At 43.5% G+C, this 71,923-nt stretch overlaps 2 protein-coding genes across 2 annotated transcripts; both read right to left on the reverse strand.

Annotated features, from left to right (window-relative positions):
- Positions 1–17,710: 17,710 nt before the first annotated feature.
- LOC117092526 (galectin-16) lies at positions 17,711–38,906 on the reverse strand. The gene is made up of 3 exons (XM_033226204.1): positions 38,843–38,906; positions 20,037–20,247; positions 17,711–17,960 (listed from the first exon to the last, which is right to left on the reverse strand). Exons 2-3 carry the CDS (start codon positions 20,208–20,210, stop codon positions 17,835–17,837), a joined length of 300 nt encoding a protein of 99 aa, XP_033082095.1. The 5' UTR covers positions 20,211–20,247; positions 38,843–38,906; the 3' UTR covers positions 17,711–17,834.
- Positions 38,907–62,333: 23,427 nt separating this feature from the next.
- On the reverse strand, positions 62,334–67,472 carry LOC117092524 (galactoside-binding soluble lectin 13). The gene is made up of 4 exons (XM_033226200.1): positions 67,252–67,472; positions 65,169–65,245; positions 64,458–64,668; positions 62,334–62,617 (listed from the first exon to the last, which is right to left on the reverse strand). Exons 1-4 carry the CDS (start codon positions 67,333–67,335, stop codon positions 62,501–62,503), a joined length of 489 nt encoding a protein of 162 aa, XP_033082091.1. The 5' UTR covers positions 67,336–67,472; the 3' UTR covers positions 62,334–62,500.
- Between the last annotated feature and the right edge of the window lie 4,451 nt (positions 67,473–71,923).

The following is a 71,923-nucleotide window of genomic DNA, read 5'->3' on the forward strand; positions in this document are numbered from 1 at the left end:
CAGTGATGTGGATGAAAGGCAGGGACAGCAGAGATGCCTGTAATTTCAAGTGGTTGGGGAGGACTCCCAGAAGTAGGGCTGTCTCAGCTGCCCCTGACCAGTTTGTTATCTTGGAGATGCTGGGAAAGGCGTTCCAGTGGGAGGCGGAAGGACACCTAGTCTCGGAGGCTGGGCTCTTGCTAGTGTAGAAGGATTATGGTGGCCAAGGGCCTTCTTAAGTTTGATTTTTAAATATGCATAGGTGAAGATACAGACTAGCTGTTCACACATAGAACAAGGAGAAGCTTGATATAGTCTGACCCGAATTTTACATTTGAGAGCATTTTCAGCTTCTGGCAATTGGGACATTTCACCCAAAATTTCAGGTTCCCTGCTTCTTTGAAAATAAATCTGCTTTAACTCTGCACTATTCTTGTTTTTTTGAGATGTAGTTTTGCTCTTGTTGCCCAGGCTGGAATATGATGGCATGATCTCCGCTCACTGCAGCCTCCGCCACCTGGGTTCAAGCGATTGTCCTACCTCAGCCTCCTGAATAGCTGGGATTTACAGGCCTGCACCAGCACGCCTGGTTAATTTCCTTGTAATTTTTTTTTTAGTGGAGATGGAGTTTCACCATGTTGGTCAGGCTGGTGTTGATCTTCTGACCTCAGGTGATCCACCCGCCTCGGCCTCCCAAAGTGCTGGGATTACAGGTGTGAGCCACCTCACTTGGCCAGTCTGCACTGTTCCTTAGTGTCAGACAATTTGAGCCAAACAATGCCTTTCTCATTCGGATATGACCTTCTGGGTCTAATTTTTGTATTTTTGGTATAGCCAAGGTTTCAACATGTTGGCCAGGCTGGTCTCGAATTCCTAACCTCATGTGATCCATCTGCCTCAGCCTCCCGAAGTGCTGAGATTACAGGCACGAGCCAGCGCTTGTCCTTGCCTGGCTAATTCTTTGTATTTTTGAAGAGACAGGGTTTCACCATGTTGGCCAGGATGGTCTTGGATCTCCTGACCTAATGGTCTGCCCGCCTCAGCCTCCGAAAGAGCTGGGATTACAGGTGTGAGCCACTGTGCCCAGCCTCAGTGTAGCTCTTTATCAAAGTATTTATGTAGGAAAAATTAATCAAAGGGCACAAGCATTTCAATACTTAGGTTAAGATGAAATCTGTGGCTGGAAGAGTGCCAGACACATAAAAATGTTTCATGCATGAAGGAACCACAACTTAAATAAACAAATTTGAAGGAACTAAGTAACAAATGATTTTCTGTTGTTTTGTTATGTTATTTTGGAAATGTGATTAATCATGTATGTCAAGGGAGTTGGGAAGAATTTCCAGATACTCTGATATGCATGACATCTTAATCATACCAAATAAAGCAAGGCTATCTTAGGAAATTAGGTATCACTGCCAAGGACCTTTACATGAGAAGATAAATTAAAATTACTATTAAATTTGTAACAATCAGATGGACTGGCAGGCAAGTTGTGTCATTTTTTTCTCAGCATTTTTTCTTTTCCTTGATTCAATAAAACAAAGTTAAATGCCAGCTATCTGCAGAACACTCACTAGACTATGTTTAATGATATGTGAAACACAGCCTGCACACTCACAGATCCTTGCCACGTCCCGTTCCCGTCCTCTCAAAACTTGTGTTGCCTGGCGCAGTGGCTCACGCCTGTAATCCCAGCACTTTGGGAGGCTAAGGCCGGCAGATCATGAGGTCAGGAGATCCAGACCATCCTGGCTACCATGGTGAAACCCCGTCTCTACTAAAAATACAAAAAAATTAGCCGGGCCTGGTGGCGGGCGCCTGTAGTCCCAGCTACTCCGGAGGCTGAGGCGGGAGAATGGCGTGAACCCCTGAACCCGGGAGGCGGAGCTTGCAGTGAGCCTGCACTCCAGCCTGGGTGACAGAGCGAGACTCCGTCTCAAAAAAAAAAAAAAAAAAAAAAAAAAAATGGCGGCGACGAGGCGGCTTCGGGGACTGGGGCAGCCCTGACAGCCGTGGCGGCGCCCTACGAGGCGGCGGGTGAGAAAAGGACTATGAGAGGGGCCTAGGGGAGACCCAGCGTCGGAACCATAAGAGTTCTGTTCTCAGGACCTTCTCCATCGGTCTTCTGCTTCGGTTCCCGGTGGAGGAGGAGCTTCAGGGTGCCAGCTGGCCTCTCCAGACTTCTTTTCGGATCCGATTATGGATCCGATCCGGCCGGGTGATCAGGAATGGGGTTACAGTGTAGTGAGGTGGGAAGGGTCTCGCTGGGGCACAGAAAGATCCCAAGGGCCGCAGGGCATACTGTCCGCCGAAAATGCACTGATCCGTGAGCCCACTGCCTCCCTCCTTCCTGGATGGAGCAGTGGACTCCTGCCTTAATCTCCAAGGCCCGGGTACTCCGCATCTCAACACTCCTTTCTGCCCTATGTGCAAAGAGAGACAGAGGTGAGTCCGAGATGGAGGCAATGTGACCACACGTGGCACTGACGTCCCCCAAGAGCAGATAGAGTGAGCGTGTGTCTTTGAGGCCATATGGGGCGATGCCGAGACGGGCAGTGATGGAGGTACCCTGAGCCACCTCCCTTGCACCCAGCAAAACCCAGTCCTTTGGCCCCCTGACATCCGTGGCAGCGAAAATATTCAGTGCTTGCAGGCACTTTCCTCAGGAGCAGAGGAACTGGATGACCCTCAGGAATGAGAAAGTGCAGGTGGGATGCAACACCGCCTTTTCCAGAGGGCAAAGGTGAGTCACGCTGGTGTCGTCTCCTGCTCTTCCTGGACCGACCAGGCAGACAGCAGTTGGGACATGGAGACCAAGGGAGCTTCCCCGTCCCAGACAGGTATGGAAGCCCAGAGCTCCAGGATCATCACACCTGCCCAATCAACCAGAAATAGGTTTGCAGAGGGAAGCAGTCATGAAATGGACCCCCACGAAGTTTGTCCCTGATGGACTGGGAAGTGATCTTTGTTGAAGACACTGAGCCAGACGAAGAAGCCTCAAGGCTTGTCCAAAATTGGGCAGACAGAGCAGAGGCCAGAGCGCAGGCAGGATATGGCAAATGCAACCATCACGGGCATCCGGGGAGAAGTGCAAAACGGGTGACTTGGACAGACAGACCAGCGTTTGTGTGACAGAGATGCTTGCCCCATGTCATCGCCGGCTTCCTTCTCCGTCCCTGTGTCGAGCTGTGGCTAGATTCCTCAATGAGGGCAAAGGGCGAGAGAAGTGAGAACCGTCTTCTTGAAGTTCTGTGGGCACCCTCCTGCGGGTGGACAAGGAGCACCTGGGAGGCGTTTGTCCTTGGCTGGGGTGTGGTCCTCTGGATCCTAGCAAAGAGGCGGCTCAGAATGGAAAGGGGATGAAAACACTGTGGGGCAGGCCGGAGACTCGGAGCCCTGATACCCAAGCACTGCCACGGAGGGCTCCTTGAGCCCTCCTTTGCCAAGCCTCAGGGACGAGTTTCTGAGACAACCGTGGGAATCACTGTGACGGGACAGTCAGCTCGCGCTTCGCGCATGCGCATTGGCTGGTCCGACTCGCGCTCTGCTCCTGGAAGTCAAACTGTGGCCCCTTGAAACAATGGCGGCTGCGTGGCGGCAGAGGGCTACTGCTGCAGCCGCGGTGGCGGCTAGATCTGGGGTCCAGTAGGGGACAGCGTGGGAGAGGGGGCCGCGGGCGTCCCACGGCCAAAATCCTCAGGAGTCCTGTCTTCAGGACCTCCTGGAGCCGACTGCCACCGGTGGAGGAGGAGCCTCAAGGCGCCTGCTGGGGTCTCAGGACTCCTCTTCAGATGCGATTTTGGACCCCTCTGGGTGAGAAAGGATGGGCTCACCGCATCTGGTGAGGCAGGCAGGGCCTTGCTGCAGCGCAGAATGATCCTATAGGCCTCAAGGCGTGGTGTCAGCTGAAAATTCACTGACCCATGAGCCCTCTGCCTCCCTCCTCCTTTGAAAGAGCAGTGGCCTGCCCGGCTTCTAAAAGCCCTGGGGCTCCTGCAAGCCGACACCGCTTTCCAGCACACGTGCACACAGGGACAGGGGCAAATCCGAGGTGGAGCCAATGCAACCACTCGTCGCACTGGTGTATCCCAGAGCAGATGGTGTGAATGTGTGACACAGAGGGCATATGGGCAATGGCGAAACAAACGATGGTGTCCACGCATGTGCCTGGTGGAAGGGCGGCACAGGTGACCTTTCCATCAATGCCAAGGAAAATCGAAGAACACCTGGGAACCAGGAAGGGGTCTGTGCGTGAGCCCAAGCCACATTTTGAAATGCCTGCCAAAGGAGCAAAGAGGGTTCTGCAAAGTTCACCCCACTCCCCACACTTCACCGCCCAGGTAGCCCAGACGCAATCTCCCCTGCGAGCCCCAGGCCCAGCCCAGTCCCGTTGGTTCCCCGACATTCCTTACAGCCAAAAGATTCAGTTGTGGGATGCAGCCCACCCAGGAGCAAAGGAGAGGATGTCCCTCAAGAATAAGACAGGAAGTGCAGAGGAAATGCACTTTCCTAGAAGCCAAGGCCAGCCACTGTCGCCTATCGCTCATTCTAGGCAAACTACGCAGCCATCGGGAAACATGGAGACCGAGGGAGCCTCCCTGTCTGAGACAGGTATGGAAGTTCAGAGCTCCAGGGTTGTCAAAACTGCCCAAGCAACCAGAAGCAGGTTTGGAGAGAGAAACATTGATGACACGGATCTCCACGAAGTTTCTCCCTGATGGACTGGGAAGTGTTTTTTGTTGAAGGCATTGATCCAGACCAAGAAGCACCTAGACCCCTCAAAACAGGACAGACAGAGCAAGAGGGAGGACAGAGCAGAGGCCAGAGCCCAGGCAGGATACAGCACAGTTGCACCACCATGGGCATAAGGAAAGGTGTGCCAAACGGGTGAGTTGTCCAGAGAGTCCAGCGTCCCAGTACAGGGATCCTTGCCATGTCCCCTTTCCTGCTTCTTTTTAAGATTGTGTCCTGATGTGGTTTCATTTCTTGGAGAAGAGCCATGAGGAGATAGAACCATCTTCTTTGACTTCGGTTTGCTTCCCTCCTGCAGGACAGTGAACTCCTGTGAGGCTATTTGTCCTTGGCTGGAATGTGGTCATCTTGATCCTAGAAAAGAGGCCACTCAGGATAAGGATGAGATTTCAATTTCTCCGGGACTGATGCCTCTCCACATGTGGTCGAAGCCTTCACAAACCCAAAGTGGAACCGCAGCGAAAAGGACTGACAACCTGCCACGTTACCCAGCCAGAGACGCAGAAAAGAGGCTCAGTAAAGACAGGCAGACATGCCAGAAGTCGCTTTGTGGTGCATAGGGCACATTCACCCCAACACTTACTCGCACACGGGTGCACAGACAGAGAAAGTGAGAGAGAGAGACAGAGACTGAGAGACGCAGAGAGAAGAAAGAATGTGATACACACCCACAGATACAGAGCAGCTGCACAGAAACACACCCCCCAGGCAATCCCTGAGGCTGTGGGGTTCTGCTCTTTAGGAGAACGACTCTCGGGTGAGAGAGCAGTCCACGGGCACACAGGCAGACCTGTCCTCGAGATCACGGGGGGTACGACTTTTGGGGGGACTCACCGGATCACCGTCCAGGCAGGCCTGAGGCTGGGATGCCGCGCTGCTTTCCTTGGACTCCGTCTGTTTCTGCATCCTGGTAGGCCCTCTGTGTATCATGGTGTCCCAAAACGGTTTTGTCGATCCCTTGGATTGGTGAGGCTGGCGCCTCGACACCGACGCACTGCCACGGAGGGCTTCTGCTTTGTCGGGGCTCAGGGAGTCGTCCTCAGCCAACCGTTGGAGTCACTGTGACAGGAGAATGGGCTTGCGCCTCGCGCATGCGCATTGCCCAGGCCGACTTGTGCTTTGCTCTTGAAAGTCCGGCGGCGGCCCCTTTACACAGGTTTGCCAACGCGTGTGCGGGGGCTTCTGTGGCAGTCGCGGTGGCGGCTGGAGCGGGGATGTAGTAGTGAGCGTTGTGGGAGTGGGGGCTGCGGGCCTCCCAGAGTCGGCTCCCCGGGAGTCCTGTCCTCAGGACCTCCTTGAGCTGACTTCTACCGGTGGAAAGGGAGATTTAGGGCGCCAGCTGGAGTCTCCGGACTCACAGGCTGGAGTGTATTGGTGTGATCATAGCTCACTGCAGCCTCAATCTCCCAGGTTTCAGCGATTTTCTTGCCTCAGCCTCCCATGTACCTGGGACTACAGGCATGTGCCCCCACACTCAACTACTTTTCTTCAAAAACATTTGTGTATGAATAGGGACTTACTATGTTGCCTGGCTCATGTTAAGCTCCTGGGCTCAAGCCGTCCTCCTGCCTTGGCCTCCCCAAGTGCTGAGATTAAGGTGTGAACTTCGCATGCAGCTAAATTCTTATATCTTAAATCCCCACCTCCCACAATAAGCAGATGTTAGTCCTGCTTATTTTATAACTTTTTGCTGTTCATGTCTCTTTTTGTCCCTGGACACAGTGATTAGCAACCTACTCTCCACCAAATTTCAAGTCATTAAGGGCATTATGCTGTGTCCCAGGAGTGGCCCAGGCTTCAAGGACCGGCTGCTCTAACCTAGGCCTGCTGAGGAGTACAATTCATCTTGTGTTTCTGTGTTGTTTAACGACCTTCCTGAGCTCCTCTAAGTCAGTCCATCCTGCCACAACTGGGAAGAATCAAGAAACTCTCCAGGAAAATGTTTCTCAACCTTCCTGTTGGCAGGTAGAAGACAGGTCTGCTGACCATGGCAGGCCTGGCAGCACGGGACAGTGAGCACCCCCCACCGTGTTTGCTATTCACTGCATGTTCCACCTGAACTTTCCCGTCTGCTCAGTGAGTCTTGACAGTGGGGTAAAGGAGACTCACGCTCAAAGACCAAGGCTGACCCTCTCTGAATACAACTCCTTGACCTAGTTACTGTCACCGTGGTTTTGTCTTCAGGGACCAAAAGATACAATAAGAATTTGTTCCTTTAATCGTCCTGTTGATGCACAAAATACTTAAATGCTTCTACATAGGTCTGCTCTTTTGCACCACAGAGCAGTAAGGGAAAGTCCCCACAATAAGAGTGCCTTTCACCTGAGCTGCTACGTGTGACAGTTAGGGAGCTAAAGGTTAAAAAAAAATCAAAGCTCCCCAAATGTTGTGGGTATGACAGCTGGTCCAACTTCACGGTCTGTACTTTCCCTCTCTAACAGCATGGATAAATACAGAGATAACTAGCAACTGATACCCTAGTGTGCCAAGCCATTGATGTATCTGTGTGATTAAAAACCAGCATTTAACCATACCCTAGATACATTAAAAATCAACCCCACACTCATTGTAATCAAAGTAATCAAAGTAATTCCACTTTGCTTCCAGATGGCAGTTACAATTGGAAAGGAAATACCTAGTTTACAGGAGGCATTAATACTTACATTGTTGCAGAACCTGAACGCTTATAAGAAAGTATTCTGGACTTTCTGACCTGGATACTAACAAATAGTGAAAAATACGTATCTGAGAATACTCTTGGAACAGAAATGTGAAAAACTCAAAGTAAGAGATATTATGAAGGATCAAATATAAAATGACCCACTGCTAAAGAGGCAACAAAGAAAATTGTAGAAGAAAATGACAAAAGGTACTATGCCTTAGTGGGTTTGTGCTACTATGTAACAAAATACACTAGACTGGGTAATTTCTGAAGAACAGAAATGTATTTCTCACAGTTCCCTAGGCTGGAAGTCCAAGATCAAGGTGCCAGCAGGATTGGTGTCTGGTGAGGGCCTGGTTTCCGCATCCAAGATGGCGCCTTGTGCACTGTGTCTTCAGGAAGGAATGCACTGTGTCCTCACATGGCAGAAGGAGGAAGGGCAAAACAGGGGAAGCCCACTCCCTCCAGTCCTTGTGTAAGAACCCTAAACCCATTAGTGAAGACTCTCCTTTCATGACTGAATCACTTCCTAAAGGCCCTACTTCCTAATCCTGTGACATTGCTGATTAATTTTAGGGGGACACATTCAGAGTATAGCACCCTATATTCAATTTCTTAAAAATTATTTTGTTGTTTTGCTTTTCTGTTTTTCAAATGGCTTAAAGTGAGACTTATTTTTGGATTCATCATAATCCTTGGCTTATAACATACCTTGGCTCCTATTTCATGCTTGTCTGTGCCTGGGCCTCTGTGTAAATATATTTGAATGTATTTGAGTAATACGGTAATCACTTGTGAACCCACAACACAACCCAAGAACTAGGGTTCTGATCCTAACATCTGCTCCTCCTTTGTCCCTTTTCCTGATTTACACCCTTCAGCCCCAGAGATAACTACTACCCTGAATTTATGTTTAGGATTCCCTTCCTTTAAAAACAATTGTTTTATTGCATATATATGATTGCCCTAAATGACATATTATTTAGTTTTTTAAGGGTATAATTTATTTACCCATTCTCCTATTAATTTACCCATTCTCCTATTAATGAACATTTGGCTTATTTCCAGATTTTTGTGATTATGAATGACATTACAGGAGCATTTCTTTTCTTTTTTTACTGCTTATGGTACATATGGGCAAGAGTTTCTCCAGGGCCTATGGTAGAGGAATTACTGTGCCATAACATATGAGTATGCTCATTTTTATAAGATAATCCAAATTTTTTTCCAAAGTGGTTGTTCTAATTTAAACTCTCACCTCCTGTATTAATTCAAGATGATCTTGTTGATCCACAGTCTCTCCATATTTGGTGATATGGTTTGGCTGTGTCCCCACCCAAATCTCAGGTTGAATTCTATCTCTCAGAATTCCCACATGTTGTGGGAGGGACCCAGGGTGAGGTCACTGAATCATGGGGGCCAGTCTTTCCTGTGCTATTCTTGTGACAGTGAATAAGTCTCATGAGATCTGATGGGTTTATCAGGGGTGTCTGCTTTGACTTCCTCCTCGTTTTCTCTTGCTGCTGCCGTGTAAGAAGTGCCTTTTGCCTCCTGCCATGACTCTGAGGCCTCCCCGACCATGTGGAACTGTAAATCCAATTAAACCTCTTTTTCTTCTCAAACTCGAGTTTGTCTTTATCAGCAGTGTGAAAACGGACTAACACAGTAAATTGGTACCAGTGGAGTGGGGTGCTGCTGAAAAGATATCCAAAAATGTGGAAGCAACTTTGAAACTTGGTAACAGACAGAGGTTGGAACAGTTTGGAGGGCTCAGAAGAAGACTGGAAAATGTGGGAAAATTTGGAACCTCCTAGAGACTTGTTGAATGGCTTTGACAAAAATGCTGATAGTGTTATGAATAATAAGGTCCAGGCTGAGGTGGTCTCAGATGGAGATGAGGAACTTGTTTGGAACAGGAGCAAAGGTGACTCCTGTTATGCTTTAGCAGAAAGACTGGCAGCATTTTGCCCTTGCCCTAGAGATTTGTGGAACTCTGAACTTGAGAGAGATCATTCAGGGTATCTGGTGGAAGAAATTTCTAAGCAGTAAAGTATTGAAGAGGAGACTCAGGTGATGTTAAAGACATTCAGTTTTATAAAGGAAGCAGAGCACACAAGTTTGGAAAATTTGCAGCCTGACTTTGTCATAGAAAAGAAAATCCCATTTTCTGAGGATAAATTCAAACTGCCTGCAGAAATTTGCATAAGTAATGAGAAGATGAATGTTAATCCCCAAGACAATGGGGAAAATGTCTACAGGGCATGTCAGAGGTCATCACAGGCAGCCCCTCCCATCACAGGCCCAGAGACCTAGGATGAAAAAATGGTTTTGTGGCCCGGGCCCAGGATCACTGCGCTGTGTGTAGCCTAGGGCCTTGGTGCTCTGTGTTTCAGCCACTCCAGCCATGGCTGAAAGGGTACGAGACAGATCTCAGGCCATGGCTTTAAGAGTGCAAGCACCAAGCCTTGGCAGCTTCCACCTGGTGCTGAGCCTGCACGTACACAGAAGTCAAGAGTTGAGGTTTGGAAACCTCCACCTAGATTTCAGAGGATGTATGAAAATGCCTGGATGTCCAAGCAGAAGTTTGCTGCAGGGGTGGGGCTCTCATGGAGAAGCTCTGCTAGGGTCGTGTGGAAGGGAAATGTGGAGTTGAAGCCCCTACACGGAGTCTCTACTGGAGCACTTCCTAGTGGAGCTGTGAGAAGATGGCCACTGTCCTCCAGGCCCCAGAATGGTAGATTCACTGATAGCTTGCACCGTGAGCCTGGAAAAACTTCAGACACTCAACATCAGCCCATGAAAACAGCCAGGATGTGGGCTATACCCTGCAAAGCCACAGGGGCAGAACCAACAAGGCCATGGAAGCCCACCTCTTGCATCAGCATGACCTTGATGTGAAACATGAAGTCAAGGGAGATCATTTTGAAGCTTTAAAATTTGACTACCTGGCTGGATTTTGGACTTGCATGGGGCCTGTAACCCCTTTGTTTTAGCCAATTTCTCCCATTTGGAACAGCTGTATATACTCAATGACCTGTACCCCCTTTGTTTCTAGGAAGTAACTAGCTTGCTTTGGATTTTACAGGCTCATAGGCAGAAGAGACTTGCCTTGTCTCAGATGAGACTTTGGACAGCAGACATTTGGGTTAATGCTGAAATGAGTTAAGACTTTGGGGGACTGTTGGGAAGGCATGATAGGTTTTGAAATGTGAGGACATGAGATTTGGAGGGGCCAGGAGCAGATTAATATGGTTTGGCTATGTCCCTACCCACATCTCAATTTGAATTGTGTCTCTCAGAATTCCCATGTGTTGAGGGAGGGACCCAGGGCGAGGTAGTTGAATCCCTTGGGCTGAGCTTTCCCATGCTATTCTTGTTATAGTGAATGAGTCTCACAAGATCTGATGAGTTTATTAGGGGTTTCATCTTCTGCTTCTTTTACTTCCTTCTCATATTCTCTTGCCATTGGCATGTAAGAAGTGCCTTTCTGGCCGGGCGCGGTGGCTCAAGCCTGTAATCCCAGCACTTTGGGAGGCCGAGACGGGCGGATCACGAGGTCAGGAGATCGAGACCATCCTGGCTAATATGGTGAAACCCCGTCTCTACTAAAAATACAAAAACTAGCCGGGCGAGGTGGCGGGCACCTGTAGTCCCAGCTACTCGGGAGGCTGAGGCAGGAGAATGGCGGAAACCCGGGAGGCGGAGCTTGCAGTGAGCTGAGATCCGGCCACTGCACTCCAGTCCGGGCGACAGAGCGAGACTCCGCCTCAAAAAAAAAAAAAAAAAAAGAAGTGCCTTTCATCCACGGCTATTACTCTGAGGCCTCCTCAGCCATGTGGAACCATAAATCCGTTAAGCCTCTTTTTCTTCACAGTCTCAGTTATGTCTTTATCAGCAGTGTGAATGTGAACTAATACATTTGGTATTGTCAAACTTCTCAATATTTGTGGAGAAAATAGATATGTAGTATCTTGTGCATTTTCCTGATTACTAATGAGGGTGAGAAAATTTTTATGTTTTGGGCACATTCTCTTTTGTGAAATACCTATTAATGTCTTTTCTCAATTTACTGTTGGGTTGCTATTTTTAAAATTAATTCATAGGAGCTTCTTTTTTTTTTTTTTTTTTTTTTGAGGCGGAGTCTCGCTCTGTCGCCCGGACTGGAGTACAGTGGCCGGATCTCAGCTCACTGCAAGCTCCGCCTCCCGGGTTTACGCCATTCTCCTGCCTCAGCCTCCCGAGTAGCTGGGACTACAGGCGCCCGCCACCTCACCCGGCTAGTTTTTTTGTATTTTTAGTAGAGACGGGGTTTCACCGTGTTAGCCAGGATGGTCTCGATCTCCTGACCTCGTGATCCACCCGTCTCGGCCTCCCAAAGTGCTGGGATTACAGGCTTGAGCCACCGCGCCCGGCCTAGGAGCTTCTTATACTTTGTTGATATGATATTAATCTTTCACAGGTTTTAGGTATTGCAAATGTCTTCTAGTTTATAGTTTATCTTTTTACTTTTTTACTTTTAATTTTTATTTTTTAATTTTTTTTTGAGACAGAGTCTTGCTCTGTCATTCATGCTGGAGTGCAGTGGTTCACTGCAACCTCCACCTCCCAGGTCCAGACGATTCTTGTGCATTGGCTTCCCAAGTAGCTGGGATTACTGGTGTCTGCCACCGATGCCTGGCTAATTTCTTGTGTTTTTAGTGGAGATGGGGTTTCACCATGTTGGCCAGCCTGGTGTCCAACTCCTGACCTCAGGTGATCTACTGTTGGGATTACAGGCTTGAGACACCATGCCCAGCCTATCTTTTCACTTTTTGATGTAAAAAGTTCTTAATTTTGTGATAGTCAAAACGTCCAATCTTTTTAAATGGTTAAGTGGCTTTTTGTATCTCATTCACTTACATTTTCTGCTAAAAGTTTTAAAATTTTGTTTCTGATGGGTAAGTCTTTGGTACATCTGGAATTTAATGTTTGTATATAGAGCGAAGAATTAATATAATTTCATTTTGTTTCCTATATTAATAACCAGTATTTTTCTTTTCTATTTATTGAAAAGTCCTTTCTTCCCTTGCTGATCTGCCATGTCACTTGCATCACATATCAAAGATTAAATTTGTGGAGATCTGTTTGGGAGCTCTCTATTCTGTTTCATTGGTCAGTTTATCAGTGAAGACCACACTGTCTTAATTGCTGTAGCTTTATAAAACTTCTGATATTTGACAGGACATCTTTCCTCTTCTTCAATAATGTCTTTGATATTCTTGGCCCCTTCCCTTTTCCATATATATATATATATATATATATATATATATATGAGAGAGAGAGAGAGAGAGAGTGAGAGTGACAAGGTCTCGCTTTGTTTCCCAGACTGGAGTACAGTGGTACAATTGTAGCTCACTGCAGACTTGAACTCCTGGGCTCAAGAGCTCCTCCTATCTCAACCTCCCAAGTAACTAGGACTCTAGGACCTCTACCACCGCATCCAGCTAATTTTTAAAAAAGTTATTATTTTTTTGTAACAATGGGGATCTTGCTGTGCTGCCCAGGCTGGTCTCAAACTTTTGGCCTCAAGCAATCCTCCCACCTCAGGCTCCCAAAGTGCTGGAAATACAAATGTGAACCACCACATGTGGCTCCGTTTTCCATATTTTAAGATCATATTTTAAAAGCTGCTTAAGCCTGCTTTTTTCTCTTGGTGCTGCTTGCAATTCCCTTACTTGGCCTTGGAAATACTATTAGTGAAGAAAATTTGAAGAGTCGAAAAATAAAATCTTCTTTCTTTTCTTCCAATTGCAAAAGAGCAGACACCCTCCTGAATCATAAAACTAGTTTTGATAAATTGGTGAACTGAGAGCATATACAGTATTATTAATTCTGTTCTAATTTCTGCTTCACTGTGGAGTCTCTTTGCATAGTCTTAAAAGATTATTGCTATAAAATATTCTTATACATTTAACCCATAACCTCTACAATTCTGCAGTTGTAATTGGTTGTCTTACCTAATAATCTGTTGCTTTGCTTCATAATATTTAAATTGGCATCTCTATTTTCCAAAAGGCATAAATACTAGTATAAATTTTTTAGTTAAGCCAGAAGAAAGTTCACTTTATTTACTAACATAACATACATAAAGGTTTAATACATCTCCCTGCTTCTTTTCTTTTGCATCATGACAACCACTGAAAATAATATTTCTATAGCAGTTGAGGGTAAATAGACAGTGGCTTTTGTGGTCAGAGGTGAATGGCCCAGGGTCTCCAGCACTCCAGGTCCCACTGAGCCTGCCACACAGCTGAGGGCATCGGTATTTCCACACACCTATAGTGCACGGTGCCCCAGAATAGAGATCGGATGCTCTCCTTTATTCAAATGGGGAGTTGAGATTATTGTCATTGTAATTAAATTAATACATACATATTTATACACTGTTAAAATCTGGTTGGATTTGTGTTCCTTCACAAAACAAATTGCTTAAATGAAACCACAGAGTTAACATAATTAAATGCATCTGCTTCTGTGAGATGCTGCTTTTTAAAATTGAATTAGAATCTAATTTGAAATGTCAATAAAAAGTTCAAATATTCAACTCAATTATATTTAGATTTCTTTTTATTTTGAGATGGAGTTTAGCTCTTGTCACCCAGACTGGAGTGCAATGGCATGATCTCAGCTCACTGCAAGCACCTTCTCCTGGGTTCAAACGATTCTCCTGCTTCAGCCTCCCGAGTAGCTGGGATTACAGACACGTGCTACCACGCCCAGCTAATTTTTGTATTTTTAGTAGAGACGGGGTTTCACCATGTTGGCCAAGCTGGTCTCGAACTCCTGACCTCAAGTGATCCACCCACCTCAGCCTCCCAAAGTGCTGGGATTACAGGCGTGAGCCAGCACGCCTGGCCTTTTTAGATTATTTTACTTTATTTTAATTACTTATTTTTATGATTTTATTGTTATAAAAATGCTGGGTTTTTTTTTTTTTTTTTTTTTTGAGGCGGAGTCTCGCTCTGTCGCCCGGACTGGAGTGCAGTGGCCGGATCTCAGCTCACTGCAAGCTCCGCCTCCCGGGTTTACACCATTCTCCTGCCTCAGCCTCCCAAGTAGCTGGGACTACAGGCGCCCGCCACCTCACCCGGCTAGTTTTTTTGTATTTTTAGTAGAGACGGAGTTTCACCGTGTTAGCCAGGATGGTCTCGATCTCCTGACCTCGTGATCCACCCGTCTCGGCCTCCCAAAGTGCTGGGATTACAGGCTTGAGCCACCGCGCCCAGCCAAAAATGCTGGTTTTTAAAAAAATCAATCAATATAACAAAGAACAAAGAAGATGATCAACAAGCATTCCCGCCTCCACAATCTGGAAATAACTGTCATCAATCCAAAAGCTGACGCATGGTGGATCCCTTCACACCAGTTCACAGTACAAAGTAACCCCTTGCTTATAGAAAACATTATTATCATTATTATTTTTGAGACAGAATTTGATTCTTGTAGCTCAGGCTGGAGTGCAATGGTGCAGTCTTGGCTCACTGCAACCTCTGCCTCCCAGGTTCAAAGGATTCTCCTACCTCAGCCTCCCAAGCAGCTGATATTACAGGCACGCACCACCATGGCCATCTAATTTTTTGTATTTTTAGTAGAGATGGGGTTTCACCATGTTGGCTAGGCTGGTCTTGAACTCCTGACCTCAGGTGGTCCACTCGCCTCAAGCTCCCAAAGTGCTGGGATTACAGGCGTGAGCCACCGCACCCGGAATAGAAAATATTATTAAGTAGCAAACAGTAGCAGTATGCTTGGGGGTTTTAGGATTGGTTATTTTCAAATCTCTAGAAAAGCTATAATTCCAGGGCAGAGTCTCATCTGTTAATGGGGGACTGGTCTAAGGTTCCTTCCAGCTCTCAGATTAATGGTTTCCCAGGTTGATCTGCTCCCTGCCACCCACCCATTTTCGGTTTTGTTTGTTTGTTTGTTTTTACAGAGACAAGGAAGGTCTCACTATATTCCCCAGGCTGGTCTTGAACTCCTGGCCTCAAGTGATCCTCCTGCCTTGGCCTCCCAAAGTGCGGGAGTTACAGATGTGAGCCACTGTGCTCAGCTCATCCTTGGCTGTTCAAGTGTGGAGGTAAATAGATGCCAAGGTTACCTCCAGGTCAGAAGCGGCAGATGCCCCAGGGCAGAATCAAAAACCTAACCAGGCCTCCCGCTGCACGAAGACCTTATTTTCTGAAGCTTAAACCTGGACAAAAGTCTGACCAGTAGTACTGTGTTCATGAACAGGTCAAAATTTAAAACTGGGACTATCCAGAAGAACCTGGTAGCTGCAGGTGCAGTCTGCAGTCCAGTGGTCAGCTACGAAAACAGGCTACTTGTACTTTCTCTTTTTCATGGAGTCTTTGACGTAAAAATTGATAACACTTTCTTGCTTCTGGTGTGCTTCCCTTATCTTCTTCATTTTCCATAAGTAGCTTCTTCCATCCCACCTCCCAACAGGCCACAGTCAATTCAAGACATTTTAACTTTGAAAATGAGTCTCCATAACACAAATTTAGAGGACAGGCATGGTGACTGACGCCAGTAATCCCAGCACTTCAGGAGGCCAAGGCGGGCAGATCGCCTGAGGTCAGGAGTTCAAGACCAGCCTGACCAACATGGTGAAACCCCGTCTCTACTAAAAATACAAAATTAGCCAGGCATAGCAAAAGGGCTGTCATCTGCCATCTTGGTAGGAACTCCAAGAAGCTGAGAATGGAGGCTGAGGGTAAGTGCTACAGAGAAACATTCCCAGAGAAAATGAAAATAGGTGTCTGGTTGGTTTCACCAATGATATGGATTAGGGACTGCTGTCTATTTTATTTTGCCCTTCTAAAATAGGTGTGTTCATTGCCTTTTTCTTGTCTCTTTCAGTCTTCTTCGCTTGATTTATATAAAGCAGATAATGTGTTCCTTTGATGCACAGGTTGAGAGAGATTGCATGTGATAAGTTGTCATCACATCACAGACACCATATTCTGATTAGATAAGACACTGCACTTGACTCTAAGCCTGTTGCTATAATTGTATGCCTTCAGAGATTCCTTACAGGGTGTGTTTTTGGTATACGGGAAGTAGTTCTCAGTGGAACTAGTTGCCAAGGATGGCCCCTCATGACTACAGTCATGATAACTACAGCTTGTGGAGTGCTCTCCTTTTGATTAGGGCTGTCTGTGTGACTCACCTTGATCAATGTAAAGTCAGAAGTGACACTGTCTGCCATTCAAAGGTAGGTCCTGTGATGCTGTGCATCTTCTCTATGAGCCTTTTGGAAGACTTTCTTTGGTGAAAGCCAGTCACCATTCATTAAGTCTAAGAACTGTGAGAGTCTATTTGAGGAAATTAAAGGCATGAATGGGAAAGTGAGGTAGTGAAGGAAATAATTAGCCAGTTTCCAGGTGTTCACTCAGCCCTAGTGTTGAATTGGGCATGAGTAAAGCATCCCTTGAAATCCCAGCCTAAAAGATCCCTCGGAAAATGTGACTCCCATCACATAATCTACCACTCACATGAGTTCAGTAAACCTGTAAAGCTGGGAGAGATAAAAATAAATGATTGCTTTTAACCAATATGTGTTGGGCGGTTTTCTATGCTGCAGTTTATCACAGGAATAGCAGCAAAGCAGAGTCTGCTCACTGTGTCCATGTACATGAATTGTGTCTATTCCAATAATAATCTTCGTGTTCTCTGATCTAAAACCATGACCATTTATTTCCAAAGAGAAACCCCTGGATTCTCTCCACATAAAATGAAAAACTTTTCAAATATTTGCAAATAAGAATAATTGGGATTATTTAAGGGGAATCACTGGGCTCCCGTGATTCTCTATTACTTGGATTGAAAACTTTACATGCAAAACGTGTCATCTTTTTCTTCACTTCCTTCACACCAGCCTGCACAAAGCCAGGCATAGGGTTCATACACAGTAAGCATCCTGAGAACATTGGAAAAATTAAGAAATTCCACATAATTTTCCTCAAGTTATAGGTTTTCCCCAAAGCTACTAGGTACACCTGCATGGCTGTAAACAGCTGACTAACATTTAAGTGCTGTGAGTCATCTGAGATTGGGTAAGTATTTTGGTTCAGACTGTCTGACGTCAACTACGTACTATAGAAAGATGCTGTTCCCAATGTCTTATCAGACATTCCAGGGACCTCGTCACTCTCTCCCTTTGTCACAGGAAGGTTTATCCCCTATGATTTCCTGATGCCTCCCATAGAATGCCCTGGCCCCTCTTGGGGATGATCACATCCTCTTTCCCCCTCTTAAAGCAAGAACCAAGTCATATGTGGTTTCGTGCTGTTTTAATGACCAAGTGTAGGAGAAAGGGTTGAGGAGGGATAATTCTGTGAGCAGGCTCTAGGAATCCTATGGTCAGGTAGAAAGCGGGTTTCCTCAACAATGAGGAGTGTAATCATCTCCATCCGTTGCTGACAAGCACTGAGTCCAGGGAGACATCTCTGCACACTTGAATCATCTTCACATATGATGGTGGGATTCGATGGACAAAGGCATAAATGTATTCACCATTTACCTTTACCTTTAAGAGGAAAAATGCATCAGAAAGACAAGTTTTCAGCCTCCTCTCTACTCTGCCCTAGTACCAATAACATTCTCCAAGAAAACTCCAAGTTATACAAGTGAATGTTGTAGATACACTTCTGTTTACAGATGATGTTTTGTGTCTATTTGAGACAGTTGCTCACTTTATTTCTAATGTTTCCTCTCATTCCTCTAGTGATGTCCTACACTCTGTGTCACACAGTCCCTGTTACTCAGCCTCCCTTCTAAACTGGATGACCCCATTACCAGGGACTGTGTCTCAGGAACTTGAGACCCTGCATCTCACACAGGACCTGCCACAGGGTTAGTGCTAGACCATATTCATTGAAATGCATACTTTTCAGTTCCACGAACTGTGACCGCCTTTCATTACTGATGGCACAGTTCCTCTTTGGAGTAGCCTACATCTGAGGTGTTAGTGGCAAAGAATGAAGCTCAGTGTTCTTAGAGAGTTAAAGGAAAACAGGTCTTGTATAACCTAAGATATTATCTTCAACAACTTCTTTTTTTTTGAGACGGAGTCTTGCTCTGTCGCCCAGGCTGGAGTGCAGTGGCCGGATCTCAGCTCACTGCAAGCTCTGCCTCCCGGGTTCACGCCATTCTCCTGCCTCAGCCTCCTGAGTAGCTGGGACTACAGGCGCCCGCCACCTTGCCCGGCTAGTTTTTTTGTATTTTTTAGTAGAGACGGGGTTTCACCATGTTAGCCAGGATGGTCTCGATCTCCTGACCTCGTGATCCGCCCGTCTCGGCCTCCCAAAGTGCTGGGATTACAGGCTTGAGCCACTGTGCCTGGCAACAACTTCTAAGCATAGGAAAAGATCCCTCACTTGAATCTGAATGAGATGGGAATCTTTTGGCCTACTCATTAGAGAAAGCAAGAAAGTATGGATATATTCCTTATATTGAGGCTATAGAGAAAGTCACCTTATTAGTATTAGTTTTTCAAATTTAAAATGCACGTATTTTTCAACCAATTTTTTTCATTTTTTTGTAATTATGTCCCAATATAAGTATTGGGAGGTTGGTAATGACAAAAGGATTTATTTGCAAGCCTGATACAGCATCATTTGTGAGAGCAAAATACTGGAAACAACTTCAATGCCCAACTGAACAACTGAAGCAGCACCATGGATTGAGAATGTCTTCATGATACATTCTTTGGTGAAAAACCAACTTAGTTCCTAAAGTGTAATGTGTAGAGCAGCTTATACCAGGATTTGCTTAAACACAAATGAAATCATAGACATATCTGTATGCTTCCATAGGCAAAGATTTCCTCTGAAGGGGTTGGCACGGTGGCATATGCCTGTAATCCCACTATATTGGGAGGCTGAGTTGGGCTGATAACTTGAGACTGGGAGTTCAAAACCACCCTGGCCAACATGGTGAAACCCTGTCTCTGCCAAAAATAAAAAAAATTGGCCAGATGTCGGGGCATGCACCTGTAATCCCAGGTACTTGGGAGGCTAAGGCAAGAGACTCACTTGAATCCGGGAGGTGGAAGTTGCAGTGAGCTGAGATCACGTCACTGCCCTCCAACCTGGATGACAAAGTGAGTCTCTGTCTCAAAAAAAAAAAAAAAAAAAAAAAAAAAGGGATTCTCTCTGAAGGAGAGCAGAGCTCTGGTAATGTCATTCGTATGAGTAGAATTGGGGCCCAAAAGTGAGACGAAGACGTAATTTTTTTGATTGATAGAAAAAACTTGTTTCTTAAGTATGATTGATAGAAAAAACTTTTTTCTTAAGTATATTGTATTCATTCGGCTACATGAAAATTTAAATACTGGCATACGTAGAAATGAGCACTATGTGACAAGACAGAGGAGATTCTCCACTATTGGGGAAATGGAAGGTGAGCTGACCTTGACCTTGGTCAGATTTGGGAAAGAGCTGAGGACGGCAGTGCAAGCAGAGGGTGCTTTGTGATGAAAACTGGGGCAGGAGTAGTTATGGGAGATGGGCCCCGAGGGACAGGTGAGGCCAGGTCAATGAGAGCTGCCTCTTGCTCTGGGATCCCAAAGAGCCTGGGTGCTAGGAGCTCCAGGGGTGCTCACCTCATACTCATTGCGACACACATAGATGCGCAGGTCAAATGGTTTGCCATCCTCAAAGGGCACATAGTGTAAATTCTCCTCCAACATCCATATCCCAAACTCACGACTGTTCATGACCACACGACGGCCTAAGTGCACTCGCAAATGGAAGGCAATTTCTGACTCCTCATTCATCTCAGTGTAGAAGTCCACCTGCAGCTGTGGTTCATTGCTGAGGGCAAAGCACACAGTGTGTTGGACAGGTTCCTTCATTGTGCAGACACACACTTGACACACACACAAATCTCTTCCCCCCTTTACTCAACGAAAAAGTCTCCCTGATGATACTGCAGGCCTGATCCCTGTGGGGATGCTTCAGCTCCTTGTGCCCCCAGCAGGGAGATTCTGTGCTCCTCATCCCCAGATGGAAACTGAGTCACAGTCACTGACCTGGGCCTATGACTTGTTCATTCCCTGAAAATTCTATGCCCCTTGATAAAGAGCCACAGCCCCAACCCACTGAGTGTCCTCCTCCCCTAGACCCCATGACTGGCCCACATGTAGTTGCTGCAGGTTTCATGCCTGATGCTGGAGGGTCTCCAGGACCTGCATCTGCATGGGGCCTCCATCCTGCCAACTGGACATTTCCACATCATCCACACATAAGGTCGAACTGTTAGCAAATATACTCCTTTCTCCTCCACCCTCTCCATTGGACCATGGAGTACTCACACAGAAGAGTCGACTGGTGTCCCTTTGATTATCACGCAGGAACCAACAGACAAAGACACAGGCAGTTTGTATGGCACCTGCCAGAGTATTGAGAGTAAGTGAGAGGTGCAGGGGTCAGGCGCAGTCTCCCCTCCTGTAACATATTCCCATAGTGCAGGAGGTTAGAGATCACAGGGAAGACTCTGTGGACTCTCCCTTTTCACCCTACCACATCAGGACCCCATGTTCCTGAAGATATGGTGGACCCATAGGTAAGAGCAAGGGTTCAGGAGCCAAGATGCCTGGATTCCGGTCCTCATTCTGCCTTTTACTAGCCGTGCAATCTTAGATCGGTTACTTCCTCAGCTTCCCTAAAACAAAGAGGGTTGTCACAAATTCCTACTTTGTAAGAAGTTCTCCATAATAGAGCAGTTAATATATGTAAACCTTTTACCCTAATCCCTGGCATGGGTAGGGCCTGTTAGTGGTGACCTAACAGAACCGGGGAGTCCTCCTGAGACACTGACCTGCCTTCATTTTCAACTCTGAAAATGAAAACAAGACTTGAGGATGTAATAATTTAGAAATTCACTCCAGTGAGAAACAACACTTGTTGAAAGAGAGAGAAATGATGAAAGAACAGGAAATCCCTGTGTGTGGGAGGCACATGCATCACGATCATCAAGGGCAATGGACATCCTTCCCAGAAGGGGCACACATTACTGAGAGCATAGCCCCAGTACTTGCACAAAAGAAGCCTGTGGGTCAGAGACATAACTGGAGGGAACGATTGATTTCTACCACGACTACAAGTGGTTGATGATTTTTCTGTATTTTTGAGATAGGGTCTTGCTCTGTTGCCCAGGCTGACATGCAGTGGTGCGATAATAGCTCAATGAGACGTGGAACTCCTGGGCTGCAGTGATCCTCACACATCTGCCCCCTCTTGTGTAGCTGGGGCGGAAGGTGCCTGCCACTCTGACAGTCTGATATTTAAAGTTTTTAAAGAAAGGGTCTCACTATGATACCCAGACCAGTCTCAAACTTCTGGCCTCAAGTTATCCTCTCATCTCTCAAATTGGTGGGATGCTGGCCATGAGCCAGTGAACCCAGCTGCTTTGTTGATTAATATCCACTGTAAGCTCTGTCTGAACTGAGACTAAACTTGTTCCTTCATGGGTGGAGGAACAAGTTTAGACTCAGTCGAGACAGAGCTTACAGTGGCTATTTTACGTGATTCAGTCTCTGAAACCATGGCCTCTAATGTCCTTCTCTAGCAAACCTCCTGTCTCACAATGAAAAATACAGGGTAGGCTGGGGACAGGGAAGCTGAGCCTGGGAGGCAAGAGCCAGTGGTCACTCTGTGCAGACCCCACCTGAGGAATCATCACCCCCATAGTCTCCACTCCTCTTCCCCACTCTTACTGGGAAGAGACATCTACTGATCGTATGTTCCACTCTCACAAGTGATCTGAAAAAAGTCCTTGGTAACTCACTATCTCCAAGATCCCCACCAGTTAAGCCATCTGGGATTCACATTGCCACACATGAAAAGACACACAGTTCCTTCATCAGAGATGCTGCTGTGTGGGGAGAAGCCTTCACATGCACAGAAGGCCACATGTATGTTTTCCCTTCAATACCCAGTCACATCCCAGCACACACATCCACAGTCACACAGAGCCATGCCACTCACTGAGTCACACACACCTGTTCACTGTATGCATAAAGATGCTCATGCACTGGTCTGGCTGTGCACAAGCACACACTCATATCACAAAGAGGAAGACAAAGCACAATCACCCCTTACACTGATACGCACACCTGCTTGACCTGGTGGGCCATCCACCTCCCACCTAAAGTTATATCATCTCAGCAGAGTTCACTCTAATCAGATACCACCTCATGCTCACACAGGGTTACATTGGTCCAGGATCCACACCGCATATGGTACAAGCATCTCAGATACCTAGCCTCAGTGTTTCTCTTCCATACACCCAGAACTCTCAGTAAAGCATTCACAGTAGGAATGCTCATATTTTCATCTCATAAAATACCCCATTTCTTTCTTGGTTTGTGTGACTTGAGATCATTGAAGGCCGTGCCTTTTCAACTCACAGTTAGAAATGACATTGTTCTTTCCTTCTGGGCGACCTTCAGAATTGTGTCCAGTCTTCTGAGTGAATCTCTGAGTTGCAGCACTTAAATGACCCCTTTAAGCCTTGCCCTCTGGCTTCATTCCAGATTCCATGCTCCTCCCAGCAGGCTTTCCTTGCAGCATGAGAAAGGGTCAGGTGTCACGAAGAAACTCAGTCACAATCATAGCTATTTGCAAGTCTGTGTCTGTAATGCAGCAGAAATGACAGTGGGGAAGGTATCAGGCTGTGGATTGGGTTACCAGGGAAATGCATAGATGAGGATGATGGAGTGAGGGGTAGTGATTGTAAAGCCCAGCCTTTGTACCTGTCAATCCTTTCCTCCACTATGCAGAATCTACCCAGAAGCTGTACATTTTCCCAATTTTGTACAATGGCTAAACAAGAAAAAAAAGTTGGAGATTTTGGGAAAATATGTTAACCCTATAAGGTAATTCTTCTCTCTGCCTTTAAACGTTATGGGACAGCACTGACCTTGATCCTGAGGAGGATCTGGGGAGAGAAGTAGAGAAAGTTCTTGAATGAACCTGCCCCACACTAAGCCACTTGGCTTTGCCAGGTAAGGGCCACTTTCATCTGACTGTCACACACTTGGGCTCTAGCTACACCCTCTGTTGATGTCCATGCAAATCAAAGTTTCAGAGACACTGTTTCTTCTGCATATTCTGGCAGAAAGGTGAGATTTATTACTATTATTATTATACTTTAATTTCTAGAGTACATGTGCACAGTGTGCAGGTTTGTTACATAGGTATACATGTCCCATGTTGGTTTGCTGCACCCATTAACTCGTCATTTACATTAAGTATTTCTCCTAATGCTATCCCTCTCCATCCCCCGCATCCCAGACAGGCCCCCATGTGTGATGTACCCCGGCCTGTGTCCAAGTGTTCTCATTGTACAATTCCCACCTATGAGTGAGAACATGCGGTGTTTGGTTTTCTGTCCTTGTGATAGTTTGCTCAGAATAACAGTTTCCAGCTTGATCCATGTCCCTGCAAAGGACATGAACTCATCCTTTTTATGGCTGCCTAGAATTTCATGGTGTATATGTGCCACATTTTCTTAATTCAGTCTATCATTGATGGACATTTGGTTTGGTTCCAAGTCTTTGCTATTGTGAATAGTGGTGCAATAAACATATGTATGCATGTGTCTTTATAGCAGCATGATTTATAATCCTTTGGGTATATACCCAGTAATGGGATTACTGGGTCAAATGGTATTTCTAGTTCTAGATCCTTGAGGAATCGTCACACTGTCTTCCACAATGGTTGAACTAGTTTACAGTCCCACCAACAGTGTAAAAGCGTTTCTATTTCTCCACATCCTCTCCAGCATCTGTTGTTTCCTGACTTTTTAATGATCGCCATTCTAACTGGTGTCAGATGGTATCTCATTGTGGTTTTGATTTGCATTTCTCTGATGGTGAGTGATGATAAGCATTTTTTCATGTGTCTGTTGGCTACATAAATGTCTTCTTTTGAAAAGTGTCTGTTCATATGCTTTGCCCACTTTTTGATGGGGTTGTTTGTTTTTTTCTTGTAAATTTGTTGAAGTTCTTTGTAGATTCTGGATATTAGCCCTTCGTCAGATGCGTAGATTGCAAAAATTTTCTCCCATTCTGTAGGTTGCCTATTCTGTCCCACACTAAGCCACTTGGCTTTGCCAGGTAAGGGCCACTTACCTGCCAGGTTGCCCACTCTGATGGTAGTTTCTTTTGCTGTGCAGAAGCTCTTCAGTTTAATTAGATCCTGTTTGTCTATCTTGGCTTTTGTTGCCATTGCTTTTGGTGTTTTAGTCATGAAGTCCTTGCCCATGTCTATATCCTAAATGGTATTGCCTAGGTTTTTTTCCCCAGGGTTTTCATGGTTTAACATTTAAATCTTTAATCCATCTTGAATTAAGTTTTGTATAAGGTGTAAAGAAGGGATCCAGTTTCAGCTTTCTACATATGGCTAGCCAGTTTTCCCAGCACCATTGATTAAATAGGGAATCCTTTCCCCATTTCTTGTTTTTGCCAGGTTTGTCAAAGATCAGATGGTTGTAGATGTGTGGTGTTATTTCTGAGGGCTCTGTTCTGTTCCACTGGTCTATCTCTGTTTTGGTACCAGTACCATGCTGTTTTGGTTACTGTAACCTTGTAGTGTACTTTGAAGTCACGTAGCATGATGCCTCGAGCTTTGTTCTTTTTACTTAGGATTGTCTTGGCAATGTGGGCTCTTTTTTGGTTCCATATGAACTTTAAAGCAGTTTTTTCCAATTCTGTGAAAAAAGTCATTGGTAGCTTGATGGGGATGGCATTGAATCTATAAATTACCTTGGGCAGTATGGCCATTTTCATGATATTGATTCTTCCTATCCATGAGCATGGTATGTTCTTCCATTTGTTTGTATTCTCTTTTATTTCATTGAGCAGTGGTTGGTCGTTCTCCTTGAAGAGGTTCTTCACATCCCTTGTAAGTTGGATTCCTAGGTATTTTATTCTCTTTGTAGCAATTGTGAATGGGAGTTCACTCATGATTTGGCTCTCTGTCTGTTATTGGTGTTTGGGAATGCTTGTGATTTTTTGCACATTGATTTTGTATCCTGAGACTTTGCTGAAGTTGCTTATCAACTTAAGGAGATTTTGGGCTGCGACAATGGGGTTTTCTAAATATACAATCATGTCATCTTCAAACAGGGACAATTTGACTTCCTCTTTTCCTAATTGAATACCATTTTTTTTCTTTCTCCTGCCTGATTGCCCTGTCCAGAACTTCCAACACTGTGTTGAATGGGAGTGGTGAGAGAGGGCATCCCTGTCTTGTGTCAGTTTTCAAAGGGAATGCTTTCAGTTTTTGCCCATTCAGTATGATATTGGCTGTGGGTTTGTTATAAATAGCTCTTATTATTTTGAGATACGTTCCATCCATACCTAGTTTATTGAGAGTTTTTAGCATGAAGGGCTGTTGAATTCTGTCGAAGGCCTTTTCTGCATCTATTGAGATAATCATGTGGTTTTTGTCACTGGTTCTATTTATGTGATGGATTATGTTTATTGATTTGCATATGTTGGACCAGCCTTGCATCCCCTGTGTGAAGCCGACTTGATCGTGGTGGACAAGATTTTTGGTGTGCTGCCAGATTCAGTTTACCAGTATTTTATTGAGGATTTTTGCATTGATGTTCATCAGGGATATTGCTCTAAAATTCTCCTTTGTTGTTGTTGTTGTGTCTCTGCTAGGCTTTGGTATCAGGATGATGCTGGCCTCATAAAACGAGCTAGGGAGGATTCCCTCTTTTTCTATTGATTGGAATAGTTTCAGAAGGAATGGTACCAGTTCCTCCTTGTACCTCTGGTAGACTTCAGCTGTGAATCCGTCTGATCCTGGACTTTTTTTTTGGTTGGTAAGCCATTAATTATTGCCTCAATTTCCAAGTATGTTATTGGTCTATTCAGAGATTCAAATTCTTCCTGGTTTAGTCTTGGGACGGTGTATGTGTTCAGGAATATATCCATTTCTTCTAGATTTTCTAGTTTATTTGCATAGAGGTGTTTACAGTATTCTCTGATAGTAGTTTGTATTTCTGTGGGATCAGTGGTGATATCCTCTTTATCATTTTTATTGCATCTATGTGATTCTTCTCTCTTTTCTTCTTTATTAGTCTGGCTAGTGGTCTATCAATTTTGTTGATCTTTTCAAAAAACCAGCTCCTGGATTCACTGATTTTTTGATGGTTTTTTTTTTGTGTGCCTCTATCTCTTTCAGTTCTGCCCTGATCTTAGTTATTTCTTGTCTTCTGCTAGCTTTTGAATGTGTTTGCTCTTGGGTCTCTAGTTCTTTTAATTGTGATGTTAGGGTGTCGATATTAGATCTTTCCTGTTTTCTCTTGTGGGCATTTAGTGCTACAAATTTCCCTCTACACGCTGCTTTAAATGTGTCCCAGAGATTCTGGTATATTGTGTCTTTGTTCTCATTGGTTTCAAAGATCATCTTTATTTCTGCCTTCATTTCGTTATGTACCCAGTAGTCATTCAGGAAGAGGTTGATCAGTTTCCATGTAGTTGAGCTGTTTTGAGTGAGTTTCTTAATCCTGAGTTCTAGTTTGATTGCACTGTGGTCTGAGAGACAGTTTATTGTGATTTCTGTTCTCTTACATTTGCTAGGAGTGCTTTACTTCCAACTATGTGGTCAGTTTTGGAATAAGGGCGATGTGGTGCTGAGAAGAATGTATATTCTGTTGATTTGGGGTGGAGAGTTCTGTAGATGTCTATTAAGTCTGCTTGGTCCAGAGCTGAGTTCAAGTCCTGGATATCCTTGTTAACCTTCTGTCTCGGTGAGCTGTCTAACATCGACAGTGGGGTGTTAAAGTCTCCCATTATTATTGTATGGGAGTAAGTGTCTTTGCAGGTCTCTAAGGACTTGCTTTATGAATCTGGATGCTCCTGTATTGGGTGCATATATATTTAGGATAGTTGGCTCTTGTTGAATTGATCCCTTTACCATTATGTAATGGCCTTCTTTGTCTCTTTTGATCTTTGTTGGTTTAAAGTCTGTTTTATCAGAGACTAGGATTGCCACTCCTGCTTTTTTTTGCTTTCCATTTGCTTCGTAGATCTTCCTCCATCCCTTTATTTTGAGCCTATGTGTGTCTCTGCACATGAGATGATCTCCTGAATACAGCAGACTGATGGGTCTTGACTCTTTATCCAATTTGCTAGTCTGTGTCTTTTAATTGGGGCATTTAGCCCATTTACATTTAAGGTTAATATTGTTATGTATGAATTTGATCCTGTCATTATGATGTTAGCTGATTATTTTACCCGTTAGTTGATGCAGTTTCTTGCTAGCATCAATGGTCTTTACAATTTGGCATGTTTTTGTAGTGGCTGGTACCAGTTGTTCCTTTCCATGTTTAGTGCTTCCTTCAGGAGCTCTTGTAAGGCAGGCCTGGTGGTGACAAAATCTCTCAGCATTTGCTTCTCTGTAAAGAATTTTATTTCTCCTTCAGTTATGAAGCTTAGTTTGGCTGGATATGAAATTCTGGGTTGAAAATTCTTTTCTTTAAGAATGTTGAATATTGGCCCCCAGTCTCTTCTGGCTTATAGGGTTTCTGCCAGGAGACCTGCTGTTAGTCTGATGGATTTCTCTTTGTGGGTAACCTGACCTTTCTCTCTAGCTGCCCTGAACATTTTTTCCTTCATTTCAACCTTGGCTAATCTGAGAATTATGTGTCTTGGGTTGCTGTTCTCGAGGAGTATCTTTGTGGTATTCTCTGTATTTCCTGAATTTGAATGTTGGCCTGCCTTGCTAGGTTGGCAAGTTCTCCTGGATAATATCCTGAAGAGTGTTTTCCAACTTGGTTCCATTCTCCCCACCACTTTCTGGTACACCAATCCAATGTAGATTTGTTCTTTTCACATTGTCCCGTATTTCTTGAAGGCTTTATTTGTTTGTTTTTACTCTTTTTTCTCTAAACTTCACTTTTCACTTTATTTCATTAATTTGATCTTCGATCACTGGTACCCTTTCTTCCACTTGATCAAATCGGCTACTGAAGCTTGTGCATGCATCACATAGTTCTCATGCCATGGTTTTCAGCTCTATCAGGTCATTTAAGGTCTTCTCTACACTGTTTATTCTAGTTAGCCATTCATCTAATCTTTTTTTCAAGATTTTTAGCTTCCTTGCAATGGGTTCAAATATCCTCCTTTAGCTCGGAGAAGTTTGTTATTACCAACCTTCTGAAGCCTACTTCTGTCAGCTCATCAAAGTCATTCTGTGTCCAGCTTTGTTCTGGTGCTGGTGAGGAGCCATGATTCTTTGGAGGAGAAGAGGCATTCTGGTTTTTCAAGTTTTCAGCTTTTCTTCTCTGGTTTTTCCCTATCTTTGTGGTTTTACAGCATTTTTGATGCTGGTGACCTACAGATGGGGTTTTGGTGTGAATGTCCTTCTTGTTGATGTTGATGCTATTCCTTTCTGTTTGTTAGTTTTCCTTCTAACACTCAGGTCCCTCAGCTGCAGGTCTGTTTAAGTTTGCTGGAGGTCCACTCCAGATGCTGTTTGCCTGGGTATCACCAGCGGAGGCTGCAGAACAGCAAATATTGCAGAACAGCAAATATTGCTGCCTGATCCTTCCTCCAGGAGCTTTATCCCAGAGCGATACCCACCTGTATGAGGTATCTGTTGGCCCCTATTGGGAGCTGTCTCCCAGTTAGGTCAGGGACCTACTTGGGGAAGTAGGCTGTTGGTTCTCAGAGCTCAAACACCATGCTGGGAGAACCACTGCTCTCTTCAGACCTGTCAGACCGGGATGTTTAAGTCTGTAGAAATTTCTGCTGCCTTGTGTTCAGCTATGCCCTGCCCCCAGAGGTGGGGTTTATAGAGGCAGCAGGCCTTGCAGAACTGTGGTGGGCTCTGCCCAGTTTGAGCTTCCCAGCCACTTTGTTTACCTATTCAAGCGTCAGGAATGGTGGACACCCCTCCCCCTGCCAGGCTGCTGCCTCCGAAGTCGATCTCAGACTGCTGCGCTAGCAGTGAGCAAGGCTCTGTGGGCATGGGACCCGTGGAGCCAGGCGCAGGATATAATCTCCTGGTGTACCGTTTGCTAAGACCATTGGAAAAGCACAATATTTGGTTGGCAGCCTCCCGATTTTCCAGGTACAGTCTGTCATGGCTTCCCTTTGCTAGGAAAGGGAAATCCCCTGACCCCTTGTGCTTCCCAGGTGAGGCGATGCCCCGCCCTGCTTCAGTTCACCTTCCTTGGGCTGCACCCACTGTCCAACCAGTCCCAATGAAATGAACCAGGCACCTCAGTTGTAAATGCAGAAGTCACCGTCTTCTGCATTGATCACACTGGGCGCCACAGACCAGAGCTGTTCATATTCAGCCATCTTGGAACAGAATTGAGATTTGTTTTTTTTTTGATTTATTTTTCCTTTTATTTTAGGTTCAGTGGTACATATGCAGATAAAGTTGTGCCATGGGTTTTGTGGTAAATATGATTTCTTCATCTGGGTACTAAGCATAGTACTCAATAGTTATTTTTTTGCTCCTGTTATAACTTTCACCCTCCACCCTCAGGTAGGTCCCAGTGTGTGTTGTTCCTCTCTTGGTGTCCATGAGTCTCATTTAGTTCACTCTTATAAGTGAGAACATACCATATTTGGTTTTCTGTTCCTGCATTAGTTTGCTGAGAATAATGACTTCCAGCTCCATCCATGTTAATGCAAAAGATATAATCTCACTCTTTTGTAGGACTGCATAGTATTCCATTGCGTACATGTACCACATTTTCTGTATTTAATCTGTCCTTGATGAGCATTTGGGTTCATTCCATGTCTTTGCTATTGTGCATAGTTTTGCAGTGAACATTCCTGTGTGTATGTCTTTATGGCAGAATGATTTCTATTCTTCTGGGTATACACCCAGTGATGGGATTGCTGGGTTGAATGGTAGTTCTGTTATTAGCTGAGGAATCACCACGCTGCTTTCCACAATGGGTGAGCTAATTTACACTTCTACCAACAATGTGTAAGTGCTCCCTTTTCTTCATAACCTTGTCAGTATCTGTCCTTTTTTGACTTTTTAATAAGAGCCATTCTGACTGGTGTGAGATGGTATCTCATTTTGGTTTTGATTTGTTTTTCTCTAATGTTCAGTGATGTTAAGCTTTTATTATATGCTTTTTGGCCACCTGTATGTCTACTTTTGAAAAGTGTCTGTTCCTGTCCTATGCTCATCTTTTTTGTTGTTGTTTTAAAACAGGTCTCCCTCTGACACACAGGCTGGAGTGGTGTGGCACTGTCTCAGCTCACTGCACCCTCTGGCTCCTGGGTTTAGGTGATCCTCCCAGCGCAGCCTCCTGAGTAGCTGGGACTACAGTCTCATGTCACCATGCCAGGCTAATGTTTTCTAATTTTAGTATAGTCAGGTTTTTGCCATGTTACCCAGCCTGTCCTCAAATTCCTGGGCTCAAGCCATCCAACAGCCTTGGCTGCCCAACGTGCTGGAATTACAGGCATGAGCCATTGTGCTAAGCCCTTTACCCACTTTTTTATGGGTTTATTTTTTTCTTTCTTGTAAAGTTGTTGAAGTTTCTTATAGATTCTCAGATACTAGATCTTCTTCAGATACATAGTTTGAAAATATTTTCTCACATTCCGTAGGTGTGTTGTAGTTCTCTCATTCCAGCGTGTTTCTAGTTTTGGATTTTACATTTAAGTCTTTAATCCATCTTGAATTGATTTTTGTATATGATTTAAAGAAGGAATTCAGTTTCAATATTCCGCATATGGCTAGCCAGGTCTCCTAGCATCATTTCTTGAACAGGGAGTCTTTTCTTCATTCATTGCTTGTTTGGTCAGATTTGTTGAAGATCAGATAGTTGTAGGTGTATGGCCTTATTTCTGGGGTCTCCATTCTGTTCCATTGGTCTGTCTGAGACCACCATATTTGGCAGGCTGGTCTCAAGTTATCTTCTGACCTCATGAAAGGCCTGCCTCAGCCTCCCAAAGTGCTGGGATTACAGGCATGAGCCACCGTGCCCGGCCCTTTTGCCCACTTTTTGATGGAGTTGTTTGTCTTCTCTTGCAAAGTTACTAAAGTTCCTTATAGATGCTAGATATAAGACCTTTTTCAGATACAAACTTTTCAAATATTTTCTCCCATTCTGTAGATTGTCTGTTGATTCTGTTGATAGTTTCTGTTGCTGTGCAGAAGCTCTTTAGCTTAAATAAATCCATTGTCAATTTTTGCTTTTCTTGTGATTGCTTTTGGCATCTTTGTCATAAAACTTTTTTCCATTTCTACATTCAGAATGATATTGCCTATGTAGTTTTCCAGGGTTTTTATAGTTTTGCATTTACATTTAAGTCTTTAACCCATATTGAGTTGATTTTTCTGTATAATGTGAGGAAGAAGTTCAGTTTCAATCATCTGCATATGACTAGCCAGTTACTCAGAACCATTTCTTGAATAGGAAATCATTTTTACATTGCTTGTTTGGTCAGCTTAGTCGAAAGTCAGATGGTTGTAGGTGTGCGACCTTATTTCTGGGCTCTCTTTTCTCTCCCACTGGTCTGTGTGTCTGTTTTTGTACCAGTACCATACTGTCCAGTTACTGTGGCCCCGTAGTACAGTTTGATGTTGGGTAATGTGATGTTTCCAGCTTAGTTCTTTTTGCTTAGAATTGTCTTGGTTATTCAACTCATTCTTGGTTCCATGTGTATTTTAAAATAGTTTTTTCTAATTCTATGAAGGATTTCATAGGTAGTTCAATAGAAATAGCATTGAATCTGTACATTTCTTTGGGAAGTATGGCTGTTTTAATGATAATGACTCTTGTTATCTAAGAGCATGGGATGTTTTTCCATTTGTTTGGGTCATCTCTGGTTTTTTAAGCAGTGTTTTGTAATTCTCAGGGTAACAATCTTACACCTCCTGGTTAGCTGTATTTCTAGGTATTTTATTCTTTTTATGGCAATTGTGAATGAAACTGCAGTCCTGATTTGGCCCTGTGCTTCACTGTTGTTGGCATATAGGAGTTCTAGTGATTTTTGCACATTGATTTTGTGTCCTGAAACCAGCTTAAGAATTGTTTGGGCGGCGACTATGATATTTTCTAGATATGGAATCAGGTCTGCAAATAGGGATTGCTTGACCTCTCTTTCTGTTTGGATGCCCTTTCTTTCTTTCTCTTGCCTGATTGCTCTGGCCAGGACTTCCAACACTATGTTGAATAGGAGGGGTGAGAGAGGGCACTGCAGAAATTGTGGTCTGAAAATCCAAATTCAATCCTGCTCCATTCATCATACATTTTTTGAGGTGTGATTTATCAAATACAAAACAAAACAAAACAAAAAATTTCTCTGTTAATTCTGTCTTATTGACCCCTCACTTGCAAATACAGGCCCGTATGCACCAGAGCTCAGCACCACGGACAGCACCACAGAAGAAACACAGTTTTGGGAGACTTGGACATCAAGGACAACATTATCAAAGAGTAGATTTATTCTTTGGGGGCTTTCAGCAAAAACCGAAAAGCCCTAAAGACCTTTCAGTAGGTAAGCTTTTAGAGTGCAGAAATAACCTACTGTATTTTGAGCAATGATGTATTTGCTGGGAGAAGACCATGAATTTGAGTTGACAAGCATGAAAGAGACATTGAGTAAGTCTCCAGAGGCAAATAAAAAATCATTTGTTCAACATTGGTTCCTTGGCTCTATGTCTTCTCTTTTTATTTGAGACATCACTCCTGGCCACCATGAGCATAGGGTAGTAGCTGGTATGAAGATGAGTGTAACAGATGGCCTAAATGAGCTGAACTGAACTGGTGAATATCAGTCAAGAAAAGGCAGTCACTGTGTGTTTGTATAGTAGGGGCAGCATGTAGGACACTGTAGGTTATTCAAATACAATGGGCATCATCCAGCGACATGTAGATATGAAATCAAATTCATGTTCTGCTCAGAAATTCATGGGTTCCAAGATAGTTTTTATCTACTCAGAGCAAGAATTGCCTAATTCCCCAAGAAATGATTTCCATGCTGATGAGGGGCCTATGAACCATCATCAAAATAGAGAGGTGACCAAAACTGTGAGAGGGATGATATAAGGAGGAAAGTGTACCTAACAAGAACCTGAGACTTTCCAGTGAAAGTGGAGGGAATTTCAGTTCATACAGGAAAGCAACAAGAAAGAGAGGCATGAAGGTGTCATTTACTGTGTAGTGACACCTCAAGGTATCTGGATATTAGCTTAAAGGAGGGCAAGGAGAGAGGCATACCCATGAGTAAGGTTGGAGCTGAACAAGCTGTGGCAATGAACATGGAAAGAGAGGATGAAGATGATCAAGTTGACACCTGTGATAGGCCCTGCAGACAAAGAGGCTATTTGTTGAGATCCTTTTCAATCTGCATTGTTTGGGTTTTAGGTAATATATTGTTTATCTTCTCGTAAACAGTTCTCTATTTGTGCTATGAACCAGATGACAACAGCTTTTATAGAGGGAAAAGGGCTGTCATTGTGCCTACTTGGTAGGAGTTCTAAGAAGCTGACAGTAGAAGGTGGAGCCAATTGTTGCAGAGAAACATTTTCAGAAAAGATGAAAATAGGAATCTGCTGATTTCAGCAATGATGAACCAGTGACGGATGTCTATTTTTGTTTGTTTGTTTGTATTGGTTTCTTTGTTTTAATTTTTATTCATGTACAAAAAGCTAGCATGATTCTTTCACTGAGTGGATGTCTTGCTTATTAATTCAAGGAACATCACTTAATCCAACTTAAAGAGACCTATATCCTTTACGTACTTATGGAAGCAGAAGCGGCACATATCAAGACAATATTTTCAGACAAGGCGATGCTGGTTTGATCAGATGCAACAAGGGTAAGAACCCTGGCTGATTTTTTTTTATGGGTGGCTCCAGTAGAGCTGTTGGTGACACATCTTGCTTTCAGGGTGCTGCTTATTATCTTTTGCCCCTCTACAATAAATGTGTTCACTGCATTTTCCTACATCTGTTTTAGTCTTGTATGATTAATTTGTATAGGGCAGATAATGTATTTCTTTAGTGCTTATGTTGAAAGAAAGTGCATCTGATCATTTGTAGTCACTTCATGGACACCCGATCCTGATGGGATGATAACATTGTGGACGTCAATCTGAGCCTGTTTCTATAATTGTATTGCCTTCAGTGGTTCCTTACAGGATTAGTGCTTTTGGTATATGGGAAACATGTAAGCCAGTGAGGACTGAATGGAAATAGTTGCCAAGGATGCTCCCTCATGACTACATGTCAAAATAACCACATCTTATGAAACCCCCCTCCCTTGATTTGGGCTTGTGTATGGCTCAGTTTGATCAATATAATGTCATAGAAGTGACACTGTCCACCTTTCAAAGCCAGGTCCTATGATGCCTTGCACCTTCTTCCTGAGCCTTTTGGAAGGCTTTCTTTGGTGGCAGCCAATCGTCATTCCTTAAGTCCAAGAACCATGAGACTCTTATGATTTGAGGGAATTCAAGGCATGAATGGGGAAGTGACGTAGGGAAGGAGATAATCAGCCAGCCCGTAGGTGTTCACCCAGCCCTCGTGTTGAGTCAGACATGAGTGAAGCATCCTCTGGAATCCCAAACTAAAAGACACTTCAGAAAACATAACTTTCACCACATGATCTACTACCCACATGAGTGCAGTTAACCAAGAAAGATCAGAGTAAATGATTTCTTTAAGCCAACATGTGTTGGGAGATTTGCTGTGCTGCAATGCCCAATGAAACAGCAGCAAAGCAAGGTCGGCTTACTGTGTCCATGTGTATGAATTGTGTCCATCCCAAAAATAAACTACACATTTTCTGATCTAAAACCATGACCACGTGTTTTAAAACAGAAATCCAAGGATTCTGCCACATATTTTGGAAAAAATCTCATAATTATTATTATTTTTTTTTAGTTTTTTAAAAGATTGTACTTTAGTTCTGGGTTACATGTGCAGAACGTGCAGTTTTGTTACATAGATATACACGTGCCGCGGTGGTTTGCTGCACCCATCAACCTGTCACCTACATTAGGTATTTCTCCTAATGTTATCCCTCCCCTAGCCCCCACCCCCAAACAGGCCCCAGTGTGTGATGTTCCCCTCTCTGTGTCCATGTGTTCTCGCTGTTCAACTCCCACTTATGAGTGAAAACATGTGGTGTTTGGTTTTCTGATCTTCTGATAGTTTGCAGAGAATGATGGTCTCCAACTTCATCCATGTCCCTGCAAAGGACATAAACTCGTCCTTTATTATGGCTGCATAGTATTCCATGGTGTATATGTGCCACAGTTTCTTAATCCAGCCTATCATTGATTGACTTTTGGGTTGGTTCCAAGTCTTTGCTATTGTGAATAGTGCCTCAATAAACACACATGTGCATGTGTCTTCATCGTAGAATGATTTATAATCCTTTGGATATATGCCCAGTAATGGGATTGCTGGGTCAAATGGTATTTCTAGTTCTAGATCCGTGAGGAATTGCCACACTCTCTTCCACAATTGGGGTTCCTTTAGAGAAATCTTTGGACTCCTGTGATTCTCTAACTATTGCTTGGATTGAAATTTTCATGTGAGAAATCTGTCTTTTTGTAAAGCTCCTGCATGGCAGCCTGTACAGAGCCAGGTACCATGTTAACACACGATGAACATCCTGAAAATAATGGAAAGAATTAGGAAATTCCACGAGATGGTTCTTAAGTTACAAAATTTATCCCCAAAGCCATGAGGTACATCTGTGTGGCTGTAAACAGCTACCTAACATTTCAGTGCAGTGAGTCATCTGAGATAGGGTAAAGATTTTGTCTCAGATTCTCTGATGTCAACAACGTGCTGTTGAAGGATGCTGTACGTAATGTCTTCTCAGACATTCCGGGAACCTGGTCATTCACTCATGGAGTCACAGGAAGGTTTATCCTATTTGATTTCTGGATGCCTCCCATAAAGTTCCTCAGGGCCTCTTGGGGGATGACCATTTCCTCTTTCCCTCTTAAAGCAAGAACCAAATTCTGGGAAGTTTGGTGATGTTTTAATGACCAACTGCAGGGAAAAGGGTGAGGAGAGATCATGCTGTTAGCAGGCTCTGGGGATCCTATGGTCACATGGAAAGAGGGATTCCTCAACAATGAGGTGTGTAGTCTTCTCCCTCAATTGCAGACAGACATTGAGATCAGGGAGACATCTTCCCACAATTGCACAGTCTTCACAGAACATGGTGGAAGTGGATGGGCAAAGATGTAATGGTGTTGGCCATTTATTATTACCTACAAGAGGAAAAATGCCTCAGAAAGACAGTATGCCACCAAACAAACTTTCAGCCTTCTCTCCACTGTTGCCTAGTACCTACAACATCCCCTGAGAAAACTACTAGTTACATAACTGAACCCAAGATTCACACTTCTGTTTAAGATTAACTATTTGAGAGAGAGCTCACATGATTTCTAGTGTTTCCTCTCGTTCCTCCAGCAAGTCTGTACCACTCTGTGTCACATTGTCTATGTTTGCTCAGCTTCCCATCTAGCTTAGAAAATTCCCGTAGCTAGTGACTGTGTTTCATGAGCTTGAATCCCTGCATCTTGTACAGGGATTCAAATAGGATTAACACTGGATTATGTTCATTGAATGCATATATATCAGTTCCATGAACTATGACTGCCATTCCCTGCTGATGGCCCCGTTTCTCTTTGGAGTTGCCTAGATCTGGGCTGATGGTGGCCAAGAATAAAACTCAAGTGTTGGAGAGGTAGAATCGGACAAGTGTTGCAAAACATAGGCTATCATTTTGAACAGTTTCTAAGCATAGAAAGAGATCCCTCACTGGAATCTGAATAAAATGTGAATCTTTTGCGCTACTCATAAGAAAGGGCCAGAACATTTGTAGATATTCTTCATTACTGAGGCTACAAAGTAACCTTCTATGTGTCAATTTGTTAAATTTAAAATGCACACATTTTTGAACCAGTTATTTCATTTCTTTGTGATTATCTTTCAATATAAGTAAGGGAGGTGGATAAAACAAAAGAATTGACTAGAAGTCTTAATACAGCACCATTAGTGAGAGCAAAATATTGGAAATAACCTCAAGACCCTTCAAAAGAGTCAAGATCAATAATTTTGGGTAATCCTTATAATGCAATATTATGCATTCTTTAAAAACTGAGGAAGCACCATTAATAGGTGATATCTTCAATATATATTATTTGACAACAAATCAACTCAGTTTTAAAGGTGTAATGTGTAGAGCAATGTATACTAGGATTTTCTTAAAAACAAATGAAATTATAGATCTATATGCTTCTATAAGCAATGATTTCCTGTGGAAGGAGAGGAGAGCAGGGTTAATGCTCTCAGGAATAAGATTGGGTCCAGGAGTGAGACAAAGACTTAATTTTTCATTAACTAAACAATTTTATTCTTATGAATATTGTATTCATTCAATGAAGTGAAAATTTAAATAGCAGTATAAGTAGAAATGAATACAGTGGGAAAAGACAGAGGAGATTCTTCACCTTGGGGGAAATGCCAGATGAGCTGATACTGATCACGATCAGATTTTGGAAAAGAACTGAGGATGGCAGTGCAAGCAGAGGGTGCTCTGTGATAAAAAGCCCGGGGCAAGAGTAGTTATGAGAAATGGGTCCTGAAAAACTATTGGGCCAGGCCAGGGAGAGCTGCCTCCTGCTCTGAGAACCCCTGGAGGCTGGATACCGGGAGCTCCTGGGCGCTCACCGGGTATTCATCGTCCAGCACCAAGATGCTCAGATCAAATGGTTTGCCGTCCTCAAAGAACACATTGCAGCATCTCCCCTCACTTCCAGGCCCCACACACGTGGCTGTCAATGACCAAACAATGGCCAAAGTGCACTCAGAAATGGAAGGTGATGTCTGAGTTCTCATTCATCCCAGTGTAGAATTCCACCTGCAGCTCTGGGTCACTGCTGAGGGCAAAGCACACAGTGTTGGGCAGACCCCTCCCTTGTGGGGCACACACTCAACACACACACAAATCCCTTCCTTCCTTTCCTCAAAGCAGAAAAAAGCCTCCCTGGTCTCCGTGGTGATACTGCAGGCCTGGTCCCTGTGGGGCTGTCTTAGCTCCTCATATATCCCCCAGGTGAGGAGATGCTCTGCCCCTCACAAGTTGGAAAGTGAGCCACAGTCACTTACCTGGGCCTATGCCTTGTCCATTCCCTGAAAATTTTATGCCTCTTGATAAAGAGTCACAGCCCTAACACCTGAGTGTTCTCCTCCCTTAGGCTGCGTGACTGACTGACAGTTCATCCACTGCAGGTCTCATGCCTGGTGCTGGAGGGTCTCCAGAACCTGCACCTGTATGGTGCCTCCATCCTGCCAACTAGACATTTCCACATCACTCACATGAGACCACCTCCTGAGTAAATATTCTCCTTTCTTTTCCACTCCTGTGCCATACAGTACTCACATGAAAGGGAGGATCAGTGTCCCTCTGATTTTCACGTAAGAACCAATGGATAAGGACACAGGCCTTCTGTGTGGCACCTGCTAGGGGACTGAGAGTGGGTGAAAGGGACTGGGCCAGGTTCACCCTCGCCTTTTGTGACAGATTCCCATGATGCAGAAAATTAGGGATCAACAGGCAAACTGTGAGGACTTCCCTTTTTCACCCTATCACAGTCGGAACTCCATATTCCTAAAGACACCAGAGTCTCATAGTTAGGAGCTAGGATTCAGGAGCCAGGCTGCCTGGACTCCAGTCCTGATTCTGCCTCTTACTGGCAATGCCATCTTAGATCCATTACTTGAACTCTGCCTAATTTAGTTTCCCGGGTACAAAGAGGATTATTTAAAACTCTTTTTGGCCGGGCGCGGTGGCTCAAGCGTGTAATCCCAGCACTTTGGGAGGCCGAGACGGGCGGATCACAAGGTCAGGAGATCGAGACCATCCTGGCTAATACGGTGAAACCCCGTCTCTACTAAAGAATACAAAACAAAAAACAAAAAACAAAAAAAACTAGCCGGGCGACGAGGCGGGCGCCTGTAGTCCCAGCTACTTGGGAGGCGGAGGCAGGAGAATGGCGTAAACCTGGGAGGCGGAGCTTGCAGTGAGCTGAGATCCAGCCACCGCACTCCAGCCTGGACGACAGAGCCAGACTCCATCTCAAAAACAAAAAACAAAAAAAAAAATCTCTCCTTTCCTCTACTTTACTTTTTATTTTTTGTCTTTATTAGTAATTCTTACTTTGAAGGGTTCCCATAGTCTGGATTCTTCTTTTCCACTCTGCCTGGGAAGAGACATCTACAGATCATACATTCTGCTCTCGTGAATGCTCACAAATGAGTCATTGGTAACTCCCAGTCCCCAAGATCCCCACCAGTTCTGCCATCCAGGATCCACATTGACGTATATGAGAAGATACATGGGTGCTTCATCAGAGGTCCTGATGTGTGAGGAGGAAACTTCACATGGACAGAAGGTCACGTGCATGTTCCCAGTTCAACACCTAGTCACATCCCAGCACACACACAACCACAGTCAAACAGAGCCACACCACTCACTGAGTCACACATGTCTGCTCACTGTCCATATAAAGATGTTTATCTGGGTGTGCTCACACACACACTCACATCACAGACAGGAAGACAAAACACAGTCACCCTCTTACACTCAGGCACGTCCCAGCCATCCTGGTGGGCTCTCCACCTTTTACCTAAAGTAACATCATCTCAGTAGAGCTGACTCTTATCAGACACTATCACACCCTCACAGAGGGTTACACTGGTCCAGGATTCACACTCGACATCCCACAAACATGTCAGACACCATAGCCCCAGGGTCTCTTCCACAAACCCCCAATCTCAGTAAAGCATTCACAATAGAAACTCATATTTTCATCTCATAAAATCTCCCTTTTTCCACATTCTTTTATGTGACTTCAGATTACTGAAGGCTGTGCCTTTTTAACTCACAGGTAGTGGTGACATTTTTGCTTCCTTGGGTTGGTTCTTCTGAATTGTGTCCAGGCTTCCGTGTGAATCCCTTGGAGTTGCAGCATTGAATGGTCCCTGTCAGCTCTGCCCTCTGGCTTCATTCCTGATTCCAAAGCCCTCTCAGCAAGAATTTGCCACAGGGTGAGAAGGGGTAAGGTGTCAGAAACAGACTCAGTCACAACCACACTTGTTTGCAAGCCTGTGTCTGTGATGCAGCAGAAATGACAGTGGGGGAGGCACCAGGGGGAAGAAGGGGTCACCAGGGAAATGCACAGATAAGGACGATGGAGTGAGAATGAGGGATTGTAAAGTCCAGCCTACATGCCTCTCATGAAGCCTTCTCTCCACTGTGCAGAATCTACCAAGAAGGTGTGCATTTTCCTAATTTGTACAATGGTAAAAATAGTGAGGACTCTGGTGGAAATTATTGGCAATGGAAGGTAATCCTTCTCTTTGCCTATAGAGGTTCTGGGAGGACACTGGCCTTGATCCTAAGCAGGACCTATGGAAGGAGGTAGAGAAAGCCCCTGTGTCCCCCTGATCCCACACTGGTCCCCTTGGCTCTGCTAGGTGAGGCCGGTTCCTATCTGCCTCTCACACAGCTGGGCTCTTAACTCCACCCTTTTCTTTTCTGAGTGTCCATGGGTATCAAAATTGGAGAAAGTTGAGATTCTTGTCTAGTTCTTGATTTGTGAGTTCCTTATTTCCAGACTGTGTGAGGACAGGAGCAGGTACATGTGATTGGACTTCAGTCACAATGCAGTCTTCTTCAGCTGGTGTGGAGGACTCAAGTTCTCTGTTCATGACGAAAGGAAACATCCTTAAAACACATATTAGAACTTAAAGATCAAGTGAATTAAAATTCCCTTTCTCCCTTGCTGCTTTCTCCCTTTTCATTTTTCTCTTCAGTTTTATTGCCAGTGAATTTAAACCATTGATAGAAAAAATGTATCCCAGTTGCCAAAGAGATGTATATTATGATGAGTAACCTTTTGAGAACCTGTCATAATGTTTTCCACAGCAGCCACACCATCTTACACTCCAAACAACAATGTTCAAGGGTTCCAGTTTATCCACATCCTCATACTTGTTAGTTGTCATTTTTTAAGTAATAGCCATCCTAATGAATGTGAAGTGGTATCTCGTGGTGCTTTTGACTTTCATTTCCCTAATGACTCATGATGTTGGGTATCTTTTCTTGTGCATATTGGTCATTTGCCTGTCATTTATTTTTAATTTTTGTGGGTACATAGTAAGTGTATACATTTATGGGGTACATAAGATATGATACAAGCATGCAAATCATCACATCGTGGAGAATGGGGCAACCATTCCCTCAACCATTTATCCTTTCTGTTGCAATGATAGTTGTTTGGGTGTTTCAAAATGTAAAACTAAATGACTACTGGGTAAATAACAAAATTAGGCAGAAATAAATAAGTTCTTTGAAACCAATGAGAACAAAAACACCACATACCAGAATCTCTGGGACACAGCTAAAGCAGTGTTCAGAGGGAAATTTATAGCACTAAATGCCCACAGGAGAAAGTCGGAAAGACCGAAAATCGACCCCCTAACATCAAAATTAAAAGAACTAGAGAAACAAGAGCAAACAAATTCAAAAGCTAGCAGAAGACAAGAAATAACTAAGATCAGAGCAGAACTGAAGGAGATAGAGACACAAGAAACCCTTCAAGAAATCAATTAATCCAGCAGTTGTTTTTTTGAAAGGATTAACAAAATAGATAGACCACTAGCCAGACAAATAAAGAAAAAAACAGAAAAGAAACAAATAGACACAATAAAGAAATGACGAAGGGGAGATCACCACTGACCCCACAGATATACACACTGCCATCAGAGAACACTATAAACACCTCTATGCAAATCAACTAGAAAATCTAGAAGAAATGGATCAATTCCTGGGCACATACACCCTCCCAGGACTAAACCAGGAAGAAGCCGAATCCCTGAAAAGATCAGTAACAAGTTCGGAAGTTAAGGCAGTAATTAATTGCCTGCTAACCAAAACAAGCCCAGGACCAGATGAATTCACAGCCAAATTCTACCAGAGGTACAAAGAGGAGTTGGTGCCATTCCTTCTGAAAGTATTCCAAACAATAGAAGAACAAGGACTCCTCCCTAACTCATTTTATGAGGCCAGCATTATCCTGATACCAAAAACTTGCAGAGACACAACAACAACAAAAAAACAAAAAACAACAACAACAAAAGAAAATTTCAGGCCATTATCCCTGAAGAATATCATGCTCAAATCCTCAGTAAAATATTGGCAAACTGAATCCAGAAGCACATCAAAACGCTTATCTACTACGATCAAGTTGGCTTCATCCCTGGGATGTAAGGCTGGTTCAACATACACAAATCAACGAACATAATCCATCACATAAAGAGAACCAATGACAAAAACCACACGATTATCTCAATAGATGCAGAAAAGGCCTTTGATAAAATTCAACACCCTTTCAGGCTAAAAACTCACAATAAACTAGATAGTGATGGAAGGTATCTCAAAATAATAAGAGCTATTCATAACAAACCCACAGCCAATATCCTACTGAATGGGCAAAAACTGGAAGCATTCCCTTTGAAAACCAGCACAAGACAAGAATGCCCTCTCTCACCACTCCTATTCAACATAGTATTGGAACTTCTAGCCAGGACAATCAGGCAAGAGAAAGAAATAAATCATATTCAAATAGGAAGAGAGGAAGTCAAATTGTCTGACTCCATTCTATGGTTCTTGCTGTCTCCTGTTTCTTCAAATTTCATATGGTTCTTGCTGTCTCCTGTTTCTTCAAATTTCATATCATTCATTGGGGTTTACATGAAAAAATAGAATATTTGATAAATATTAATTCCTCCAAAGAAAAATTTTTTTTGCCTACCCAAATTTAACCCAAGCCAATTTAAACTTCAAGCCTGAATCAAACAAAAAGGAGAAAAACAAAAGAAAACCTCAAAAACATTTCTTTCAAGCTAGCTTTCCTTTCATTATGAAAGTAAGTTCTCCAATTCCACAATACCATTCCAGGTACCCATTACAACTGCTGCCTTTATTGCATCAGGAGTTTGCGTCAACATTGCTTTAGGGCATATGAGGTCATTTTTCACTCCTTTGTTGTTTACCCAGTATATGGGGGTTGTAATGTTTATCTCAGTCCTTGAATGATTTCTGAAGACACAAGGTCTTGCTATGTTGCCCAGGCTGGCTATGAACTCCTGGGATCAAGTGATCCTCCTGCCTTAGCCTCTGAAGTGGTTGGGACTACAGGCCCACGCCACTGTGCCGGGCTGGGCATGTAAATTTGAAGTGAATGATTAAACATGCATCTAGTTGAAAACATGGCAGACCAGTAACAGAAAAGCTACAATGTGTTTTTGAAACTATAAAGTGAATGGTTTCTTGGGAAAAATTGTGACTTTGAATATCCGTTGTTGAAATCAATCAGAATAAACTATATTTCACTTGCATATTCTTAAAATGAATTATTAAAATTTTCAGAAGTAAGTGGTATATAGAAATACCATTTTGCAATGTTAATCTGTGTGAATCTTTGGAGAAAGTGGTTTCATTATAGGTGCATAATGCACTCTCAATATTTTAAACAAATTGTTCACTCTTCCATTTAAGGTATAACAGTTTCTTGTATAAAATGACTGGATCCATATAAAGGAATTATGTTGTCTTGTGCTTTTAACCCAATTTCAGTAATTACTATATCTCATGTTTATAATAGTTTTGTTAGATGAGAGGACCAAATGAAAGTATTTTATGTTTTCTCATCACTTTAGATTTTATCATTGCGTAAATTATTTTGTTTTTAGCATTTCCTAGCATGAATGCTTAATCATTTTTAAGTACACATAATTTCTTCTGTGCCATTTAAATAAAATATTTTATAACTTAAAAAAACCAAACCAAACCAAACCAAACAAAAACAAAAACAAAACAAAACAAAACAACATTCCCAATAGGAAGGAAAGCAGTTCCAGTAAACCACCCTAACTAAAACCCCAATAGCTCAGGAAATGAATGAAAAAGAAGCCAATTTTTAAATGCATTTTAAGAGACCTGTGAAAAACCAGGGCCAAACCTCTCAGTTACTCTAAACTGTCTATAATGAACCAAAAGCCAGGTAAGAATTTTGTAGCCTTTATGGAGTGGCCAAGAGAGGCATTAATAGAGTACACCTCCTTATCCCCTAATTCAGTGGAGGAACAGCTCATTCTGAAAAAGAAGTTTATTATACAGGTAGTTCCCAATATTAAAAGAAAACTACAAAAGCAAGCTATAGGACCAAACAGCACCTCAGAGAGCCTCCTGAAGGTGGCGACTTTTTTCTTTTCTAATAGGGACCAGGAAGAGTCCCCAGAAAGGGGAAAATTTTCGGAGAACAACAGAGACTTCAGCAGCAGCTTTGCAAGCTTGTAAAGTCCAGAATTCCCAAAGTGCATCCGCTAGTTGCTATTGGCATGGCAGACCACGGCCTTTTAAAAACAAATACCCAGGCAGCAAGATGAAGCAACCTCAACCCTGTTCAGGTTGTGGCAAAAACCACTGGAAACAGAACTGCCCCCAGAGGCAGAGGTCACTGGGTTCAAAACTAGTCTCACAGGTGGTTCAGCAGGACTGATGGATCCGAGGGCTTAAACCTTAGCTCCAGGGGCTCTAATTGCCAGTATAGCACAGGATCCCCGGATAATTCTGGAAATTAAAGGTGGGAAAGCAAACCTCCTTTTAAACACTGGAGCCCATCTCTCTCTTCTCTCTAATCCAGGCCTCCCTTTTAAGATAGCACAACTGTAAGGGACATCTCAGGAAAACCTCGAATCCAATAGTTTTCTCAACCTTAGTTGTAGTTAGAAAGACTTATTTACACATGCTTCCAAGTCATTGTCATAATAGCTCTACTAGTCAGAAAAGCCTCCAAGTTAACCCTAGGAAATAATTCAGCTGTTTACAGCCCACATAATGTGGCAGGATCACTGTCCTCTAAGGGGAGCTCTTAGCTAGCAAACAGCCGGTAAAGCAAGAAGTGCATAAGACAGGATAAGCAGTAATCACTCTCCCCAAACACAAGCCCTCAATTAGCTGAGCTACTCTTACAAGAGCATTTAAGTTAAGCAAGGAAATGGTAGCTAACATTTCTACTAACTCCAAGTGTGCTTTCATAATTTTCCATGCTCATGCTGCCATTTAAAAGAAAAGGCACTTTCTTACCACTAATGAATCTCCCATAAAACATCACCAGAAAATTAACAGGTTACTATCCTTACTTTTTCTTACACACGAAATAGTAGGGATGCATTGTAGGGAACATCAAAAGAGAACAAATAAGGTAGCCAAAGGAGATAAATTAGCTGATCAGCCAGCTCAGCCAGAGGCAAGGAAGCCTCAAGCCATTAACAAAACTAGCAAAAGCCCAAAGAAATAAAACCACCTCTATTTAACCCAGGAAATTTAGCCTTTCTTTTTCCTTAAGCCAAGCTGGGAAGGGACCTATGTTGTTCTTATTTCAACCCTTTTGGAAGTAAAATTTACAGGAATCAACTCCTGAATACATCTCACTCAAGTCAAAGCCTAAAAAGCTGAGGGAGCAGCCCCTGACAGTCCAGAGAGTCATCCAGAATATCAATTGTAGAAAAATAAAAAATCATAAGCTAAAAATCACAAAAATTAAGAAACTGACTAAGGGCTACTCATTTTACTCAGTCCCACGTTTACTTAAACAGATAATATTTGTCATTTTCACACTTTACTCTCAAAATTTGCCACCAAATAATAAAACTTATTTTTAATTCATATTTGCAGGAAATTTTAATGCTACATGAAATTGCAATTGTAACTCTGTAAATTCCCAAAGGGAAATGTTTTACCTTGGGCAAGTAAGGTTTTAAATAATTTTTTTTACTACACCAGTCTTGTGGCAATTGTTATAGTCATGCTACTATTTGCAATAAAACTATACACTGTGGCACCCATAATGTGGAATTCTGGTTGCAAAATTCTGATTCGTGCTCCATGAGAATCTAATGCCGGCTGATCTGTCAGGAGGCCACTCATGGGGTAATGCTTACCTGCTGCTCACCTCCTGCTGTGTGGCTCCATTCCTAACAGGTCACAGATTGTTACTGGTCTGTGGCTTGGGAGTTGGGAACCCCTGCTCTGGGGTATATCCCTTTCAGGGTTCCAGCTAAAAGCCTAACTCTCTCTCTCACTTGGCAGGCACCAACATACAATTTTTGTATCTTCTGATCCACAAGACTGATAGAAGTTCTACTCTGCCACCACGTAAGAATCAACATCTAATTTACAGTACTATTTTAATTTTCACAGTTGTATAAAAGCATGTCCTTTATAGTTGTTTTAAAATCCATCACTCAATCAGGTTTCATGTACTTTGTTGCTATGCTTCTTTAGTCTCTTTTAAACCAGAACATTCTCCCTGCCTTGTTATGACATTTTTGACGCTTTTTGAATTTGTCATATATGATGCTCCAAAAATGCAAATGAGCTTGGTGTGTATGAGAAATTGAAAGGAGGTCAGTATATCAGGTTTTTCTTGTACCACATGATATCCTTTCAGCCCTACCTCTTCATCCAGCCATTACTAAGTTGACCAGGCCTAGAGAGTTTTTCACTAGCTTCATGCAAGTGCACACTGACAGTGCCTTTCCTTAGTATCTATCTTTCCAGTACCTTCCTCTTTCCAGCACTGGGCTTCTTTGAGATGGTGGACTATGACCCTTGCAGAAATACTCTCAGCAGCCATGCATCTGCACACCAAAATTGTGGGAGACTTAATGCCAATAGGATGACTTTTTAACAACTGGGGATGGGGGCAGATGGATAAATACTTCCTTTCATCTTCTGGGCACACAGTACTAAGAAACATTTCCTATTGGTGGAGAAGGGTGGAAACCAACTTTAGGCCAGAAAAAGTCATAGAAAGAAGCTGGATCTTTATTATGAGAACCTATATCTCTTATTGGGCACATCACAATAAAGATCCATTGCTGATAAGTGATGTAGTGATTACCCATGGCATACTTAGTATCACAATTACTAAGAATAGTCACCTGTGCTTTATGGGCAGAAAGTACTGAGAGAAGGTGAAGGACTCCAGTAGCTGTGGCACTAGAATGGGAGGGGTATGATGGTAATCATAGGATTGTGGAAGTACTTGTTTTGGTTTTAACTGCATTGGAATTCTTTTTTAAAAAAGAAAAAAGAATGAAAGAAAGAAGGAAAGAAAAAGAGGGACACATTAATGCCCACCAACTACCAATTCAAGGCACATTTGGAACACTAGATGTTCCTGGTGATAGCATTTAAAGAAACCCTCACATCCTACAAGCACAGGGAAGAGAGTGCTGAGTGCTGAAACTCATATGGAGAATCTAATTTCAAAAAACATGGCATACCTGCAAAGGAAAATGACTGCATGGTCCCAACAACTCCCAGATGTCAAAGTTAATGTTGTGATGGTGAAACTACAGTAATCAGAATACATTGATATTGGCTTAAAAATAAACTTATAGACCATTGGAACAGAATTGAGAGTTCAGAAATAAACCTAAACATCCACTGTAAATTGATTTCAACAAGGGTGCCAAGACCATTCAGTGTGGGAAGGAATTGTCTCTTGAATAAATGATTTTTGGTTTTGTTGGTTTTTTTTTGTTTGTTTGTTTTTAAGTTTTATTTTAAGCTTTATGTTCAGGGGTACATGTGCAGGATGTGCAAGCTTGCCTGTCATGGAGTTTTGTTGTACTGAATATATACATGTAAAAGAATGAAGCTGGACCCTCACCTTATACCATACACAAAAATAAACTCAAAATGTGTACCCGGTATATTTCATTGCGACTGGACAGTGGGTGCACCCCACGGACAGCGAGCCGAAGCAGGGTGGGACATCACTTCACGTGGGAAGTGCAAGGGGTTGGGGAATTATCCCCTCTACCCAAGGGAAGCAGTGAGGGACTATGCCTGAGGAATGAAGAGCTCCAGCCTAGATACTGCACTTTTCCCAGTCTTCGCAACCAGGAGATTCCCTCTGGTACCTACACCACCAGGGCCCTAGGTTTCAAGCACAGAAGCAGTGCTTGGAATACTCCAGTGGTGCCTGGAATGCCAGTGAGACAGAACCATTCACTCGCCTGGAAAGGGGGCTGAAGCCAGGGAGCCAGACTCCCTGGGAAAGGAGGCTGAAGCCAGGGAGCCAAGTGGTCTAGTTCGGCTGTTCTCACCCCCATGGAGCCCAGCAAACTAAGATCCACTGGCTTGAAATTCTCCCAGCCAGCAAAACAGTCTGAGCTCAATCTGGGACACTCGAGCATGGTGAGGGCAGGGGCATCTGCCATTGCTGAGGCTTGAGTAGGTAGTTTTCCTCTGACAGGGTAAAGTCACCGGGAATTTCTAAAGGGGCAGAGCCCACCACAGCTCAGCAAGGCCACTGCAGAAGGGTATCTCTGAAAAAAAGGCAGCAGCCCCAGGCAAAGATTTATAGATAAAACCCCCATCTTCCTTGGACAGAGCACCTGGGAGAAGGGCGGCTGTGGGTGCAGCTTCAGCAGACTTAAACGACCTTGCCTGATGGCTCCGAAGAGAGCAGCAGACCTCCCAGCACAGCATTCAAGCTCTGCCGAGGGTCAGCCTGCCTACTCAAGTGGATCCCTGACCCCTGTGCCTCCTGACTGGGAGACACCTCTCAGTGACACCTCATACAGGAGACCTCTGGCTGACATCTAGCGAGGGCCCCGCTAGGACGAAGCATCCAGAGGAAAGAACAGGCAAAAATCTTTGCTGTTCTGCAGCCTCCACTGGTGATACCCAGGCAAACAGGCTCTGGAGTGGACATCCAGCAAACTCCAGCAGACTTGCACCAGAGGGGACTGACTGTTAGCGGCCCCACCTGAAGGTCACCAACATCAAAGACCAAGGTAGATAAATCCGCGAAGATGGAGAGAAACCAGCGCAAAAAGGTTGAAAATTCAAAATACCAGAACGCCTCTTCTCCTCCAAAGGATCAGAACTCCTTGCCAGCAAGAGAACAAAACTTGTCGGAGAACGAGTTTGATGAGTTGACAGAAGTAAGCTTCAGAAGGTGGGTAATAACAAACTCCTCGGAGCTAAAGGAGCATGTTCTAACCCAATGTAAGGAAGTTAAGGACCTTGAAAAAAGGCTAGATAATTGCTAACTAGAATAACCGGTTTAGAGAGGAACGTAGATGACCTGATAGAGCTGAAAAACACAGCATAAAAACTTCGTGAAGCATAAACAAGTATTAATAGCGGAATCGATCGAGTGGAAGAAAGGATATCAGCAATTGAAGATCAAGTTTATGAAATGAAGCGAGAAGAGGAGATTGCAGAAAAAGGATGAAAAGTAACGAACAAAGCCTCCAAAAATTTGGGATCATGTGAAAAGACCAAATCTACATTTGATTGGTGTACCTGAAAAGTGATGAGGAGAATGGAACCAAGTTTGAAAACACTCTTTAGGATATTATCCAGGAGAATTTCCCCAACTTAGCAAGACAGGCCAACATTCAAATTCGGGAAATGCAGAGAACATCACAAAGAAACTCCTCAAGAAGAGTAACCCCAAGACACATAGTCGTCAGATTCACCAAGGTTGAAATGAAGGAAAAAATGTTAAGGACAGCCAGAGAGAAAGGCTGGGTTACTCACAAAGAGAAGCCCATCAGACTAACAGTGGATTTCTTGTCAGAAACCCTACAAGCCAGAAAAGAGTGAGTGCCAATATTCAACATTCTTTTTTTTTTTTTTTTTTTTTTTTTTGAGACGGAGTCTCGCTCTGTCGCCAGGGCTGGAGTGCAGTGGCCGGATCTCAGCTCACTGCAAGCTCCGCCTCCCGAGTTTACGCCATTCTCCTGCCTCAGCCTCCCGAGTAGCTGGGACTACAGGGGCCCGCCACCTCGCCCGGCTGGTTTTTTGTATTTTTTAGTGGAGACGGGGTTTCACCGTGTTAGCCAGGATGGTCTTGATCTCCTGACCTCGTGATCCGCCCGTCTCGGCCTTCCAAAGTGCTGGGATTACAGGCTTGAGCCACCGCGCCCGGCCTTTTTTTTTTTTTTTTGAGACGGAGTCTCGCTCTGTCGCCCAGGCTGGAGTACAGTGGCCGGATCTCAGCTCACTGCAAGCTCCGCCTCCCGGGTTTACGCCATTCTCCTGCCTCAGCCTCCCGTGTAGCTGGGACTACAGGCGCCCGCCACCTCGCCCGGCTAAATTTTTTTTTTGTATTTTTTTAGTAGAGACGGGGTTTCACTGTGTTAGCCAGGATGGTCTCGATCTCCTGACCTCGTGATCCACCCGTCTCGGCCTCCCAAAGTGCTGGGATTACAGGCTTGAGCCACCGTGCCCGGCCTCAACATTCTTAAATAGAAGGATTTTCAACCCAGAGTTTCATATCCAGCCAAACTACACTTCATAAGTGAAGGAGAAGTAAAATTTTTACAGACAAGCAAAAGCTGAGAGATTTTGGCACCACCAGGCCTGCCTTACAAGAGCTCATGAAAGAAGCATTAAGCATGGAAAGGATAACCAGTACCAGCCACTGCAAAAACATACCAAATTGTAAAGACCATTGACACTATGAAGAAACTACATCAATCAATGGGCAAAATAACCAGCTGGCATCATAATGACAGGATCAAATTAACACATAACAATATTAACCTTAAATGTAAACGAGCTAAATGTCCCAATTAAAAGACACAGAGAGGTGAATTGGATTAAGAGCCAAGACCCATCAGTATTCAGGAGACCCATCTCACCTGCAAAGACACACATAGGCTCAAAATAAAGGGATGGAGGAATATTTAACAAGCAAATGGAAAGAAAAAAAAAGAAAGAAGTGGGAGTTGCAATCCTGGTCTCTGATAAAACAGACTTTAAGCCAACAAAGATCAAAAGAGACAAAGAAGAGCATTACATAATGATAAACGGATCAACGCAACAAGAAGAGCTAACTATCCTAAATATATATGCACCCAATACAGGAGTACCCAGATTCGTAAAGCAAGTCCTTAGAGACTTACAAAGAGACATAGACTCCCACACAATAATAGTGGGAGACTTTAACCCCCCACTGTCAATATTAGGCAGATCAACGAGACAGAAAGTTAACAGGGATATCCAGGATTTGAACTCAGCTCTGCACCAAGCGGACCTAACAGACATCTACAGAACTCTCCACCCCAAATCAATAGAATATACATTCTTCTCAGCACCTCATTGCCCTTATTCTAAAACTGACCACATAGTTGGAAGTAAAGCACTCCTCAGCAAATGTAAAAGAACAGAAATTATAACAAACTGTCTCTCAGACCACAGTGCAATCAAACTAGAACTCAGGATTAAGAAACTCACTCAAAACAGCTCAACTACATGGAAACTGAACAACCTGCTCCTGAATGACTACTGGGTACATAACAAAATGAAGGCAGAAATAAAGATGTTCTTTGAAACCAATGAGAACAAAGGCACAACATACCAGAATCTCTGGGACACATTTAAAGCAGTATGTAGAGGGAAATTTATAGCACTAAATGGCCACAAGAGAATGCAGGAAAGATCTAAAATCGACAATCTAACATCAAAATTAAAAGAACTAGAGAAGCAAGAGCAAACACATTCAAAAGCTAGCAGAAGGCCAGGCGCGGTGGCTAAAGCCTGTAATCCCAGCACTTTGGGAGGCCGAGACGGGCAGATCACGAGGTCAGGAGATCGAGACCATCCTGGCTAATCCGGTGAAACCCCGTCTCTACTAAAAAATATAAAAACTAGCCGGGCGAGGTGGCGGGCGCCTGTAGTCCCAGCTACACGGGAGGCTGAGGCAGGAGAATGGCGTGAACCCGGGAGGTGGAGCTTGCAGTGAGCTGAGATCCGGCCACTGCACTCCAGCCTGGGGGACAGAGCGAGACTCCGTCTCAAAAAAAAAAAAAAAGCCGGGCACGGTGGCTCAAGCCTGTAATCCCAGCACTTTGGGAGGCCGAGACGGGCGGATCACGAGGTCAGGAGATCGAGACCATCCTGGCTAACACGGTGAAACCCCGTCTCTACTAAAAAATACAAAAAACTAGCCGGGCGAGGTGGTGGGCGCCTGTAGTCCCAGCTACTCGGAGGCTGAGGCAGGAGAATGGCATAAACCCGGGAGGCGGAGCTTGCAGTGAGCTGAGAACCGGCCACTGCACTCCAGCCCGGGCGACAGATCGAGACTCCGTCTCAAAAAAAAAAAAAAAAAAGAAAAAAAAAAGCTAGCAGAAGGCAAGAAATAACTAAGATCAGAGCAGAATGGAAGGAGATAGAGACTCAAAAAATGCTTCAAAAAATCAGTGAATCCAGGAGCTGGTTCTTTGAAAAGATCAACAACATTGATAGACCAGTAGCCAGACTAATAAAGAAGAAAAGAGAGAAGAATCAGATGGACGCAATAAAAAATGATAAATGGGATATCACCACTGATCCCACAGAAATACAAACTACCATCAGAGGATACTATAAACAGCTTTATGCAAATAAACTAGAAAATCTAGAAGAAATGGATAAATTCCTGGACACATACACCCTCCCAAGACTGAACCAGGAAGAAGTTGAATCCCTGAATAGACCAATCACAGGTTCTGAAATTGAGGCAATAATTAATAGCCTACCAACCAAAAAAAGTACAGGACCAGATGGATTCACAGCCGAATTCTACCAGAGGTACAAGGAGGAGCTGGTACCACTCCTTCTGAAACCATTCCAATCAACAGAAAAAGAAGGAATGCTCCCTAATTCATTTTATGAGGCCAACATCATCCTGATACCAAAGCCTGACAGAGACACTACCAAAAAAAAAAGAGAATTTTAAACCAATATCCCTCATGAATATGGATGCAAAAATCCTCAATAAAATATTGGCAAACCAAATCCAGCAGCCCATCAAAAAGCTTATCCACCATGATCAAGTTGGCTTCATCCCTGGGTTGCAAGGCTGTTCAACATACGCAAATCAATAAATGTAATCCAGCATATAAACAGAACCCAAGACAAAAACCACATGATTATCTCAATAGATGCAGAAAAGGTCTTTGACAAAATTCAACAATGCTTCATGCTAAAAACTCTCAATAAACTAGGTATGGATGGGACATATCTCAAAGTAGTAAGAGCTGTTCATGACAAACCCACAGCCAATATCATACTGAATGGGCAAAAACTGGAAGCATTCCCTTTGAAAACTGGCACACCCTGTATGGGGTGCATATATATTTAGGATAGTCAGCTCTTCTTGTTGAATTGATCCCTTTACCATTATGTAATGGCCTTCTTTGTCTCTTTTTATCTTTGTTGGTTTAAAGTCTGTTTTATCAGAGACTAGGATTGCAACCCCTGCTTTTTTTTGCTTTCCATTTGCTTGATAGATCTTCCTCCATCCCTTTATTTTGAGCCTATGTGTGTCTCTGCACGTGAGATGGTCTCCTGAATATAGCAGACTGATGGGTCTTGACTCTTTATCCAATTTGCCAGTTTGTGTCTTTTAATTGGAGCCTTTAGCCCATTTACACTTAAGGTTAATATTGTTATGTATGAATTTGATCTTGTCATTATGATGTTAGCTGTTTATTTTGCTCATTAGTTGATGCAGTTTACTCCTAGCATCGATGGGCTTTACAATCTGGCATGTTTTTGCAGTGGCTGGTACCAGTTGTTCCTTTCCATGTTTAGTGCTTCCTTCAGGATCTCTGGTAGGGCAGGCCTGGTGGTGACAAAATCTCTCAGTATTTGCTTGTCTGTAAGGGATTTTGTTTCTCCTTCACTTATGAAGCTTAGTTTGGCTGGATATGAAATTCTTGGTTGAAAATTCTTTTCTTTAAGAATGTTGAATATTGGCCTCCACTCTCTCGTGGCTTGTAGAGTTTCTGCTGAGAGATCTGCTGTTAGTCTGATGGGCTTCCCTTTGTGGGTAACTCGAGCTGTCTCTCTGGCTGCTCTTAACATTTTTCCCTTCATTTCAACTTTGATGAATCTGACAATTATGTGTCTTGGGGTTGCTCTTCTCGAGGAGTATCTTTGTGGCATTCTCTGTATTTTCTGAATTTGAATGCTGGCCTGCCTTGCTACATTGGGGATGTTCTCCTGGATAATATCCTGAAGAGAATTTTCCAACTTGGTTCCATTCTCCCTATCACTTTCATGTACACCAGTCAGACGTAGATTTGGTCTTTTCACATAGTCCCATATTTCTTGGAGGCTTTATTCATGTTTTTTTTTTCTTTTTTGTCCAAACTTCTCTTCTCACTTCATTTCATTCATTTGATCTTCAATCACTGATACCCTTTCTTCCAGTTGATTGAATCAGTTACTGAAGCTTGTGCATTTGTCATGTAGTTCTTCTGCCATGGTTTTCAGCTCTATCAGGTCATTTAAGGACTTCTCTACATTGGTCATTCTAGTTAGCCATTCGTCTAATCTTTTTTCAAGGTTCTTAGCTACTTTGTGATGGGTTTGAACTTCCTCCTTTGGCTCGGAGAAGTTTGATCATCTGAAGCTTTCTTCTGTCAACTCGTCAAAGTCATTCTCCATGCAGCTTTGTTCTGATGCTGGCGAGGAGCTGCATTCCTTTGGAGGGGGAGAGACACTTTGATTTTTAGAATTTTCAGCTTTTCTGCTCTGTTTTTTCCCTATCTTTGTGGCTTTATCTACCTTTGGTCTTTGACGATGGTGATGTACAGATGGGGTTTTGGTGTGGATGTCCTTTCTGTTTGTTAGTTTTCCTTCCATCAGTCAGGACGCTCAGCTGCAGGTCTGTTGGAGTTTGCTCGAGGTCCACTCCAGACCCTGTTTGCCTGGATATCAGCAGCGGAGGCTGCAAAAGAGTGAATATTGCTGAACAGCAAATGTTGCTGCCTAATCATTCCTCTGGAAGCTTCATCTCAGAGGGGTACCCAAACGTGTGAGGTGTCAGTCTGCCCCTACTGAGTGGTGCCTCCTGGTTAGGCTACTCAGGGGTCAGGGACCCACTTGAGGAGGCAGTCTGTCCATTCTCTGATCTCAAACTCTGTGCTGGGAGAACAACTACTCTCTTCAAAGCTGTCAGACTGGGACATTTAAATCTGCAGAGGTTTCTGCTGCCTTTTGTTTGGCTATGCCCTGTCCCCAGAGGTAGAGTCTACAGAGACAGGCAGGCCTCCTTGAGCTGTGGTGGGCTCCACCCACTTCGAGCTTCCCGGCAGCTTTGTTTACCTACTTAAGCCTCAGCAATGGTGGGCGCCCCTCCCCCAGCCTTGCAGTTAGATCTCAGACTACTGTGCTAGCAATGAGGTATGCCTCGTGGGCGTGGGACCCTCTGAGCCAGGCACAGGATATAATCTCCTGGTGTGCCATTTGTTAAGACCCTTGGAAAAGTGCAGTATTAGGGTGGGAGTGACCTGATATTCCAGGTGCTGTGTGTCACAGTTTCCCTTGGCTAGGAAAGGGAATTCCCTTACCCCTTGTGCTTCCCAGGTGAGGCGATGCCTCACCCTGCTTTGGCTGTCACTCAGTGGGCTGCAACCCACTGTCCTGCACCCACTGCCTGACACATCCCAGTGAGATGAACCCGGTACCTCAGTTGGAAATGCAGAAATCACCTGACTTCTGTGTTGCTCACACTGGGAGCTGTAGCCTGGAGCTGTTCCTATTCAGCCATCTTGGAACCGCCCCCAGTGCCCCAACGTCTTGAATCATTTCAGCATTAATTCAAAAGCCCAAAGTCCAAAGTCTCATTGGAGACAATGCAAATCCCTTCAACCTATGAGCCTGTAAAATAAAAAACAAGGTAATTACTTCCAAGATACAATGGAAGTGTAAGCAATGGGTAAATACTCCCTTTCCGAAAGGGAAACATCTGCCAAAACAAAGGGGTTCCAAGCCCCTGCATGTCTGAAACCCAGCAGGGCAGTCATTACATCTTAGAGCTCAAAAATAATTTTTTTTGAGTCTATATCTCACATCCAGGCAACACTGATGCCAAGGGTGGTCTCCCAAGGCCTTGGACAGCTCTGCCTACGCGGCTTTGCTGGGTAGACCTCTCATGGGTGCTTTCGTAGGCTAGCATTGAGTGCCTGCAGCTTTTCCCAGCACATGGTGTGAGCTGTCAATGGATCTACCATTCTGGGGTCTGGAGGATGGTAGCCCTCTTATCACAGCTCCACTAGGCAGTGCCCCAGTGTGGTCTTATGTGGGGGCTCAACCCTATATTTCCCCTATGCACTTCTCTAGTAGAGGTTCTTTATGAGGTCTCTGCTGCTGCAGTGGATTTGTGCCTCGACATCCAGACATTTCCATACATCCTCTGAAATTTAGGCAGAGACTCCCAAGCCTCAGATCTTGCCTTCAGTGCACCACAAGCTTAAAAACTCATGGAAGTTTTCAAGGCTTTTGGTCTGCACCCTCTGAAGTAGCAGCCTGAAACATATTTGGCACCCTTTTAGCCGTGGCTGAAGCTGGAGCAGTTGCCACTCAGGGAGCAGTGTCCCAAGATTGTGTAGGGCAGCAGGGCCCTGGATCCAGCCCACAGAACCATTCTTTCCTCGTAGGCCTCTGGGTCTATGATGGGAGGGGCTTCTGTGAAGATCAACAAATTCCTTCAAGGCTTTTGCTATTTTGGCTCTTCTTTATTTACGCAAATGTTTGCAGCAAACTTGAAAATTCCTCCCCAGAAAATGAGTTTTTCTTTCCTACCATGTGATCTTGCTACAAATTTTCCAAACTTTTATGCTTTGCTCCCCTTTTAAATGTAAGTTCCAGTTTCAGATCATCTCCTTTCTCATGCGTATGACCATAAAATGTTAGAAGATGCCAAGCTACTTCTGAATGCTTTGCTGCTTAGAAATGTCTTCTGTCAGATACCCTTAATCACCTCTCTCAAGTTTGAAGTTCCACAGATCTATAGAGCAGGGGCAAAATGCTACCAGTCTCTTTGCTAAAGCATGGTAAGAGTGACCCTTATTCCAACTTCCAATAAGTTCTTTATCTCCACCTGAGACCTCCTCAGCCTGGACTTCACTGTCCCTCCTCCAACACTGGGGATTACAATTTAATGTGAGATTTGGGAGGGGACACAGATCCAAACCGTATCAGTGGGGGAAGAACACCATGGTGAATGGTGCTGGGAACACTGACAAGCCACATGTAGAAGAATGAAACTGGATTCTCATCTCATCTTATTAAAAAATCAACTCAAGGTGGATCAAAGACTTAAATCTAAGACGTAGAGCCATTCGAATTCAAGAAGATAACATTTGAAAAACTCTTCTAGACATTGGCTTAGGCAAAGAATTCATGACTAAGAACCCAAAAGCAAATGCAACAAAAATAAATAAATGAGACCTAACTAAACCAAAAATCTTCTGTACAGTAAAAGAAATGATCAGCAGAATAAACAGACCATTCACAGAGTGGGAAAAAAACTTACAAACTATGCATCGACAAAAGACTAATATCCAGAATATACAAAGAACTCAAACAAATCAGCAGGAAAAAACACCAAACAATCCCATTGAAAAATGGGCTAAAGACATGAATAGAGAATTCTCAAGAGAAGATATACAAATGGTCAACCAATACATGAAAAAATGCTCAGCATCACTAATCATTATGGAAATGCAAATCAAAACCACAATGCGATATCACCTCACTCCTGCAAGAATGGTCATAATAAACAACCAACCAACCAACCCACCAACCAACTAACCAACCAACCAAACAAAAAAACAAACAAACAAACAAACAAAAAAGAGTAGATGTTGGCATGGATGCAGTGATGAGGGAACACTTCCATACTGATGGTGGGAATGTAAATAAGTATAGTTGCTATGGAAAACGGTGTGGAGATTCTTTAAAGAACTAAAAGTAGAACTACGATTTGATCCAGCAATCCCACTACTGGGTATCTACCCAGAGGAAAAGAAGTCAATATTCAAACAGGATCCTTGCACACGCGTGTTTATTGTGGCACAATTTATAGTAGCAAAATCATGGAACCAATACAAATGCCCATCAATCAATGAGTGAATAAAGAAACTGTGAGATATCTATCTATCTATCTATATAGGATATATATGTGTATATATATGTATCTATAAACATACATACATATATATGTGTGTGTGTATATATATGTGTGTGTGTGTATATATATATACACCCATGGATCAATAAGTGGAGAAAGAACATGTGGTAAATATGCACCAGGGAACACTACTCAACTGTAAAGCAGAATGAAATAATGGCCATTGCAGCAAGTTGGATACAACTGGAGGTCATTATTCTAAGTGAAGCAACTCAGGAATAAAAACTCAGATGCTGTATGTTCTTTTTCATAAGTGGGAGCTAAACCATGAGGATACAAAGGCATTAAGATGATATAATGAACTTTGGAGACTGGAAGGAAGGGTGGGGGGGTGACAGATAAAATGCTACATATTGGGTACAGTGTACACTGCTTAGGTGATGGGTACAGCAAAGTCTCAAAAATCACCACCAAAGAATGTAACCATGTAATCAGAAACCACCTGGATCCCACAAATTATTGAAACAAAAATACATATAAATATTAGAATACAAATTATTCTACCCTAAAGACACATGCACATGAGTGTTCACTGCAGCACTGTTCACAATAGCAAAGACATGGAATCAACCTAAATGTTCATTAATGACTGACTGAATACAGAAAATATGGTACATATACACCATGGAATACCATGCAGCCATAAAAAGAACAAGGTCATGTCTTTTGCAGGAACATAGGTGGAGCTAGAGGCTATTATCCTTAGCAAACTAATGCAGGGCCAGAAAAAAAATACTGTATGTTCTCACTTATAAGTGGGAGCTAAATGATGAGAACCCATAAACACAAAGAAGGGAACAACACAAACAGGGGTCTACTTGAGAGTGGAGGGTGGGAAAAGAGAGAAGAGCAGAAAAAATAACTATTGGGTACTTTGTTTAGTACCTGGGTGATGAAATAATCTGTACAGCTAACACCCATGACAAGGGATTTACCTATATAACAAACCTGCACATGTACACTTGAACTTAAAATAAAAATAGTAAAAATAAATTGGGGAAAAAATTTTAAATTTCTCTTTTATTCCAACTTCTTGGTCCCTCACTTGCAAATAGAGGCCCACATACACCAATGTTTAGTAGCATCACAGATGGCATCCCAGAGGAATAGCAATGCTGTGGGAATTGGGCATCAAGGGCAATATTATCACAGAGTATATTTATTCTTTGGGAGCTTCAGCAATAACTGGGAAGACCAACAGATCTTTGAGATGAGGAGGCTTTAGAGTTCAGAAATGGCTTTCTCCTTCTTGAGCAATGCCCTATTTGCTGGGGGAAGATCATGAATCTGGATTGAGCAGGATGAAGAAAGATGTTGAATAGGTTTCCAGAGGCAATTCAAAAATTGTTAGTTGAACGTTGGCCCTGGACTCTATGTCATCTCTTTGTATCTGAGATATCATTCCTGGCTACCATGAGCACAGAGTAGTAGCTGAATAAAAATGAATGTAATGAACGGCCCATAGGAAGTACACTGAGCTGGTGAATATCATTCAAGAAAGGGCAGTCACTGTGTGTTTGCCTAACAGGGCTGGAATTTAGGACTCTGTTGGTTATTCAAATAAAATGGATGCCAGGCAAGCAGCAAGTAGATATAAACTCCAAGTCATTTTCTGCTCTGGAAGCCAGGGGTTCCAGGATAGGTTTCATCCATTCAGAGCACAAACTGCATAATTCCACAAGAAATGAATTCCATGCTGGTGATAGGGTCTGTGATCCATTATCAAAAAGAGAAGTGATCAAGACTGTGACAGGGAAGGTGTAATGAGGGGAGTGTACCTCATCAGAACACAAGAGTTTCCAGTGGCAGGGCAGAGAATTTTATTCCATCCTGGAATGAAACAAGGAAGAGAGGCATGAAGAGTATCATTCACTGTGCATTGGCACCTCAGAGTGTCTGGATGTTAGTTTAAAGGAGGGGTAAGGAGAGAAGCATACCCATGAGTGAGGTTGGAGTTGCAGAAACTGTTGCAATGAACATGGGGAGAGAAAATAATGAACAAAATGACACCTGAGATGGTCCTTGCAAACAAAGAGGCTATTTGGTGGGACTCTCTTCATTCTGGTTTCATTGATTTTTAGGTGATATATTGTTTTTCTTCTCGTAAGTGGTTTTTCATACATGGTATGAAGTAGATAATCACAGCTCTTGTAGTGGGAAAAGAGCTGTCATTCTGCCATCTTGGTAGGAACTCCAGAAACTGAGAATGGAGGGTGAGGACAAGTGCTACAGAGAAACATTCCCAGAGAAAATGAAAATAGGCGTCTGGTTGGTTTCAGTAAAAATATGGATTATTGACTGCTATTTTATTTTGCCCCTCTAAAATATATGTGTTCATTGCATTTTTCCTGTCTCTTTCAGTCTTCTTTGATTTGTATAAAGCAGATTTTGTGTCCCTTTGGTGCACATGTTGCAGGAGATTGCAAGTGATAATTTGTAGTCACATCATAGACACCACATCCTGATCAGATAAGATATTGCACTTTACTCTGAGCCTGTTTTTATAATTGTAATGCCTTCAGAGATTTCTTACAGGGTTTGTGTTTTTGGTATGCAGGAAGTAGTTGTGAGAGGAACTAGTTGCCAAGGATGGCCCCTTATGACTATGGTCACAGTAACCACAGCTTGTGGAGTCCTCTCCTTCTGATTAGGGCTGTTTGACTCATATTGATCAATGTAAATCCATAGAAGTGACACTGTCTGCCATTCAAAGGTAGGTCCTATGATGCCGTACACTTTCTCCATGAGCCTTTTGGAAGGCTTTCTTTGGTGGAAGCCAGTCAACATTTATTAAGTCCCAGAACCATGAGACTCTCATGATTTAAGGAAATCAATGTCATGAATGGGAAGGTGAGGTAGTGAAGGAGATAGCTCACCAGCTTCTAGGTGTTCACCCAGTCCTGGTGTTGAGTTGGACATGAGTGAAGCATCCCCTGAAATCCCAGCCTTAAAGATCTCCCAGAAAACGTGACTCCCGTCACATGATCTACCACTCACTTAAGTTCAGTAAACCTGTAAAGCTGGGAAAGATAAAAATAAATGATTGCTTTTAGCCAATATGTGTTGTGAGGTTTGCTGTGTTGCAATTTATCACTGGAAAAGCAGCAAATAAGGGTCTGCTCACTGTGTCAATGTACATGACTTGTGTCTATTCCAATAATAATCTATATGGTCTCTGATCTCAAATCATGACCATTTATTTCCAAAGAGAAACCCCTGGATTCTCACCACATAAAGTGAAACAATCTTCAAATATTTGAAAATAAGAATAATTGGGATTCTTTAAGGGAAATCACTGGGCTCCAGTGATTCTCTAAACTATTACTTGGGTTGAAAACTTCACATGCAAAACTTGTCATCTTTTTTTTTTTCAGTTCCTTCGTAGCAGCCCACACAAAGCCAGGCACAGTGTTCATACACAGTAAGCATCCTGAGAACAATGGAAAAAATTAAGAAATTTCACATAATTTTCCTCAAGTTACAGATTTCCCCCAAAGCCACCACGTACACCTGTGTGGCTGTAAACAGCTACCTAACATGTAAGTGCCATGAGTCATTTGAGATTGGGTAAGTATTTTAGTTCAGACTGTCTGACGTCAACTATTTGCTATAGAAGGATGCTGTTTCTAATGTCTTCTCAGACATTCCAGGGACCTTGTCACTCACTCCCTTGGTCACAGGAAGGTTTATCCCCTTTGATTTCCTGATGCCTCCCGTAGAATGCCCTGGCCCCCCTTGGGGATGACCACTTCCTCTTTCCCCCTCTTAAAGCAAGAATCAAATCATGTGAGTTTTCGTGCCGTTTTAATGACCAAGTGGAGGGGAAATTGTGAGGAGGAATTATTCTGTTAGCAGGCTCTGGGAATCCCATGGTCAGGTAGAAAGAGGGATTCTTCAACAAGAGGGATTATTGTTGAAGGATTCTTATTGAACAATCCTTCAACAAGAGGGATTCTTCACATGAGGGAGTGTGATCATCTCCCTCAATTGCAGACACACACTGAGGTCAGGGAGATATCTCTGGACACTTGCATCATCTTCACAAATGATGGCGGGATTCGATGGACGAAGCCATAAATGCGTATGCCATTGACCTTTATCTACAAGAGGAAAAATGCATCAGAAAGACAGCATACCACCAAACAAGTTTTTAGCCTCCTCTCCACTCTGCCTTAGGACCAATAACATTCCCCAAGAAAACCCCTAGTTATACAAGTTAACATATTAGATACACTTCTGTTTACAGGTGACATTTTGTGCCTATTTGAGACAGTAGCTGATTTTATTTCTAATGTTCCCACTCATTCTCTAGTGAAGTTCTATACTCTGTGTCACAAAATCTCTGCTTACTCGTGCTCCCTTCTAACCTAGAAGATACCCATTGCCAGGGACTGTGTCTCAAGAACTTGAGACCCTGCATCTCACACAGCAGCTGCCACAGGGTTAGTGCTAGGCCATGTTCATTGAATGCATACTTTTCAGTTCCATGAACTATGATTGCTTTTCACTACTGATGGCCCAGTTTCTCTTTGGAGTAACCTACATCTGAGGTATTAGTGGCAAAGAAGGAAACCCAGGATTCTTACAGAATGAAAGGAGAACAGTTCTTGTAAAACAGAATATTACCTTCAACAACTTCTAAGCATAGGAAAAGATCCCTCGCTTGAATCTGAATAAGATATGAATGTTTTGGCCTACTTGTTAGAGAAAGCCAGAAAGTATGGATATATTCCTTATATTGAGGCTATAGAGAAAGTCGCCTTATTAGTATTAATTTTTCAGATTTAAAATGCATACTTTTTTTAGCCAGTGTTTTCATTTTTTTGTATTTATCTTCTAGTAAAAGTATGGGAGGTTGGTAAAGACAAAAGGATTGATTAGAAAACTTAATACAGCGTCATTTGTGACAGCAAAATACTGGAAAGAAATTTAATGCCCCCAAAGGGCCAAGTTCAACAATTTTGGGTAAACTTTTTAATGTGATATTATGCAGTCTTTAAAATCTGAAGCAGCATCATAGATTGACAATGTCTTCAAGATATATTCTTTGGCAACAAATCAACTTAGTTCCTGAAGCGTAATGTGTAGGGCAACTTATACCAGGATTTGCTTAAAAACAAATGAAATCATAGACTTACCTATATGCTTCCATAAGCAAAAATTTCCTCTGAAGGGCTAGGCACAGTGGCTTAAGCCTGTAAGCCCAGTATATTGAGAGGCCGAGTTGGGCGGATAACTTGAGGTTGGGAGTTCAAGACCAGCCTGGCCAAGGTGGTAAACCCCCGTCTCCCCTAAAAATACAAAAATTAGCCAGGTGTGCTGGCACGCACCTGTAGTCCCAGCTACTAGGGAGGCTGAGGCAAGATTATTGTTTGGATCCAGGAGGTGGAGGTTGCAGTGAGCTGAGATCATGCCACTGCACTCCAACCTGGATGACAAAATGAGACTTTGTCTCAAGAAGACAAACAAAAACAAACAAATGAACAAACAAACAAACAAACCCTCTTTGAATGAAAGCAGAGCTCTGATAATGTTATTCCTGTGAGTAGAATTCGGGCCCCAAAATGAGACAAACACTAATTTTTGACTGATTGAAACAACTTTTTTTAATCTTTTTTTTTTCTTTCTGAAGTATATTGTATTCACTAAACTCAATGAAAATTTAAATAATGGCATAAGTAGAAATGAGCACTATGTGAAAAGACAGAGGAGATTCTCAACTTTGGGGGAAATGTCAGGTGAGCTGACCTTGACATTGGTCAGATTTGGGAAAGAGCTGAGGATGGCAGTGCAAGCAGGGGTGCTCTGTGATGAAAACCAGGGGCAGGAGTAGTTATGGGAGATGGACCCCGAGGGACTGCTGAGGCCAGGTCAATGAGAGCTGCCTCCTGTTTTGGGAACCCACAAAGCCTGGGTGCTGGGAGCTCCTGGGATGCTCACCTCGTACTCATTGTAATGCACGTAGATGCACAGCTCAAATTGTTTGCCATCCTCAAAGGGCACATAGTCTGTTGTCTCCTCCAACATCCATATCCCAAACTCACGCCTGTTCATGACCACGTGATTGCCAAAGTGCACTCGGAAACGGAAGGCAATATCTGAGTCCTCATCCATGTCAGTGTAGAAATCCACCTGCAGCTGTGGGTCGTTGCTGAGGGCAAAGCACGCAGAATGTTGGGCAGGTCCCTCCCTTGTGCAGACACACACTAGACATACACACAAATCCCTTCCCCATTTACCCGGGGAAAAGGTCTCCCTGATAATACTGATGGCCAGGTCCCTGTGGGGATGCTTCAGCTCCTCGTGCCTGCAGCAGGGAGATTCTGGGCTCCTCACCCCCAGATGAAGATGGAGTCACAGCCACTGACCTGGGCCTATGACTTGTTCATTCCCTGAGAATTCTATGCCCCTTGATAAAAAGCCACAGCTCCAACCCACTGAGTGTTCTCCTTCCTTAGGCCCCGTGGCTGGTCCACATGCAGTTGCTGCAGGTCTCATGCCTGGTGCTGGAGGGACTCCAGGGACCGGCACCTGCACGGGGCCTCCATCCTGCCAGCTAGACATTTCCTCATCACCCACACATAAGGTCAAGCCCTCAGCAAATATTCTCCCTTCTTCTCCAACCCCTCTGTTGGTCCATGGAGTACTCACATAAAAGAGTCGATCGGTGTCCCTTTGATTATCACACAGGAACCAACAGACAAAGACACAGGCAGTTTGTATGGCACCTGCCAGAGTATTGAGAGTAAGTGAGAGGTGCAGGGTCAGGTGCAGCCTCCCCTCCTGTAACATATTCCCATGGTGCAGGAGGTTAGAGATGAAAGGGAGACTCTGTGGACTCTCCCTTTTCAGCCTACCACATCAGGACCCCATGTTCCTGAAGATATGGTGGACCCATAGGTAAGAGTAAGGGTTCAGGAGCCAGGATGCCTGGATTCTGGTCGTCACTCTGCCTTTTACTAGCAGTGCAATCTTAGATTTGTTACTTGAACTCTTCCATCCCCGTTTTCCCTAGGACAAGGAGAATTATCAGGAATTTCTACTTTGTAGGATGTTTTCCGTAATAGGGAGTTAATACATGTAAAAGTGTTACCCTAATCCCTGTCATGTATAGGGCCTCTTAGGAGTGACCTAGCAGAACAGGGGAGTCCTCCTGAAACACTGACCTGCCTTCATTCTCAACTCTGAAAATTAAAATAGGACTTGTAAATGTAAGAATGTAAACATTCACTCCAGTGGGAAACAACACTTGTTGAAAGAAAGAGAAATGATGAAAGAACAGGAAACCCTTGGGTGTGGGAGGCAAATGCATCTCAATCATCAAGGGAAATGGACGTCCTTCTCAGAAGGGGCACACATTGCTGATAGCACGGCCCCAATACTTGCACAAATGAAGCCTGTGGGTCAGAGATGTAACTGGAGGGAATGATTAATTTCTACGACGACTGCAAGTGGTTGAGATGATTTTTCTGTACTTTTGAGATAGGTTCTTGCTCTGTCGCCCAAGCTAACATGCAGGGGTGCAATCATGGTTCACTGAAACCTCAAACTCCTGGGCTACAGTGATCCTCACACATCTGCCCCCTCTTGAATAGCTGGGGAGAAAGGTGCCTGCCACTCTGCCAGTCGAATATTTAAAGTTTTTTAAAGAAAGGGTCTCACTCTGATGCCCAAACAGGTCTCAAACTTCTGGCCTCAAGTTATCCTCTCATCTTTGCCTCCAAAATTGGTGGGATTATAGCCATGAGTCAGTGAACTCAGCTGCTGGGTTGATTAATATCCACCGTAAGCTCCTTCTGAACTGAGACTTAACTTGTTCTTTCACAGGTGGAGAACAAGTTTAGTCTCAGTTCAGATAGATACTTTACGTGATTCAGTCTCTGAAACCATGGCCTCTAATGTCCTTTCCTAGCAAACCAGTATCTGCACACCCTGCTGTCCCACAGTGGGAAGAACTGGATGGGCTGGGGACAGGTAAGCTGAGCCTGGAAAGCAAGAACAGTGGTCACTCTGTGCAGACCCCACCTGAGAAACCATCACCCTCATAGTCTGCATTCCTCTTCCCCACTCTTACTAGGAAGAGACATCTATTGACCATACATTCCGCTCTCATAAGTGATCTGAAACAAGTCCTTGGTAACTCACAATCCCCAAGATCCCCACCAGTTAAGCCACCTGGGATTCACATCAGAGGTGCTGCTGTGTGGGGAGAAACATTCACGTGTGCAGAAAGCCACATGCATGATCCTACTTCAACATACAGTCACATCCCAGCACACACACACACACAGTCACACAGAGCCATGCCACTCACTGAGTCACACACACCTGCTCACTGTGCACATAACGATGCTCATCCACTGATCTGGCTGTGCTCACAAACATATTCACATCATAGACAGGAAACAAAGCCCACTCACTCCCTTACTCTCTATTCACACACGTGCTCATCCTGGGGGGTCATCCACCTCCTAAAGTCACATCATCTCAGCAGAGTTTACTCTCATCAGACATCACCTCACACTCATAGAGGGTTACACTGGTCCAGGGTCCACACCCGAAGCCCCACAAGCATCTCAGATAGCATAGCCTCAGGGTTTCTATTCCACACATCATTAACTCTGAGTAAAGCATTCACAGTAGAAATGCTCATATTTTCTTTTCAGAAAATCTCCCATTTCTTTCTTGGTTTCTGTGACATGAAATTTTTGAAAGCTGTGCCTTTTCAACTCACGGGTAAAGAGGACATTGTTCTCTCCTTCTGGGCGACCTTCAGAATTGAGTCCAGTCTTCTGAGTGAATCTCTGAGTTGCAGCATTTAAATGACTCACTTCAGCCTTGCCCTCTGGCTTCATTCCGGATTCCAAGCTCCTCCCAGCAGGCTTTCCTTGCAACTTGAGAAGGGCTTAGGTGTCAAGAAGAAACTCAATCACAACCATAGCTATTTGCAGGTCTGTATCTGTAATGCAGCGGACATGACAGTGGGGGAGGTACCAGGTTGTGGGTTAGTTTACGAGGGAAATGCATAGATAAGGATGATGGAGTGACGGGTAGTGGTTGTAAAGCCCAGCCTTTATGCCTCTCAAGTCTCTTCTCACCTATGCAGAATATACCCAGAAGGTGTACATTTTCCCAATTTGTACAATGGCTAAAAAAAAAAGTTGGAGATTTTGGGGAAATACATTTGCTCTAGAAGGTAATGATTCTGTTTGCTTTTAAACGTTCTGGGAGAGCACTGACTCTGTGGAGAGAAGTAGATAAATTTCTTGCATGAACCTATTCCACACTAGGCTGCTTGGCTCTGCCAGGTGAGGGCCACTCTTACCTGACTGTCACACACCTGGACTCTAGCTATACCCTCCCCTTTCTCTTGGTGTTCATGTAAATAAAAGTTTCAGAGACACTGTTTCTCCTGCAGATTGTGGTAGGAAGGTGAGATTGTGGTTTTTGTTTGATTTTTCTTTCCATTTATTTTAGGTTCGGGGTACATATGCAGGTACACTCGCGTCATGGAGTTTGTGGTACATATGATTTCTTCACCTGGGTACTAAGTGTAGTACTCAAGAGTTATTTTTTTTGCCCCTGTCCCACCTTTCACCCTCCACTCTCAAGTAGGCCCCAGTGTGTGTTATTTCCCTCTTGGTGTCCATGAGTCTCATCGTTTAGTTCACACTGATAAGTGAGAACATGCAGTATTTGGTTTCCTGTTCCTGCATTAGTTTGCTAACAATAGTGGCCTCCAGCTCTATCCATGTTCCTGCAAAAGACATAATATCATTCTTTTTTAGGACCGCATAGTATTCCATTGTGTACGTGTACCACATTTTCTGTATCCAATCTGTCGTTGATTGGCATTTGGATTCATTCCGTGTCTTTGCTGTTGTTCATAGTGTTGCAATGAACATGCATGTGCCTATGTCTTTATGGCAGAATGATTTCTATTATTCTGGGTATACACCCAGTGATGGGATTGCTGGGTTGAACGGTAGTTCTATTGTTAGCTCTTTGAGGAATTACCACACTGCTTTCCACAATGAGTTAACTAATTTACACTGCCACCAACAATGTTTGAGTTCTCCCTTTTCTCCACAACCTTGCCAGCATCTGCTCTTTTTTGACTTTTTAGTAACAACCATTCTGACTGGTGTGAGATGATATCTCATTGTGGTTTTGATTTGCATTTCTCCAATGGTCAGTGATATTGAGCTTTTTTATATGCTTGTTGGCCACCTGTATGTTTACTTTTGAAAAGTGTCTCGGCCGGGCGCGGTGGCTCAAGCCTGTAATCCCAGCACTTTGGGAGGCCGAGACGGGCGGATCACGAGGTCAGGAGATCGAGACCATCCTGGCTAACACGGTGAAACCCCGTCTCTACTAAAAATACAAAAAAAAAAAAACTAGCCGGGCGAGGTGGTGGGCGCCTGTAGTCCCAGCTACTCGGGAGGCTGAGGCAGGAGAATGGCGTGAACCCGGGAGGCGGAGCTTGCAGTGAGCTGAGATCCGGCCACTGCACTTCAGTCCGGGTGACAGAGCGAGACTCCGCCTCAAAAAAAAAAAAAAAAAAAAAAAAAAAAAAAAAGAAAAGTGTCTCTTCTTGTCCTTTGCTCACTTTTTTTGTTTTAAAACAGGTCTCACTCTGACACTCAGGCTGGAGTGATGTGGCACCATCTTGGCTCACTGTAACCTCTGGCTCCTCGGCTCAGGTGATTTTTCTCAGCTCAGTCTCCTGAGTAGCTGGGACTACAGGAGCATGTCGCCATGCTAGGTTAATTTTTTTCTATTTTTGGTAGAGATAGGTTTTTGCCATGTTACCCAGCCTGTTCTCAAATTCCTGGACTCAAGTGATCCACCAGCCTTGGTTGCCTGAAGTTCTGGGATTACAGGCATGAGCCACTGTGTTGAGTTCTTTACCCACTTTTTTGTGGGTTTGTTTGTTTCTTTCTTATAAAGTTGTTGACATTTCTTATAGATGCTCAGATATTAGACCTTCTTCAGATACATAGTTCAAAAATATTTTCTCCCATTCTTTTTTTTTTTTTTTTTTTTTTTTGAGACGGAGTCTCGCTCTGTCGCCCAGGCTGGAGTGCAGTGGCCAGTTCTCAGCTCACTGCAAGCTCCGCCTCCCGGGTTCACGCCATTCTCCTGCCTCAGCCTCCGGAGTAGCTGGGACTACAGGCGCCCGCCACCGCGCCCGGCTAGTTTTTTTGTATTTTTTTAGTAGAGACGGGGTTTCACCGTGTTAGCCAGGATGGTCTCGATCTCCTGACCTCGTGATCCGCCCGTCTCGGCCTCCCAAAGTGCTGGGATTACAGGCTTGAGCCACCGCGCCCGGCCTTCTCCCATTCTTTAGGCTGTTTACTCTCTTGATAATTTCCTTCACTGTGCGAAGCTCTTTAGTTTAATTAGATTCTGTTTGTCAATTTTTGCTTTTCTGCTAACTGCCTTTGACATCTTCATCATGAAATCTTTGCTCATGCCTATGTCCTGCATGGTATTGTCTTGGTTGTCTTCCAGGGTGTTTATAGTTTTGGGTTTTACATTTAAATCTTTAATTCATCTTTTGTATATGGTGTAAAGAAGGGGTCCAGTTTCAGTCTTCTGTATATGGCTAGCCAGTTCTCCCAGTACCATTTCTTGGATAGGGACTCCTTTTTCCATTGCTTGTTTGGTCAGCTTTGTCAAAGATCAGACGGTTGTAGGTGTGTAGCCTTATTTCAGGCTCTCCAATCTGTTCCATTGGTCTGTGTGTCTGTTTTCATACCAATACCATGCTGTTTTGGTTACTGTAGCCTTGTAGTACATTTTGAAGTTGGGTAATTTGATGCCTCCAGTTTTGTTCTTTTTGCTTAGAATTGCCTCAGTTATTTGGCTTTTTTTTTTTTTTTTGGTTCCATGTGAATTTTAAAATGGTATTTGCTCTAATTCTGTGAAGAATGTCATTCATAGTTTGATACGAATAGCGTTGCATCTGTAAATTTCTTTGGGCACTATGGCTGTTTTAATGATATTGATTTTTCTTATCCATGAGCATGGAATGTTTTTCTATCTTTGTGTCATCTCTGGTTTCCTTGAGCAGTGTTTTGTAGTTCTCATTGTAACGGTCTTTTACCTCCCTGATTAGCTGTATTTCTAGGTATTTTTTTATGGCAAATTTGAATGGAATTGCATTCCTGATTTGTCCCTACCTGTTGCCATTGTTAGCATATAGGAGTTCTAATGATTTTTGCATATTGATTCTGTATCCTGAAGCTTTGCTAAAGTTGTTTATCAGCTTAAGGATCTTTTGGGTGAAGACTATGGAGTTTTCTAGATATAGAATCATGACATCCGCAAACAGGGATGGTTTGACCTCTCTTTGTATTTAGACACCCTTTCTTCCTCTCTCTTGCGTGATTGCTCGGATCAGGCCTTCCAATATTATGTTAAACAGAAGTGAGGAGAGACGGCACTGAAGAAATTGTGGTTTGAAAATCCAAGTTTAATTTCTGCTTTATTCATCATGGAGATTTCTGTCTATTGTCTATCAAATACAAAAGAAAACCAAACTAAATTCCTCTCTTACTCTGTCGTATTGGCCCCTCGCTTGCAAATACAGGTCCTAATGCACCAATGTTCAGCACCACGGACAGCGCCACAGGGGCCACAGCTTTGAGGTACTTGGGCACCAAGGACAATATTATCACCGAGTAGATTTATTCTGTGAGAGGCTTCACAAAAACTAAAAAACCTAAATACCTTCGAGAATGAAGGCTTTAGAGTCCAAGAATGACCTTCTGTGTTTTGAGCAATGCCGTATTTCCTGAGAGAAGATCAGGAATTTTGGTTGAGGAGTATGAAAATGATGTTGAGTAGGTCCCCAGAGGCAATTCAAAAATTTTTTGTCGAACATTGGCCCCTGAACTCTATGTCATCTCTTTCAATCTCAGATTTTGTCCTGCCCACCATGAGCAAAAGGTATTATCTGAGATAAAAATGAGTGTAACAAATGGCCCATGTGAGCTGAAATAAGCTGGTGAATATCAGTCAAGAAGTGGGAGTCACTGTGTGTGTTGCAAGGCCAGCATGTAGGACTCTGTAGGCTATTCAAATAAAATGGGTGTCATCCAGGGGCAAGCAGATGTGAAATCAAACTCATGTTCTGCTCAGGAAGTCATGGATTCCAGGATAGCCTTCATCCTCTCAGAGAACGAATTTTCTAATTCCCCAACAAATGAATTCCATGCTGGTGATGGGGCCTATAATCCACTATAAAAATACAGAATTGACCAGGACTGTGACAGCGATAGTGTAAGGAGGAGAGTGTACTTAATCAGTACCAGAGAGTTTCCAATGAGAGGGGAGGAAATTTCAGTTCATACTGGAAAGAAACAAGGAAGAAAGGAATGAGGAGTATAATTCACTGTGCA

The sequence above is a fragment of the Trachypithecus francoisi genome, unplaced genomic scaffold (assembly GCF_009764315.1).
Source record: "Trachypithecus francoisi isolate TF-2019V2 unplaced genomic scaffold, Tfra_2.0 Lachesis_group12, whole genome shotgun sequence".
Lineage (NCBI taxonomy): Eukaryota > Metazoa > Chordata > Mammalia > Primates > Cercopithecidae > Trachypithecus > Trachypithecus francoisi.

Excerpts from the sequence above, each read along its gene's own strand:
- LOC117092526 (XM_033226204.1), bottom strand. The coding sequence starts at position 20,210 with ATGAATGAGGAGTCAGAAATTGCCTTCCATTTGCGAGTGCACTTAGGC. Across the intron at positions 17,961-20,036 it reads TGTGTCGCAATGAGTATGAG|GTAAAGGTAAATGGTGAATA; the intron begins GTGAGCACCCCT and ends TTCCTCTTAAAG.
- LOC117092524 (XM_033226200.1), bottom strand. The coding sequence starts at position 67,335 with ATGCTGCAACTCAGAGATTCACTCAGAAGACTGGACTCAATTCTGAAG. Across the intron at positions 65,246-67,251 it reads GAACAATGTCCTCTTTACCC|GTGCCATACAAACTGCCTGT; the intron begins GTGAGTTGAAAA and ends ATACTCTGGCAG. Across the intron at positions 64,669-65,168 it reads ACACCGATCGACTCTTTTAT|CAACGACCCACAGCTGCAGG; the intron begins GTGAGTACTCCA and ends CTTTGCCCTCAG.